Here is a 72,089-nt window from a genome sequence, read left to right on the forward strand (position 1 = left end):
CATTTGCATGATCAAGTACAAAAATGTAACATCACACACCACAAACACATCCAAAGGCATTTTGCACTGTGTGATTAGTCTCTCCTTCAATTACATTTATAGAAATTTGAAAAAACATAATTTGTTTGTCTGTGTGCTTTCTTCTTTTTTTTTTTTGCTTGAGGATGAAAGAATACATTATTTTCTGTGAGACTAATTAATGCATTTTGATAAATGTAAACATATTCTATACAAGGGGTTAAACAAGAGTTTAGTGGATTTGCTCAATTAAAAGCAACTGCATAGTGATGCAAAGTTTTTTTATTTAAGGAAGAACTTGCAGAAAATCCTAATTGGGCAAGTTTCCCTCCAACTCAGGCTGATCAAGCACACTACATTTGAGAAACTCTGTAAACAACTGTCAATCTCACAGGCAGAAACGAATGCACGACCTTCGTCAGACTCTTTCAATACTCTTGTAGCAAGCCGGTCAGCTGTTTTGCTAAGTGACAAAGAGAACACTTCACATAAAACTGGGTTTTCACAATTATGTGCTCACTCGAGTTTCTGCCTTGGGTGTTATTTGAAGTTTAAGTTACCCACTGTCTCAAGCAATGTACACGCTTGCCAACATTCAACTTACTGTATGCACGAAGTATGTCTTGAAATTCTTGGCTTCTACTCTCAACTGTGGTGACCTATCAATGTGTACCAGAAAAAACAAAGACAGAGAGAGAAGAAACTAGTGTCATGAAAAGTCATATTTCACATTGCACAATGATGAAGAAGGTAAGATATAGAATCACATTCTTGATTCAGTCCAAAGGTAATTCAGCTTGCTATTGTTGTCATCTTTCTCAGAAATGAGATAATTTACAATGAAGGTTTCATATACCCGCCATACGATATCGCAATCGAGCACTACCAAAAAACAATTTCCAACTACAGAAACAAAACTAAAAGTAATATCATGTGCAATGAGATTTATAGGCCCGAAATGCCGCTGAGCATGTATACAATGGGACAAGCGATATGTTGTAATGAAACAAATGAAACTCACCAAGGGATTTCCCCCTTTAAGACCATGTTCTCTGGGTCAACATAGTACAGGTGGGGGCCTTCCGTTAGTAGTAGCATTCTCCTCCTCGCAAACAGACCCTAAATGGACAGTGGAAAATACAATGATAGTGCATATACTCAGCATCTTTAATGGATTTCTTTAAGATCTATAAATTAGATAGCTATTTACTGCCAGGATATGAAAAACCTTTGTTACCTCCACCAAGGGAGGAGGTTATGTTTTCATTACTGTTGGTTTTGTTTGTTAGTTAGTTTGTTTGTTTGCCGTGTGCAAAATAACTAAAAAAGTAGTTAACAGATTGGGATGAAACTTGCAGAAAAGGTTGAGAATGACACAAGTAAGAAACGATTAACTTTTGGTAGTGATCCGAGAATTTTGGGGGAATTTATGAAGGATTTTTGATATTTTGGCAGGTAGGGTCAATGAACGTGGGAGTTCAGGCTGCGCGTATTTGAGGTTTGCATGCGCGCACTAAAGTGCGTGCTCTAGTTTCTGCTAGGGCGAGGCGCGCCGTGCAGCTGAGGGTTTATGACGGAACAAAGGCTTCTATATTGGGAAATTGAGCGACTTTAAGCACACAACGCTATAAGTACTTATGGGTAGAAATCATTGATATCTCTATAGAAGAACAAGATCAGTGGTGTAAATTAGCTGCATGCTTGGCGGAGGTCTGCGCTCTCAGAGTGCTTTTCTAGTTCATTCTCTTTTTGCTTTAAGGACACAACCAATGAAATATCTAAAGTTTGGCTCTACGGTTGGCACTGCTAAGAAAAAGCTCAGATTTTTTTGGGATTTTTTTTTGGGTGCATTTTTGCATTTTTAAGAAACGTGAGCATTCAATGCATATATTTTCTAAATTCTCAATACACAGAAGACAACTCTCTTGTCAAAGCACGAAAAGATATCAAGTATTATTTACCACTTGTAGATGAAACAAAAACCCAGTTTTAGTGCTTCAAAATAGCTCTAAAATGTGAGTTAGGGATAGAAACAACCAGAGTAAAAATGTTAATCAGAATAATCAATGTTAAGTATTGTTACAAAATGTGAACAATACTTATAACAAAACTGTTTCTAGAATGAACCATCTACAGTTATGGTTTATTGAGAAAAATAGTGACATCTCCTTAAACTTTAGGCTTTATTGCAAAATGTTAACATAGTAGGATGTTTTGCGATACAACTGACCTTCACATATGCATCAAATGTGATAACTCTTTTAACATTCTTTTAAATAACTGCTCCCAATGGTAAACAGTACCTTTAAGGGAACCTCATGCAGAATCAGGGCAACTTGACAGCTTTACTACTGTAAAACTAGAAACATTCACGCCATAAAACTTTTGCGAATTGGAGCCGACAGCCTTTTTCATGGCATGAGACTTTCGTGAACTGCTACTGGCATTCAACTCATCGTGCAGACAAAGACTTTTGTGTGCATTTTACTTTCATGAATCTTGGCTCCTTGCAAAAGTTTCGTGGAAGCGGAGACTTCATATTTTACAGCAATCCCATGGCTTACCTTCCGCTTGTCACCCCAGCCATTTTTCAGGATGAGGTTGCCCTCCACAAACTGGTGCCACTTGTTCTCCTTGCGCTGCTTCTCTAGCCGCTTGGCCCGCTCTGCATGAGTCAGGTCCACGATGTACTTGTTGTCCCGTGTCGGGCTGCGCGGTCGGTCTGGGGTCTCGATCCGCTTCAGGTAATCGCTGAGGCTGGTCGGATTGGACTCCAAATCAAAGTCATCCAGCTGTGTGAATGAATCAGGGTCAGAAAATTAAAAAATCACTACCTGGAATAGCATAGAGGAGGAAAGTGGACATGAATACTAAATTAGATCAAAGAAATCTAATGCAGTTCAACCGCTGTGCAGAGTCAACTGCTACAAATGTATTTACCATAATTATATGGCCCTTCACTTACCTCTTGATCACACTCATTGTTAGTGATAACCGACAAAGGATTGACCTTTACCCCCTCAGCATTAAGGAAGAACTTCCAATTTTTCTATTCATTTTACAACAACTTCTGATTTTTCTATCAATTTTACTGAATAACATTGTCAGAAGACTTATAGCTTCTGGACTTTTTAGCCAGAAATGACTTTTAAGCCAAATTTTGGTGACCTGTGACCTTTCATCTTTCACATTGTCATTCCAGACAACTGATTGCTCATCCACTTCTATCCTCCTTACCATACAATATTATCACTTGACACTTGTAGGTGAAGTTATATGTAAAGAATGCTATTTGGCTAAAGTGAAGTGACTGTTGACTTCGACCTTTGAACTTTTACTATTATCATATCCATATAAATACCTGTCAATTTATTTCTACCCTGTCCAAAATCTACTATGATCTCTGGACATTCCCAGCTCAGGTAATGGCTAAAACATTTTTTTTTTCCTAAACTTACATTTGGATCAAAAGCAGTGACCTTTGACCTTGCACAGTTAAAAACTTATGGAAACAAACACCTATGTATTTTCACTCTTCTTACCAAATCATACTTACAACTGGACAGTCCTATTTGGAGATACAGCTGGAGAGTGTTACTTTTAGCCAAAGTTTGATGACCTTTGACCTTGATCTTGAGCACTTAGTATATCTATACCTCACGAAGCATACCAGGGCAAGCAGCAGGAATTCCCACTGAGTGTTCTATTTCAAAACGTAAGTTCAACAAGATGTGGGATGGACAAAGGGGCATAGGGATGAAAAACCTGAAAACATGACAAAGGAGAAAGAGGAGGGGGGGAAGGAGGAGAGGGAATAGATGATAGAGCAAAGGAGGACTTAAAGGGGGATGGGAACACTCACATAGTAATCGCTGTGAATCTCTTTCCCGTCCACAACCGTACAGGGCTTGAGCTCTGGAGCTTTTTGCTTGTGGAGGTTCTCCCAGTCCACCCCATCGAGGAACGAATGTGCCTGCAGGGCGGGGTAGCCCCCACACTCATCGCAACCTAGACGCTTACTGGGGTCAATGACCTGGAGGAGGGCGACAGAGAGAGAGGGTGAACATTTATACAAAGAAGTAACAGCAAGAAACAAAATATCTTGTTCCACCTTCCCAGCTGGGGACATTTTTCATCAAAAGAAGGTCCACCATAATATAAGACTTGGGACTCACACAGAGAATATCCCGGGTTTGAATCCTGCCAGTGGTATTTTAAAGCATCCTCAGACTTCTATGCACCCAGGCACTCACCTTGATTTGCCAAGCTGTATTATCAGCATCAGTAATTCTCGCTATCGCCAATGACGTAAAAAACTCCTGCGCATGCTAAAGAGCTCTGTCACAGGTGCACCGTGGGATTCCTCGGTCCATTGTTCGCTTCCAGTTGTCTAACGCGAGTCGCAGTTCCCATACGATTCAATGGAGTTCTTTGTCTGCTTTTCCGTTGTTAGCCCTTTTTTTCTTGGCTATAATTCAGCTTAAAAAAGTTGAAAGTGTCTAAGCTTTACTGATTTGCGGTCACTAGAGTCATGGTTCACTACTGCAAGGCTTCAATGTGCTGGTCACATGATGGAAAGCGAAGAGATCTTAAACAAAAAATACCTCTTTATAAAGACAGAGCATGTTGTAAGTGCATGTGCAGCCAAAACCGGGGCTAGTTTGCCACCCGAGCTATCCCATAATGCATCTAAAACGCTGCTCTGCGCACGGCACCTACGTATTGGCGATACCCTCAATTCATCCAAACTTGGCCTGGTTGTAAAGTTAGCAAGTCAAATCAGGAATAGCTACGTGCTTCGGTCCAACAGGGAGGACATGGTGACACAATAGGGATCAAAGGGATTAAGTAATCTCTATTCATTGCCAATTAGTTTCTAGACAATCTGAGCCAACAGGAGAAGAAAACACTTCAGAGTGTGTGCCGACTGGCGAACAAAGCACAGTAGGGGGCAGACGCGATATAATGTGTATGTCCATCCTGAGCAAGTTTACGAAAGGCAACTGATGATACTGAAGTAATAAGACATGGCACGAGCATTGGGAAGATCAATGCTAACACTGCAGTTGCAACCCAAGGTTAATATCATCTCATTAAACATTTCCTTGGTATAAGATGTTTATTCTCACACTCCAGGGCCTCAGGGAGGAATGCAACGAGAGAGAGAGAGAGAGAGAACCTCTTACAATATGAAACATAGAACACGTAATTACACAAACCCTCAAATTTCTTGTTTTGCCTAAGAGGTTATGGATAGTTTTGTAAAGAATATTTTCTTTCCAGAAAGTTAGTCTGTTCGCCATTCTTATTCATTCACATCCACCTTGGAAATGTCTTTTGGAATATTAGATATATACAAATGTCATTCCAGATTTCATATCTGGAACATAACTTTGTTTTGTTCCTGTCTTATTAAATCTTATGGAAAACTTTAATTATTTTATACAACCGAAACAAAACACAGCATTGTGATGTTGTTGATGACATTTTGGCTGTCAACTATCAAATGCCATGGGTGATGCAAAACTACCAGGTACATGTACGAGCAGTTTTTATGATGTGCTGCAGCACAAATGCAGCTGCACACATATATATGAATATATTTCATAGCTCTGTAGAATGATTTACAATTCAGCACTTGGAAGAAGAAATGGCCACACACACAACCAGGTGCAAGGGTACGTAGATCTTACCAAGAGTTTCGACACCAGATCCCGCGCTTTCTTTGAGAAGCCATCTGGGTAGTCATATTCTAGCTTGATAATCTTCTGGAATATCATGTATTCATTGCTGCAGCATGAAAGAGAGGGGAGGGGGGGGGGGGGGGGAGAAAGATACCAATATGAAATGAAACATGATTTTTTTGTATCTTTTATTTGCAGATATGACTTCCTCACGTATATCATAGCACTTACAAACAAGAAATATGATCCACATTTACAATTGTACCAGTAACTTCAGCAATTGTGCAGGAATTTGGGGAGCTTCACGCTTTTTTATTTGCTGTATGTAAAAACCCGTATATCTAAAAAAAAAAACAGGAAGCCCACAAAATATGTATGCAGGAGCCATTGATTAAACAAATATAACAAAAGACTTACACTGTAGTTTAATCTATCTCACTTAACTTCTTATAATTGTTTTTAAGAATTAAAAAAAAAAATGAATATAATACCATACTGTTAAAACATTAACAATTATTTGGACTGTGTTTCTGGAAATGATATAAATTCTTTTTTTTTTCTAGATATTTTAGATATCTCTTAACCAAAAGGTCTTTTTTTTTTCTTCAGGAAAACAATAGATAACATCATGAATAACATCAAATAGATAAATCATAAACAATTCTGCTCAGGTGAACAGGCTACATCCCACAGATGCTATGTGCCAAAATCTTACATTTGCAAAACTGTGGTACAATACGTATCAAATATCTCCAAAAGCACATTCTAACAAATTCATGCAAACTACAACCATAAAACAACTAACTTGGAATTCATCAGTAATGTTTCAACTGAAGCAACATGAAGTAGAATTCTTACTGTTGGTCAGGAATCATGGGATGCAATATCTTCAAAATTTGATGCATTGAAAATTCACTTGAATTTCTTTTTTTTTTAAATCAAAGGAAAAAAAGCATGTGTTCAAAGTTGTTTTCTTCCAAGAAATATTCATCGATCATGAGAAAGTAGTGAAAGAGGATAGCACAATATAAAAAATCTCAAGAAAAGAGAAAACATACAAATGACATGACAGGATGGCAACAACAGATCAATTGCCTCATGCTCTCTCTCTCAACAACAAAAAGAAAGAAAGGAAAAAAGTATATATATATCTTTGCAAATAACAGCAGTGAAATAAAAACCACCATCACTGAAAGCCTGAGCAAAGCCCCGGGTACAAACATCAATCAAGGTACAACAACAAGAATGTCAGAGAGTCGATATGAATAGGGCAAATCACTGGGAAACATACAATGTGATTCTTTCATGCCATTGTATTTTTTTTTTTGAGGAAAACATCTGATTTGATTCATATTTTTGAAAATGAAAAACATCTTCATATTACTGCTTATTGCTTTGAGGAGAAAACAACTTCTAAATACAGGCTGCATCACAATGTAGAAAAAACAGCAAAAAAAAAATAAAAAACAGCAAAAAACCAAAAAAAAAACCAAACAAGAAAACAAAACATGCTATCTACACCACAATGTAAAAAACAAAACAAAAACAGGTGAAGAAAGCATGCGGCTGGCGGGGTATACAAGATCACTATCAACCCTCTTGGGTTAATCACCTTACACCTGAAATCTTTTTAAGCCTGAAAGTCTCAAAATTCTTGAAATTCAATGTAAAATAGATAGCCAGGGGTACCAATGGAGTCAAGAATTAACATGCTGTATTTCATCACTGTACCGTACTGGACTGTACTGGCGATTATCATGCATACACTTTAACCCTAAAAGGGCCGGGCTTTTTTGGCTATGCTCAGACCGGGGGGGATGGATTCCGCCCCCCCACCCCCGAGATCTCGGCCATTGGTGGTGCGATCGCAATGAAATTTTGCATGCGTGAGACCCACGTTATAATCTACAAGATTGTGTCATAAGATTTTTTGAATTAATCAATTTCTAATTTTAATTAATTAATTATGCAAATTAAGCTCAAGATTATATTTTAGCCTAATTAAAAGCATTGAGAGTCTAATCTTTGATCTGTAAATGTTTTAGCATATTCAACAATTGTACATCACAAAAACTTCCAAAACTCATTTCAATTCGTATGTATTTTATTGTTTTCAGAATTTATGTATTTCTTTGTTTTTCAACTTTGTTTTTCTTTGTTTTTTCATTGGAAATTGTCACTGACCACTTTTCTACCATAATTAGCAGAAAATTAATCAATGAAAGTGATTAATTCTAAAAATAATCAGGTTTTTCTGACTTTCATGACAAAGCACTGTTTTCCATAGGAAATGTACACAAAATCACAAAATTGTGCCCGTTTTGGGGCAACATTCCGTTACAAAAATGGGCGTGGCTTCGCAAAAGTATGCGCGGACGTTGCAAATTTGGTCTTAAAAGTTGTGCGAGACTTGAACAAACAAAGTCAAGAAGCCTTGCAATGAGGCCTTCTCGCGTTACAGAATTATAGCGCGAAATGTCGAGGGGGGGGCGGATTCTGCCCCCCCGGCCCTTTTAGGGTTAAATGTGAGTCGACAGTAATGGTCCTGAGAAGGTTTAATTTACAGTGTGAATGGGACCCTGTCCTAGAGAGAGATATATGTGTGGAAAAACTTATGTTTTCTTATGTTCTCCGCGGAAAACAAACAAACAAACAACGTATGTTCTCTGCACATACCTTGCTCTAAATGGAGGTAGACCTGCTTGTAGTTGATAGACTATACAGCCAAGAGCCCACAAATCAGAGCTGAAAAGAAGAACAAACAAGGGGCATGTAGCATTCATATCAAATAAAAAACAACTCTTCCTGACATACAGTGTACATGCCATTCCTTCAAACAGATAAATCTCCTTACTTGAGCTGGGCAGTCATATTTGTTTTTCCCTATCAATGAGCCAACTTTGACTATTTTATCAAGACGAGGGATTCTTCTAAGTTGGCATTGGCTCTATGATCCTAGACAAGCATAGACTTTCATGAAATAAATTTGATTGAAAGTTCTCTTCTGTTTTTCTGGACTCTGGTGTGATCTTCGTTACCAGTTCATCAACTTACTTAGATAATTACTAAAAAGGTTGTTTTTGGTTTTTTTGTATATGTGAAATACTTACATTACCCCAAAATAACAGGCCATTGAAAGTGAAACTTCCCCAAACATACACACGGATTCAGTGAGTGCAGAAAGGTTACTGGAGTACTCAGTGAAAGTATGGAAAAAAGTACACAATTCATCCAAAAAGTATCGCTTTTCTTAACTTTGATGATTAAGTTTATGTGTTGCCCTCTCTCAAGTATATCTCTATGAAAAAAAAAAATGTACTTAAAATTTCACATATAATTGTACCATAAAACTGAAAAAACACTTGACCTAGCTCTTCCAGAAACAATAGATTTGCCTTAAAATATGTAACAAGTCAAAGAAGTGTTTACTTGTCATTAAATATGAATATTTCTTGAATTCTTCTTAATTTCCATGTACTATTGAACTCTCCTGACATTGAAATTGTTCCAGTGTTCCATCTCCAAAGGGTAGCACATGAAATTAATCAAAGCTTTAAAATTCATAAACTTTCCATTCAATTTATGATTTTGAACAAATGTCTCCCTATCCTATCATGGAGTGCTTTATCAATACATGTATTAAAATGGGAAAAAGTCCAGTGAGATAAAATTCGTTTAACTATGTTATGTGCAAAACAGCACCTTCGAAAAAAAATGAGTCCTGACGAACTTTCTGATGAAAGTACAGTCAACCTTGCCTAAGTCAAATCTATTTGGACTAAAGAAATAGCCTCAACTTAGAGAAAATGTGACTTAGAGGGATTAAAATCAATGGAATATGAAGAAAAGAGGACTTGAAAAGACATTTGACTTTAAGGCGATAATTCGACTTAGATGCGAGGTCGACTTAAGCAAGGTTGACCTGTATATCGTTTGGCAGGGTCCTTAGTAGTCAGCTCTCACCTTTTCGTTGCGGATTTCTCAGTGAGGAGTTCTGGGGATACATATTGTGCCGTCCCGACGAACGAATTCGCACGGACTGCAGAGAGGAGAAGGCAATAATATTCATTGACAAAAGAAAAACAAATATAATCACTACCATCAGCACAGATTTGTGTAATATGTTTTACTGCATCACAAACCCTACAAATTACGTCCCAAGACAAGACTTTTTTTTAAAGAGTCAAAGTTAAACGCTGAAGGGGAATCCTCAGACTTAAAATACAATATACAATAACAATTGTTACGTAGAAATTCCCACTTAGCAGTACTCCTTTAAGAACATCAACATGAGAAGCAGACTCTAGAGTAAGAAATTTTTGCGGCCTGACATTTTCATGAATTGGAGCTAGCTGCCTTTTCGCGGCCTGAAAGTTTTCGCGAATGGCCACTGGCATTCAGGGTATATAGCTTTGACAAGAACTTTCATGTGCATTTTAATTTCAAGAATGCTGGCTCTATTTTAACGCAATTCATGAAATTAAAAAGCATCCAAAAATGTCAAGTTTTACAGTAGTCTGCCGACACTCATCTGAAGTGCTTAAAGGTAACACATCAAAATGTCACCATGTCTTTGCTTTCTTCACCAAGAGTTTTTGTTTTGTTGCAAGAACTCTGGTGAGGCCAGCTACTGGCAAAAACAAAGGACCAGTCACCAGGAGAAAATACTGACAAGCCATCGCTAAATTTATTATGTATGGCAAGATGATTGCTGGTCACATGATTATCAACTAGCAGCCAAATATTTGATGAAGACAGAAGCTACTGCTGTCCAGTGGTTGAAAAAACAAGAGACCCGCGGGTCTAGCGCTCACCTGAGTATCGCAAGTTCACCTTTCATGCAGTCACTAATCTAAATTAAAATTTGACCAGGCATTCTCAAGTAGAAGATGAAAATGTACAATAAGGGCCCAATTTTTTAAAGATTCCTTAATTTGGGGGGATTGGGGCCCCCTGGGGCCCTCTGGGTGGGGCATGGTGCCCATTTTGATAAATTGAGATCCTGACCCCCTAGGGATGCTACCTGCCAAGTTTGACAAAAATCCATCATGAGGTTTTCAGGAAGAAGATGAAAATGTACAATTCAGGCCCCCATTTGGACCCTTCCAACCACCCCCCCCCCCCCTACCCAAGAGGGGCACCCTGGATCTCCTATGAACAAACTTCAAACTACAGTCATTAATGTACTCACTCATAATATTATCTCAGCTCTATAACTTCTGATTCTAGAGAAGATTTATAAAGATTCCTTCATTTGGGGGGTTTGGGACCCCTGGGGGCCCCCTGGGTTGGGCATGGTGCCCATTTTAACAAATTGAGATCCTAACCCCCTAGGGATGCTACCTGCCAAGTTTGGTGAAAATGGGTCATGGGGTTTTCAAGAATAAGATAAAAATGTACAATTTAGGCCCCATTAGGACCCCTCCTCACCCCCTCCCCTGGGTCCCAAGGGGGGCACCCCTGATTCTGCCATGAACAAACTTGAAACTACAGTCATCAATGTACTAACTCATAGTATTAACTTAGCTCTATCACTTCTGGTTCTAGAGAAGAAGATTTTTGCGGATTCCTTAATTTTGGGGGGTTTGGGCCCCCTGGGGGCCCCCTAGGTGGGGCATGGTGCCCATTTTAACAAATTGAGTTCCTAACCCCCTAGGGATGCTACCTGCCAAGTTTGGTGAAAATGGGTCATGGGGTTCTCAAGAAGAAGATGAAAATGTACAATTTAGGCCCCATTAGAACCCTTCCCCACCCCCCTCCCCTGGGTCCCAAGGGGGGCACCCCTGATTCTGCCATGAACAAACTTGAAACTACAGTCATCAATGTACTAAATCATAGTATTAACTTAGCTCTATCACTTCTGGTTCTAGAGAAGAAGATTTTTACAGATTCCTTAATTTTGGGGGGTTTGGGCCCCCCTGGGGGCCCCCTGGGTGGGGCATGGTGCCCATTTTAACAAATTGAGTTCCTAACCCCCTAGGGACGCTACCTGCCAAGTTTGATGAAAATCGGTCTTGGGGTTTCAAGAAGAAGATGAAAATGTAAAAAGTTTACGCACGACGCACGACGGACGACGGACGACGGACGACGGACGACGGACGACGCACGACGCACGACGCACGACGCACGACGCACGCCGGACGAAGGGCGATCGCAATAGCTCACTTGAGCCTTTGGCTCAGGTGAGCTAAAAAAAGGAAAGGAAGAAACTTTTCTTCTTTAAATTACCATTTTTCACACCCTAAAAGTTCATAATCTATCCAATCTCTACTCCTCTTCCCATCAACCCATCATCCATCTGTCTTTAGTTGTTTCACTTTCTTAGTTTTCTCATCACATTACCATCTGCAACATACAGTAAGACCAGAAACTTTTGCATGCGTTATAATTTTGCGGATTTCATGTGAGCCAAGATTTGCAAAATTAAATGCACAAGAAAGTTCCTGTTTACACAAGTGCAATGAATGCCCATGGCAATTTGCGAAAATTTCATGCTGCAAAAAATGCCATCAGCTTAATTCCGCAAAAATTTCATGCCGTAAATATTTTCTTGCTTTCCAGTATACCGTTACTTAATTTTCATGCAAACAATAGCTTTCCTTCTCACAGTACAGAGGTGTCGTATTGAGTTTATCTGCGATGTCCGGGATGAAAAAATTAAACAAGTTTAATGTTTTTCCACGGATATGTCGGATGATCAAGGATCATGCCGGATGACTTCACGGAGCTAACACGGTCATGCCGGAAACAGTACGGATGATCACGGAACGACACACATCCATGATACGATCCATGAAAGAGTAAAAGGGGCTTTAAGGCGAAATTGACTGCAGTCTTACCAGCTCCTTCTTCGGCATCGTCAGTGCCGATTATTTTTGCCGTCCCAAAGTCGGTGATTTGTATGTGCATGTCCTCGTTGAGCAGTATATTCTCTGGCTTCAGATCTCTGCAGATGAGGAAGAAGACAGATGGGATACTATGAAGCCGTGATTTTCATCACAGCAACATTTCTAGGATCATTTAACAATTGGGTCAACGAGTCCGCAAGCTTGGTGAAAACATGTGACATAATGAAACTACCATCCTCAAATTTATATGAAAATCTGAGGGAGAAATGAAGATGGTGTCCTACAATTAATCTAATACACCTAAGGCTGCCAAATGTAATTGTAAAGAGACAACATGAAAATTCAACTGTGTCTGTATCGATGTGACTGACAGACAAATGATGGACAAACACATACACACAGATGCTCACACATCACATGATTTTATATATTTTTAGCTTACACCCTGATGTGTAAGTTATTGTCGCATGTTTTGATAAACAAGGCCCATTCATATTCAACTGCTTTCCTTCTGCTAGATCATGATGCATTTGATTTGCCATTGTTTACACAATGGCTGAAAAAAAGAAGAAAAAACTCACTTGGCTGCATATGTGACAATTTAAATCTGCATCGCGTATATGCCTGAACAATGACGACAGCACCCCCCCCCCCCCCCCACACACACACACACTCTCATCCACGGCCTAGTGCGGCAAATTGTGTCTTGGGATTAAAACAAATGAATCTTTCGATATGTGTGGCATTCACATAAATGGTGTACAAGTTATCATGAGGGTTTCAAGAAAGATATCAAGACCTACTTATTTTTGCTGATTTGCTGTAGATCACTGTGGCTGGTGCGGTCATTTTTGTATCTACACTCAAGAACTATCAGTTTTTGCATTGCACTGCAAAAACTTGATTTCTAAATTCTGTTATTTGCAGGTGTGTATGAACAGGCCGGAAAGAAAGAGTTTGACTTCAATGTTCTGAACTGGTATTGGCAAACCTTTGATTGCCCCTAAACTAACAGAATATCTCTTGATATCAAAATTGGCTCGAGGAACTACTTAATAAAAAAATAAATACAGATGGGATTTATCGCATTTGAAATCCTGCAACAGCAATGTGAGGTTTACTTCAACCTCACTACGCAATTGGTCAAATACCAAATTTCCTTGTATCATTAAATCGACATCAGTAGTTTAACTTTTTAAAGAATATAGATCTTTTTACATATAATGTAAATTTCTAAAAATAAAAGTTTCAGGCTGAGAGAAACATGTATATTCAATTTTGGTGCACAACAGCGAAAAACAAAACACTTTGTATATATATTGAAAGTATGCCAAGACTGATTTGTTTTCAAATCTAAGAGTTCTCCATGAATCAAACAGTACTTTATTACATTCTCAATTGTATATTTGTGCACAAGTCAACACGTTCTTCAGTCTAATAACGATCATCTCTAAAACAATTGACGGCAAGATAACAGAGACAAACACGTTTCTTCAAAACAGATAAAAACAGCGTTATTTTTGCTAGGTACAGAATAAACAAAGCACTTCAGAAACAAGAATCTTGATACGTCTGTGCCCGAACAGTACGCAGACACACTAACCATGAAACACACACACACACACAAAAAAAAATACTCAGAACAACCTCTGGCACAACATTTTTGATATTTTAATGTAGTGTTGTCCACTTTTCAATAGTGAAGAAGTGTCAAAAAAAAAAACAAAAAAAAAATCATCGAACTAGTTTGACCTTAAAGGAATTCAAATCAATTTGACCTTCAACCCCTTGACTCTTGACCCTTATCATATCTATTGAGGCAAGCTATTATACACTTTGACTGAACTTTTTGGTCTCAAAGAACGGAGTGTTTTTTGTTTTTTGTGTGAAAAAGATTATTACATGTATTTTAAATGTACGGAGGAAAAAAAGTCATTCCTGGTAGTGTGGGATGACATGGGTGATCCTACTGAATTTCTCTTAATTTGCTGCCCGTCGCATTACTTAAAAAAACACAAATAGCATGTGTCAGCGAATATGTGCATAGCACGATACATTTTTCGGTAACAGTCAACTCCAGCTGAGATTCTTTAGCTGCGTGTACTTACACAAAGATCAGTCATAAAGCTGCACGCGATTTGTAATGGAAATTCTGGAATATATCCAAGCCACCCCTGCTGGCCAACTCAATGGTATCCCCATTCTACCGGATCCTAAATCTTTTTATAAAAGTTTTTAAGTCTGCCCGAACTGTCCTAAACCATTTTTCAACTGGACAAGGCAAGTGCCAAAATGTGTCTTGCCCATTTGCGTAGAAGAAAATGTTTTTCTAACCCCCGGAAATTCATTCACCACGCCTATGACCTCTGAACCTTGTGGTGACCTTCAACTCCCCACGGGACATTTGCCAGCCAACTTTGGTCACAAATGGACATATGGATCAAAAGTTATGAGCCATAATCGAAACGCGACGTGAAAACTTAACATTGGGCCCTAAAAGTTCCTTTGACCCCTATCTGTGTCCTTTGACCTTGTGGAGACCTTCCACTCCCCAAGGGACATCTACCACCCACGTTTGGTCACAAACGGACATATACATCAAAAGTTATGAGCCATAATCGAAAAGCGCCATAGGGCCCTAAAGTTCATTGACCCCTGCCTGTGACCTTTGACTTTGAGGTGACCTTCATGTTTGGTAAAATGTGTAACTTTGCATAACCACTGTTCCCTCCACGTTTGATTGAAATTGAAGTCCTCAGTAGAGAGATATTCAAGCTTTTGTAGCCTTACGGACAGACGCCGCAGGCGATCCCTTTGTCTCCCCTCACCTCCAGTGGGCTCGACAAAAAGGACTTTGAGAGCACAAAGTTACGCCAAGGAGGTTTAAGAGTCGGAGTTCCAACTGGCTGTAATTATTCAAACAGTTGTCAGATTTCTGTTGATGTACAAAAGATTTTAACAGGTGCATTTGTGCCTTTGATGATCGATGTTCGACAACGCCGTCTTGCTGAGCAATCTAAAGATTCATTTTGAACGTAAACATAATGATGGCCATATTTTGTTTATCTATTTATTGAATGAAATGAAATTTCACTTAATGATAAAGCATGTAAAACAAAAGTCAATCCCATCCAGAAATTTGTGCAAAAGTGTAAACCGGGGCCTGTGTCATAAAACTTGTAATTAGTGACAAGTTGTCATAGATGTGACAAGCTACTGAAATCCTTGCATATGATTGGCTGAGAGCATATTTGTCATAGAAATGTGGCAGTTGTCACTGATGACAAGTGTTATGAAACGGGCCCCAGAGCTGTATCATGTGGAAATGTTTAAAACCGACACCAATCTGGAAAGCCGGTTTTATCACTTTTCCACTTAATTTCCACAAATAAAACTAATATGGAATAATCTTCAAGTATAGTTCTTTATTGATAGATATAGCAGATTAGTGCCCGGGTATGCCCAGTCGAGTAATTTTCATCTTTATTTCAGCATTTTTTGCGCAATTTCTATTTGCGCATCCTCGTGTCTGTACTATCTACCTTTTATAAGAAGGGATAGTGAAAAGTAATTACCATCACGAAGACATATCTTCCTTAGAATGTGGCTGGTGATTGTGAAATGAGACACGTGTCAATTGTCTTCCTATCTGCATGGCAGATCCTGTTTGGCACATGCTTCAAATACTTTTGAGCAGTGGCATCGGACATCTAGCAAAGGAAATAAGACGGTTGTGACTCCATTCTCTTGAACCTCCTTGGTTATACCAAGTAGTTCATTTCCACACATATTGTGATTTCTATGACAGTCCTACATATCTGTATCATTAGATTCCTTGACCATATACTTTTACTAGCATTCCTTGACCATATACTTTTACTAGCATTTGGAATCACATTCGTATCATTGTCAATTTGATAGCTACACGGGCTGTATTCACAAATGGCCCCATTTCCCAATGATAAAGAGTCCTTTAGAAAATGCAAACAAATACCTGGTTCCAGAGGATGATCCAGATCATTACCCAAATTCAATCACCACTTCCTTGCGTAATTATTAACTTTTCCTTAAAATTTCATCAAAATCTGTTCACAACATTTTGAGTTATAATGCGAACAGACAAAGAACCAGACGGACAAACAAACCAATGCCAGCAAAAATATGTATAACCTCCTTGGCGGAGGTGAAAAGGACTAATTCTGATATTGATGGTGAACCTGACATGATCTGACAAAATATTTCACTTTAAACCCCTCCCCCTTCCAGTGAATCTGGTGCTATGTGCTTTCCCCCATAATATTCCATTCACTGGCTTTAAATTGTGCCCACTACAGTAAAATCCAATTGACTTTGACCCTCATCTTTTTTACCCTTCCAATGGAGATTCATAATAAGTGAAAACTCATACTGTAATATTTTGTGGTCTCTTTTCTATTAGCAAATTGTAAATTATGCAAATGATTTCAAGTCTCAAAATGTCAACTCTGTCAATTGCAATAACATTGGTTTCCTTTTTTTTTCATACTAATTAATCTGATCATTCATGTTTATATTCAGCAAATTTCATTTCCCTGTGCGCTGTTTGAGGCAAGTCTCATATTTCTTCCTTCTATATCCTTTGCGTACTGTGAGCGACGTTGGAAGTAGGAAGTCTTTCCAACATTTTACCAAGGGAACTGATCATCACGATATCCCCCATGAATTTTTGTTGGTGGTGCCATTAACATGAAAAGATAATTCTTTATTCCTTCTTCTCATGAATTCACATCTACCGACTTAAAGCTTTGCAAACCAAAAAAAAAAAAAAAAACAACTCTCGCATCACATCAAATCGCACACAGGAATCCTACAGGTATACACATCGTAGAGTGTTGTCTTAGTACAAACAATGATAATGCAGCCAGTGAGAATTCGGCTCAACAAGACGGAAAGTAACTCTGCACCACTCTGCACATTTGAAAAAGGCAATATATCATATGCACCCTCCGTGATGCCTTTCTCCATTTCACAGAGTGCGAGGTGTTGGAATCAGAAAAACATCCTATTTGGAAGGCGTATCACTAACCCAATCACGAGTCAATGATATCACATATGAGATCAACAACCAGCTTGTGTTTATCGCATATGTATAATATTGCCCGTCATTCAATTTTTCTCTCTCACAGGCATACGTACATGCATACACACAAACACACACATGCACACACACCGGCTTGTACGTACAGCACTACAAACAGCACCAGAGGATCCCACACAGAACATGTGTATTGCACACACTATACAACATACAAACACAGTAACATATGAGCACACAGCTGAGACACACAGACACACAACACAAACACACACACACACACTCACACACACACACACACATACACACACACACACACACACACACACAGAGGCAGATAACAGAGACACCATCCAGCACAACACATGCAGGTGCTCACACACACAAGTACAGTCCATTGAGAAAGTGCTAGGTACACACTGATCCACACCTAGCACACACTCTTTCTCTGCATTTCAGTGTATGGTGGCCTCAAAGTGCAAAGTGCAAGCTAATCTTTGCCAGAGGGTTCTAGACTACACCTACACTAGTATACAGTGCATTTTCATGCACACTTTGCTCATATTATAGAAATGTTATGTGTTAAATACACTGATGACAATTTCCAATGCAGACTTCAAAATCAGCTAAAGTATGATTTTTCTGTAAGAAATACTATACCTGTCTCATCTAGTTTAAGTATAATAGCCTTGAAAGTAACATCTATGGGCCTACTGTAATTTCATTATCGCTTCTATACTGGAGTAAAATACGATACTTTATCAAAGACACAAATTTGTTGTGGTATTAAAACCCCAAATAACAACATTTTCAGTGTTTGTCTGTCTGTTTGTTTGTTTGTTTGTTTGTTTGTTTGTTTGTTTGTTTGTTTGTTTTTGTCTGATTCTGCTTTGGCATTTGAAAAGTGAATTTATATATTCCTGCAAATCTTCATACATTTAAAAGCTTCATGTAAGTGTTGTTTCTTCTGCTCTTATGTATCCTTTTCCAGCATAGGGTGTATGTCATAATTGATATTTGAGCTGTGACATAAGTTTTCTACGAACCAAAGCAACACAATGACCACCAAAAAGAAAAAAACAAACAGCAAACTTGTAAATAAGGTACATGCTGTTGCTAAGGGGAATCTCACAGACGTAAGTATTATCTGCAAGAAATACAGTGTCCACGCATGATCAGATTTCAACTTATTTTGTGTGCAAGGATCCCTCTGAAAAGCACAATAATTATAACCTAATAATGCTTTTACAAACACAAAATTTTCAGGTGAGCCCGATATATCACTTACAGACAGTTACTGGTGTTTTCTGTTGAAGTCATTTTGACGGCGGACCAGAAGAGTTTGGTTAGACTTACTCCTTTTAGAGTCTAGGAAACTATTCCAGGAAACTAATCTGACAATGCCCAGTTTGTTCCTCACTTCAATCTAATGTAAACTGCCATGGGACATTCTCCATTCATTTTCTTCGTAAATCGTCAACAAACAATAAAGTCCCTAACACCACATTTCCATCGTTTGGTGCTGTCTCTTTTTATTACAGCTTTCACTATTCACTGCAGGTGTTCAAAAGGAAAAGGTACAAAAACTATGTCTCATTTGGGCCCTCTGTTATATTAACATAATGCCTTGTCTGATTGCAGGATTCTCAAAAGCCTTCAAATTGCTAAATCTGCAACTGACGATCCTTCCTTTGGCAACACATTCTGAAAAGATTAAAGTTCTCAAATTGGCTATTTTTTATACACTTTCCCCAATTTAATGAAATGAATCAGTTTCATCTATAAGTACTCTTTCTCCGATGAAAAGATATGAAGTGAAATTCAGATGTGCCAATGACAACACAATATTAAATTTCTGCCACAAACTTCTTCTGGGACTTTAATTATGGACTGACAGGTGTAAGCAATATATGTCCGTATATCTGCTGCATCTAATAACATCTAGATACAAAATATTGAAAGAAATGAGAACATAACATCTCCGACTTCAATATGGCTAATCTGCAAACTGCACAATCCTAAAACGTCAGTGCTTTGCCTTCACAAAATGTTTTTACTTACAATTCATTTGATCAACAAAATAATGGTAGGCAAAGTAAAAAATACCCAGTTTAAAGCATGCTTTCCATCAATAATTGCACAAACTTGTGAGCTGTTTATTTAATCATGACCAATTCAATACTGAGTAAGACAGCTAGTAATCTCCATATAGCAAAGACAAAAAAAAAAATACAAAGAGCACAACATGAACTATTTTATTTATTTATTTATTTATCTATTTATTTATTTCTAATCCACTATGGGAAATCATATTTTCTAACTTATTCTTTCCTTAGTGCAAACATCTTTGAGAAGATTCTTTAATAACACATCTGCATATTTTCGTTTTTTTAAAGATTCTCATAAAGTCAAACTTATGATTTCTACTTTTTCTCACCAGTCTTCGAATAAAAAGCTGTTTGATTTCTAAAAATTCTCAAAAAAAAAATCTAAACAGCACATGTATTTACTGGATTCAGGGAGGTGTACCTCCCTGCTGGATTCAAGAATCAGTCACTTCATTCCTCCATTCATTCATTCACTCATTCATTCATTCCTTCATTCTTTCGTTCATTATAAATTTCCGTAAATCATCTTTATTTTTCTTTTACCTGTGAATGATTCCGCGGCTGTGCAGATACTTCAGGGCAAGGATAATCTCCGAAGTGTAGAATCGTGACGAATTTTCATCAAATGAGCCCAACTTCTTGATATATGGAAGTAGCTCTCCCCGCTTTGCTAAACTCAAACCAAAGTCTGTGCAGTGGGTTTTGTTAAGGACTTTGACATATTCTTTTTTTTCTTCTTTTGCTTCTTTACACATGTGATGAATTATTTGTGCTCTTGGAAAAAGGTGCAACATTAAGAGACAGAGGGAAGGATATTTGGATATATATGCCCATCATTTTTATCATGGCTATTTCTCAGAACACTTAATAATTGGCATTTATCAACGTCAATGAAGGGTAATCTGTCAATCAGTTGTAACTGAACAGTGTGTACGCGCAGCAACGTAAGATACATCACATCGCCCAAAGAGTACTTCCTCACCTACTGCAAATAACCAGTGTTGATCATATAAAGGGTCTCATACAATCTCGTATCTTAACCATACACACTCATCTTTTGAAGAGAGCACTGGAAAAGGATACACAGCTTATTCGCATCTTGAAATGTGAAGTACAGTTTGACGAAGAACGGATGATCCAGCTTGCTGAGAATGTCACGCTCCCGTATGACGCATTTCTCCTTCCGTTCCCTGAGTATGTGCTTTTTCTCAAGTACTTTGACTGTCATCCGGGGAAGGGGGGGGGGGGGGGGCGGTGGGGGGAGGGAAGACAAGGGACCAGAAACAATCATTAGAGGATACACATATCATGAGTATTAGGAAAGGAAGACATATGTATGTACATTTTAAGAAGTTCATTGAGTCAAAGTGCCGTGTGCAGGAAAACTTTCTTAAGTTGCATCTGATAAATGCTAATGCTAATGAAAGCGACAGTGATGATTGTGACGTCGATAAAGATAATAACTGCTCCTACTGGTAATGATAATAATAATTTAAGAAAAATGAAAATAATGAGGATGCTAATTATGATGATAATGATAGATTGATGATATTTCACAATTAATAAAATTACATCAAAGGAAACCAAAACCCAAAGAGAAATGTGGATTGAGTGAAAGCAGCAAAATTAGTAGAACACATCGGTGATAGTTTGAGGAAAATCGGACGATCAAAAGTTATGAATTTTTAAAGTTTTGCTGTTGGAACCGCTGAATGAGGAGACTACTAGACGTTATGATGCCATGTGTGGACAATATAAAGAAAATATAAAGGAAATTCCACAAAAATTCATTTTTCATGAAATTACACATTCCATCAACTTGACACTGACATATAATGTTGAGAGTAGTAATTTTTCCCCCTGCTTTCGGAAAGCTGTTAGTCAAGTGCTCTTTCATTATGCTAGAAAAGTGAAAGCACGTTGAATTTTCTTTTTATTTATTATCAATCTCCTCATCCAACGGTTCCAACATAAAAAATTCCTAAATTTTGCATCGATTGTCCAATTTTCCTCAAACTTTCACTGATGTGTTCTACAAGTGTCGCTGCTTTCACTCAATCCACATGTCTCTTTGAGTTTTGGTTTCCTTTCAAGAAGAAAAAGAAGACAAATGAGAGCTTATAAGATGCAAACTCCACTTAGTATGATGCTCATGGCATAGTGGAAAATCTTCTTCATACAGGTCATGAGAACTGACGATAACAATCGTGAAAATGTTGCATTAGTTCAGATATTATCGTTTCAACTTCATCTCTCTCTGAAGCTGCCCTACAAAAAGTTTGCAAGCTTCAGTTGTGCTATTTGGATCACGTGTGGCTCATCCATTTATAAAATACGATGAATGCAGATCTACTGTAAATTCAAAATTACTGCATGATCAACCACATGGAACACATTTCTATTGCAGTTACTGCTCTGTGACTTAAAACTCTACTGAAGTTTAATGTGAACATGTCGAGTTAATGCCACTATACACTGCACTCTATTCAAATGAAACAAAACAAAACAGACAATTAAAAGTCTTGATGATCATAATAACTCAAATGATCTCATCTTGAATATGGATAATGAAGAGGAATTTATCCAATTCAAAATTAGATTTTGCATTTTTGTTAAAAGCAGTAACAATTGATGAATGAAAATCTGCAAAATTCCAAACATCTGAGTTGTACAAATAAGAAAAAAACAAAACAAAACCTGCGGCCATTCAAATGCAAATTATGATCGACAAAGCTTCTAACATCCAGCAAAACATATCCATCGTTGTTAACGACTACAATGTACACATTGTACCATGGACAATACCTCTTAATGTACTTGGCAAGCACAAACTCAAAGTATCATATTGCCCGCAATCATAATTTTGGAATCACTTTACTCTGATGAGATGCCCTTGATACAACTTTTGAACGGTATCACATTTCTATGTTCCTGCCTTCGGGAAGCATTCTCGTAATTTAAATGGTGGTCGTAACTTCCATGTCTTTCATCAAATTAGGTGATAAGGATTCATTTATCTGATGCTCGTATTTCACAGCTCTCTTTTCCCCCGAAACTTTCCTCCTGGCTGAAGAAATCATGCCAATCTAGCTGCATTTAGAGCCACTGAACAACAATTTAGCCCTGCTGGTTCGTGCAAACCACATTCATTTTTATGGATCTTGCATGCAGTCTGGAGGTAGAAGGAAAACAGGAAATGGCAACAAGTGCACTGGACAGTTCAGGATCTGTAAAGTCATTCTGCACTTTCAATAAACTGTCAAAAACAAATGTTTCCTACTCCACTGGCTGGCATCGCTGTATCCATTAAACAAATCACAACAGTAACCACACTACGGCTTCACTACATTTAGGTACCGCAGGTGGGAAAACGCTTTACTTATAAGCAGTACTTACTTGCATATTGCCTGCCAGTTGATATTTCTGTTGCTAATACAACCTGCAAAACCAAAAATGCATTGAAAAAAATACTAATTTTTCACATTTTACTGGAAAGCTTTCAATACACTGGATAGGAAAAATCTATAAAAATGAACTGGCTTTGTGGTCTTCCAGACATTCAATAAGAATGACTTAGAAATTGCTGACCTGTTGTTCGAGATGGTCATGTGATTCCTCACACTACAAAATTGGCTCTATCCTACATTATATGTCTAGTTAATCATTTCAGCCAAGAACACTTCTCAATATCAGCAGAGGATAGATGGGGCTGGCTAAAATTGGCAGAGAGAGATCAAATGTTTGCTTGGTATCATCGTCGACTGTACTCATCGTCCACTATGCTGACCGTCCTGAAATAAAAAGCTTCTTCCCACTGGTGTTAAGGGTGTCTTCAGACAGGGCAACAGTGATGAGCAGCCTAAGTCTGTCACTAACGCAGGTAACTTTGATGCAAACAATGCCAGTGGTAGCAAAGACCACCTGGTTTGTGAGGGTTAAAGAGCTATTGGACTCACAAAATAACAAATTTAGTAGACCAATTTATTCATGCTTTCAGACACACAGGTGCTTGTGGTTCATATGTCTGGTGATGCCCAATAATTTTGGGGTGCTTGTTTTGTTTAAATTCAAATTATAATATATAATCTACTTCTACTGATGCACTCTTGTGAGCTGGAAGCCAATTTCACTGATGATTCCCCGCTATGATGGGCAAGGCAGCTGTGGGGTCGTCACGGATAAAGCTAAGGCAGCTGTGGGGTTGTCACGGATACACTATAAATTTTTGCGGAATTTATAAGATATCATCCTCACAAAACTGTGGACAGGCAATATTGACCACACGTTAGCTTTCGCTTGCTATTCCAACAGGTGTCAAGGCGACATAACACAAGATCAGCATGAGAATGGCCATCCTTATAATATTATGCAACTCACATTGAGACCACTGCATCATATTGGCAAATCAAATATCATGAAAGTTAGAACACTTGCAAAAGGATACCACCTTAGAACCAAACACAAACAACACTCCTGTATACATGTTTTGATGGAAATTCAAAGGATAAAATGAAAAGATGAACACAACCCATTTTAAGCTGGGATGGGATAGTAATTTCCTCATTCCATTCCGATGGAAGCTCTTCATTTTCAAATCGTCTGGGTGTACAAGGGAAAAAAGCTCTCCCGTATAGATTTGACCTTGTAACTCAACGTGTCGCTACATTTTCTTTGTGTAAAGCAATCATCTTGCTTTGAGTTAAATGATAAATCAAAGTCTTCCATCTTAACCCGTTGAGGACGAGTCCCGAGTATACTCGGGCAGGTGTCTATGGGAAATGCGTGTTGTAGTAGAATCAAACCGTCCTCAACGGGTTAACAACACAAAATCCCTCAGTGGCAGACCACCAGCATTGTATTCTTAGAAATCACGTCCCGATTTGGAGTCAACTCACTTCTGAATAGGAGCCCTCCCCCAGGATCTTGCCGAACTTGAAGTCAGCGCGCTGCTTCTTCACCCGCGCCGCTGCGTCGCTGGGAGAGGAAGCTGACTGGGGACTGGTGGGGAAGGAGCTGCCCCCACTGGCTGGCCGGCTAGAGCGGGGGATGTTCTGCGGTTGCGTCTCGCCCTTGGACATGGCTTCTTGGTGACATGACCGACTCACCGATGACGTATGGCTGATGTGCTTATTACAATCCGTCTATAAATATGGAAAAACAACAAATGAATGTGACAATAAGAATAGCACCACTTTCTACTGCGACAAATTTCCACAATAACATCACATTTATCTATTCCTGAGTAAGTCAACAACAGACTTTTCGTCAACACAATATGTGACCCGCTACAACAAAATGATCCTAAAGTCGGGAGAGGTCGATTATTTGAAAATTGCATTGTATAATCCCCTAATCTTTCTGCTTTAGATTGATATATAACACATTCTATAAAAATAATCGGCTGCGGAGATATCGATGTTTAAAAGAGAGCATGTCGAGACGTCTGGAAAATCACTGTTTCGAGAAAAGCGCCCTAAAAGTCTTCCTTTCGACGCAATCGCGACCAACACACGCAAGTCAGTTTTCACCTCTGGACAATAGAAGGTAAGCCCTAGCAACCCCCGAAGAGTTCATTCAAGCACATCAGCGTCGGCGGTCTCCTCACCAACCAATCAGTGACCAGGATGTGAGAAGCGGCTGAGCATAGCGCACCCCGCCCGCACGCACCAGTCGACTGGGCAGTGTGCGAGCTTCACGCTTCGGTTAGCAGCAAGCAGCAAACTGACCAATGAGATCACTCCGGTCGTTGTTAGGGGCGGAACCTATCTGTTGCGCTCAATCCAAATTTTCGAACCAGTTTCTGCTTCGTTGAAACGCCAAAAAACATGGCTCGGAAAAACGCTATTTTTTGGTCTTTCCTTTCACCGTTTTGCTTCAAAATTTCGACAGATGATAGAAGACATGTAAGACTCCAATAACATATCAAAATCAGAAAATCGTAAGTTTGGACCAATTTTAATGCTCTGACTTCAAACTCGATTTTCACGGCTTCGACCGTGCGCGACTTTAGGACCTTTTTGTTGTAGCGGGTCACATATATATTCTTGCGCTGATAAAACTTCTATTATGAGCGTAACTTGCAATAAACAGCTAAAGAAAAAAATACAATGCATGGAACTTTAATAAATCAGTTTACAAAATATCATTGTTTGCATTGTTTGTGCTTCAATATGTAAACACGCTAATGAGCTTGCCAATAGTGCAAAACACAATGGATATACATGACAAAACTTCATCAAATTCACAGTTGAAGCTTTGAGTACAGTGTACATGAGTTACGCTCATGCTAATGAAAGTTAACAATACATTTCAAAAGCTGAACTTAATTGCAAATTTTGAAAAGTGGTGTAAATCACCTCATGAAGTATCACTTGGCATATCAATGAGCATAATGATATCTTCATCACTGTTGAAGTCTATAAATGCAATAGGCAAGCAGAAATTTATAAATTACTTTGCTCTCCACATTTTCTACCTCTCCCTCTCTCTCTCTCTCTCTCTCAGTGATACTTTCACATATTATCCCTTCTTTCTATCTCCTTTCTATCTCTAACAGGTCTATTCGATATTTCCGTTCAGCACTAAACATCATTTACGCTACATTTGTCCGTCTCATTCTGTTTACTTCTACACCTGTTGATATGTTTCTCTCTCTCCCTATTTGTCTCACCTTCTACTTGCATCAATCTATTCTGCGATCTTCTCTCTCCTATCTCACAATTTATTTGTCAATATCTCTTTCTCCCTCTACCTTTTTCTCTATTTCTTTGTGTTTCCCCACATAATTCTGCCACTTGTGGCTATACCCTCCTATCTTTATAATTCTCTGTACATTGTCACTGACCTAATCTCAATTTCCTTCTCCATATAGTTCTGGTTCCTTTTTCTCTCTTTATTTTTCCCTTTAATATCTCTTCAAGACTTTTTCTCCTTCTGTCTCATGTTACTTTTTCCTCCCTTGCTGTTCAATTCTTTAATATCTGTCATCTTCTCTTCTATTACGCATCAACTCATTTCTCTTTCTCTCTCTTTTTATATATTTCCGCCCATATCTCTCCCTATCTCTCAATATATTGTTGTTTTCCTTCATGTATATCATTGTCTCTTTTGCTGCTTCATTCTTTATTTCTACCAGTTTTTTTTTTCTCTCTTTCTCCTTCTCACCCTTTCTCTGAGTCACTTAAAAAGAAAAAAAACTTAATGGTCTCTCTCAACCTCCAACTTTTCCTCTCTGCCAATCTCCTTTTGTATCTAGGTAGTCTCCCTTTGGTATTCCCTTTTCTCTCTTCCTGCTCAGAACATGTATTACATATATTTCACTCTCATATCTCTCTCCTCTTCCATTGTTTCCTTAGTAATTCTTTCTATCTCATCATCTTTTCCTGTCTCTTTCCCTGCTCTGCTGTCTAGTCTGTCATTCTCTTTCTTTACCTTCCTACCTCATTCTTTATCTCCCTCTCTTTTATTTGCATGTATCATGTCTCTCTTCCCCACTTATCTATTGATCTATCTGTCTATCTATCTATCTACTTATTTATCTATCTGTTTATCTATCTATTTATCTATCTATTTATTTATCTATCTGTCTATCTATCTATTTATTCATCTATCTATCTATCTATCTATCTATCTATCTATCTATCTATTATCTATCTATCTATCTATCTATCTATCTATCTATCTATTTATCTATCTATTTATCTATCTATCTTTCTATCTATCTATCTTTTTATCTACAAATTTTATCTATCTATCTTTTTATCTATCTATCTATCTTTTTATCTATCTATCTATATCTACCTATCCATCCTTCTATCTATCTATCTATTTCTATCTATCTATCTATCTATCAATATCTACCTATCCATCTTTCTATCTCTATCTATCTATCTATCTATCTATCTATCTATCTATCTATCTGTCTGTCTATCTCTTTTGGTCTGCCTTTTCCTGGGTGCCTTATGTCACTCTCTCTGCCCCCATCTCTCTCTCTCTCCCTCTCTCTCCCTGACCCACTCCTCATCTTCAGCCATCTGTGAACTCATCCAGGACTGGGGCAGCGGCCCATCTCATTCTCGCTCCCCGTCACTGTTTATAAATGTTCTCCCGCACAACATGAACCCCTTGCATTTTAAAGTGTGCACTGTTTTCCCATCACGGGGACACTGTTTACCTGATCTAGCATGTCTCACAGGCTCACTCCAAGCCAGCATGCATAAGCAATTGCATTCTACGTTGTATTTGTCAGGGATCTCCTATTCACTGAGAGGAAGGGAGTTACCAAAGCGAAAGGAGATTGGATGGAACAAGGCTGTAAAATGCTGAAGAAAGGCCCTGGTAGACTCAATTATCTAATTGATACCCTCCGTTACGTGCTGTAATGACACAAAATTTGATATAAAATCACTTGCTGAATAAAAATGCACTTGGATTACATTACGTGCTTACAGCGAAAAACATTCATTTACTCACAGAGACACGCACACACATACACCAAAAAAACAACAACAACAACTACCCGACAACATACACATGCACAGCATTCTCAAGGAAAAGAAGGCATCAAATGGTACATTTGAGGACCAGACGGTACAAACATACAATGTCTTCCCCTCTCTACTTCATCCGACTTGGACCCGTCATGATAAGGGAACAAAGTTATGCAAGCTCCAAATAGCCTTGCAACTTCCATACCTTATTGTACTTCTCTCTCCAATATCTGTAAATACAGTATACGGTGTACCATGGTATCAACATATATCAAAATATGTCTTTGACTTCCAAAGTTTCTATCATTACAAATTTTTCAAAAACAGAACTTCTTCACATATCGTTTGATGTCTTATCATGGACTACCATGAACAGAAGAGGCAGGGGAAAAAAATGGCCATACTTCAAAGACAGCTCAAGCTTTTAAAGCAAAGAGCCACGCTTCACTGGAAAAATCTTTCCCATTTCCAGGTGCGATGAGTTGGAGCGATCCTTCACCGACCGACAGACAGAATTGATAAGCAATGGCACAAACAAGATGCAGGAATTATAAATAGCATCCGGAACTTGAAAGGCAGCCTAGTGAGAGTATACTGTACCCTGTCACTAATGAAGAGTCAAGAAAATCACATCATATAAGGCTGACTGATTTTTTTTTTCTCTCTTCTCTTTCCTCTCATTTGTTTCACTATAATTCCCTTCTCTGAAGTGAAATATTGATTTTGCTATTTCCGGGGCTACGTTCTGCAAATCATAGTCTGCCGTTGTTGAGGCTTTTTGCTCTTGATCAGCGGTATGGGTCCTTTCACCTGTAGTGCATCATTGGGGTATTATAAACCCATGTAAACATTTTTGAATCATCATTTCTGAAATAAAAGCATTCCATTGAGTGAATCTAAGAATATGAATGCATTTTTTTCATCTTTTCTAAAAATGCTACTAAGATTGGTGATGGTTAGTCAGATAACTCATTTAATGCCAGGGTGTGGTACCAGGATAATTTAATATATTTCTTTGCTGCAGTGAATTACACAGCATTATAAAGGTGATTTTAATTGGGAAAACAAAACAAAATAAAACAATAACAAAAACATCGTAGTAAAAGGGTGTGGGTCTAAAAACAAGAGACCCGCGGGTCTAGCGCTCACCTGAGTATCGCAAGTTCACCTTTTACGCAGTCACTAATCTAAATTATTCACAGCTCTACCAAAATTTGACGAGGCATTCTCAAGTGGAAGATGAAAATGTACAATAAGGGCCCAATTTTTTCAAGATTCCTTAATTTGGGAGAATTGGGGCCCCCTGGGGCCCTCTGGGTGGGGCATGGTGCCCAGTTTGATAAATTGAGATCCTGACCACCTAGGGATGCTACCTGCCAAGTTTGACAAAAATCCATCATGAGGTTTTCAGGAAGAAGATGAAAATGTACAATTCAGGCCCCCATTTGGACCCTTCCAACCACCCCCCCCCCCCCTACCCCCAAGAGGGGCACCCCTGGATCTCCTATGAACAAACTTGAAACTACAGTCATTAATGTACTCACTCATAGTATTATCTCAGCTCTATAACTTCTGATTCTAGAGAAGATTTTTAAAGATTCCTTCATTTGGGGGGTTTGGGCCCCCTGGGGGCCCCCTGGGCGGGGCATGGTGCCCATTTTAACAAATTGAGATCCTAACCCCCTAGGGATGCTACCTGCCAAGTTTGGTGAAAATGGGTCATGGGGTTCTCAAGAAGAAGATAAAAATGTACAATTTAGGCCCCATTAGGACCCCTCCTCACCCCCCCCCCCCCCCTGGGTCCCAAGGGGGGGGGGGGCACCCCTGATTCTGCCATGAACAAACTTGAAACTACAGTCATCAATGTGCTAACTCATAGTATTAACCTAGCTCTATCACTTCTGGTTCTAGAGAAGAAGATTTTTGCGGATTCCTTAATTTTGGGGGGTTTGGGCCCCCTGGGGGCCCCCTGGGTGGGTCATGGTGCCCATTTTAACAAATGGAGTTCCTAACCCCCTAGGGATGCTACCTGCCAAGTTTGGTGAAAATGGGTCATGGAGTTCTCAAGAAGAAGATGAAAATGTACAATTTAGGCCCCATTAGAACCCTTCCCCACCCCCCTCCCCTGGGTCCCAAGGGGGGCACCCCTGATTCTGCCATGAACAAACTTGAAACTACAGTCATCAATGTACTAACTCATAGTATTAACTTAGCTCTATCACTTCTGGTTCTAGAGAAGAAGATTTTTACAGATTCCTTAATTTTTGGGGGTTTGGGCCCCCCTGGGGGCCCCCTGGGTGGGGCATGGTGCCCATTTTAACAAATTGAGTTCCTAACCCCCTAGGGATGCTACCTGCCAAGTTTGATGAAAATCGGTCATGGGGTTTTCAAGAAGAAGATGAAAATGTAAAAAGTTTACGCACGACGCACGACGGACGACGCACGACGGACGACGGACGACGGACGACGGACGACGCACGACGCACGACGCACGACGGACGCCGGACGAAGGGCGATCGCAATAGCTCACTTGAGCCTTTGGCTCAGGTGAGCTAACAATGGGGAAAAAATATGAGCTTTACAAAACATCTTTCTCATGCTTTCCCTAAGTCAAGAATATTAGTCACGATCAAATATTATGTATATAGATGAAACAATGGCACCATCTCCTTACCCCTAGAAAGTAAACCATTCATATGCATTGTCAGCAAAATCCTTTCACTTTTTTTAAAGACTAGATTTGTGGTTGGTGCATTCATTTCAATAATGGCAAATTCAAAATCAATTCTGATGTCAGGTGATAACATTTTCATCTCATCTCATTTCCCCAAGTGTGATTCTAAAACTTTGTAACTCCTTCATTTACGGTCAAATTTAAGATGAAACTAATCTAGCTTATCTATTGAAGTCAAGTTGACCACGTAGGGCATACAATGTACATGTAGATCACCATTCTGTTGATGGCCACTGTTTAGGTGATTTTGAGAATAAGTTTATTCACTCCTCACCCTTGGCAATGATAAAACAAATTTACAATCAGTGTAATATTTGAACTCATCCTTACTCAGAATTTCACACTGTCTCTTGTATAGGGTACGAGATGATCTCTATGATAATTTTGGATAATATCCTATGAAAAAATAAAAGTGGTTTACATTTAAAGATGCCTCCCCCTCTGTCCCCCCCCCCCTCCCAAATGTGACAAAATTACAGTGTATGAATAGATGGTATAAACATTGTACAATGTAGATGCACACATGTAGGTATTAATACATGTGCCATTCTACGAGAGTTGAGGTACAGTGTACTGTAGAACCATTCATCCAGTTGACAGAAGACATACTTGCTGAAAATGTACTTTCCAGGTAACAGGGAAAAACAACTTGTTTGTGTTATTTTATCACCTCATTACGTGAGTATGGTTTCACAATCAGGCGAAGTACGCACAACGCCAGATAAACAAGGAATTACTCAGAGAAGACAACAACTGCAAGAGACAACCAAAGCCACCCAGCTACACAGTTACTACATGTACCACCGGTGTTTCTCAATGCATGTGGGTGCTACAACTCTACGGGTGCGTTCGAGTGCTCTCCTAACAGCGACCTGAACAGTGCCAAACCTGCACCACAGGAAAGCTCTTGCTACAAAATGTGTGACCCCTCTACAAATACAGTCAAACCTGTCTTAGCGGCCACCTGTCTATAGCGGCCACCTGCTTATAATGGCCACTGAAAAATCCCCCCACAAACTTTCTGTATTACAGACCCTTTATATAGCAGTCACCTGCCTAATGCGGCCAGCAGCCACTCATTATGTATCCCATGGTGAATATCTACCTGCGTATAGCGGCCACAAAAATTTAGATGAACCGTTAAATCAGCCATGAATACGTTGGCTTTTACATTCATTGCGTAAATTCTACTGAGTCCTACCTCAGTCACAATCACACAGACATGATTGACAAAATTAATGCAGCGCTTCGCCAAGAATAGCCGTCTTACCACTAACTTGACTAGATCTAGGCTTCAGTAATGCCGCGCTGAACAGATGCTACAAAGGCAAAGACAGTTCTAATAACATCATAGAATTTTACCAAAATGTCGACTAATTAGTGATTAAAATACCTTTGAATAAGGGCAATAGGGTACTTGTCTGGGTATTGCTTGTTGCATACGTCAGCTTCGCACAATATCAATCCCCTCAAACTCACTTGTGAATCCCATTTATGTAAAGTGGTACGAACCAGAGCAGTTCCTCAGGCCCGAAATGTTATTTTATAAGTTGAAAGAACAGAAATAGGTAGGCAACAAACAACAACAAATTAAATGAAGAAATTGTACAAACAATCCCAATATTATAGCTGCACATGCAAACTTATATGCTTGTTTTTTTTTTTCTTTTTAGAATAACATGCTGTTCAGGTACCCTGAAAGCAATCACTTAATTTCTAGTCACACATACCTTTCATAGTCTATACACAAAGAAACACCAAAAATAAATGGATGCTCTGATAAACCCCAGATGCACGTCTGCATCTTGTGCTCATCCCTGCTAAAGATCACTGGCAATTTACCACTTAATTCTGCAACAAATGGTATCAATATTTCAAGATTTATGTATGTTTAAATCCACACACACACACACACACACACACACACACACACACACACACACACATAGTATGGGCACACTCACCTAACACTACGGGTACCCTATAACAGGTACGCTTTGTTGGCAGATACTGGTAACCACATCTGAACACAAACAAAAACAGACACACAAAAACACACACAACAAATTCCTATACAACACACACAAGTTTAAACAGACCCGACACGAGTGACTTTCCCAGAAACAAATTGATGCTCTGATATCAAAGCCCAGAGGGACAGCTGCATCTGGTGCTCATCCCTGCCCCAAACCAAGGGCAAAATACCATTAAATTTTGCACCAATCAGTATCAATATTTCAAGAGTTACAGTAATGCAATGTTTACACTACGTTCCCGGCGGCCACGGCAGCCCCGTTTGCTCGAAATGTAGTGCACCGTTGGTACGGGAGGTGGGATAGATTCTCCTTTGTTTTTTCCCCCTGCTGTGTTCTAGTCTTGTTCATTCCATTCCTTGCTACATTGAACATGTACAATTGTAGCTATTAGATGCCATTCTCTCATGGCATCTGGTCAGGCTAGACTACACATACAACGTATTTCCCGTCACGTCCCACCGTGGACCGCTTCAAAGTTTTTTTTTACGGCCTACTATGTGTCATCACGTTTTGTTGCATTTACCCAAATTTATTACAGCCTATTAGGTTTCTCATCAGCACCTTGACATGTTGACTGGCGTCTCTTTTCTAAATTACAGAAATATTTGGTGCTTTTCTCACCTTCCTCAGCCCACTTCACTCGAGATCTAACTATAGCACCAGCCGTTTCTAAATCATATATGTCTTCCAACTTTTTTCCGAGATTATCTAATGCTTGAATTAATTCAGTACACTCTGAGTCATTTTGTGACTTATTGAGCCTTTGCCTTAAAATTTCAATTTCATCTTCCAATTTTCTTTTTTCCTTGATTTGCTCTTTCTTTTTCCGAGCCGAATATTCCATACAATAACCTACTATAGTACTTTTCAAAGAGTCCCAAAAGCGTGACAAACTTCTAGACAGTTTAAAAATCTGACATGGCATCCACGGCAATCATGGTCTGTCACGTTTGAACATCCCATCCCACAGTGTGTTACACATCCATTCTGAATTGTTCTACTGCAGGTGGCCTGAAACATGATTGCCGTGGCCCCCTGGAATATGAAGTATACCAATATATGTACATGTAGTATAAACTCCGCATCATGAGTAGATAAGTGCTGCGCTCAGATACAAAAGAAAAGTCCTGATTCCTCCCCATGCATTCACGTAGAAACACAGAACAAAACAATACAGTGCACGCCTGTTATAAGGAACATGGTTACAACGAAATTCCTGTTACAACGAAGTAAAATTTTCACGCTGCAACATTCTCCACTCTATGTATCTTTATTTTTTATTTGTTCATTATAACGAAATTTCAATATAACGAAAGAAAACTGCTGGTCCCAAGGACTTCGTTATAATGGGAGTCCACTGTACAAATCAAAATCCAGCTGAGTCAAAGTTGTGGAGTTAAATGCAGCATCTAGTCCCTTTTACAGGAGAACCACGGGAGTTCAATCGCATGAGTCGAAGAGGCAGAGTCTTCCAGTAAATTTAAGAATGCAAACTTGCATGACTCAATATTGGAGGCTAGTATATGTACACCCAGCTCCAAACACCCTCGTTTTCGGCCACGTATCTGTCAGTTTTGACCCATTGTGAACAGTCAATCCTGATTACATAGAAGCCAGAGGTGTTTTTAGCTAGGTTGCTTATTCATGTGCCACAATGGACGATGACAGATACTGTGTATCCATGTGTCCACACAAGGCCACAATCAACAACTGGAGTGTTTTTGTTATTTGTCTCTGTTGTCCGAATATGTAATTCTCTAATCTTAATCATGAAAACAAAAAGTTCAGATGGCTGGGTGCCATTACTTGGTAGATTATGAGGACTGGCAAGATGTGTATAATACACGTTTGTATATGGCCATGGCCTCTAAATCTAATTTGCAATAAATTTGTGATGACACACACATGCAGACAACACAGACTCACATACTGTAAAAGTGGAAATTTTCTTGGTGTTGTAATTTTCACTCATTTTGTGCGACCAGAAACTAGCATGAAAATAAAAGCACATGAATATTTTTGCTCGCCATGTGATCCAATAGTTGATGTCTCAATGTCTCGATTCCGCGGAATTAAAAACATGCAAAACTCATCTTATCCGGCCGAGCAGGAAAAATTACTCACGCGAAAATATCCACTTTTCCAGTATGTATTTATTTGCATTTGCTCACCCTGTAGTACATAACGCAGTTCATTTCCATGTTTAAGATTTCCAATCAGTGCACAGTAACTCACTGGGAAGTGTATACGATTGACAGCCAACAGAAGCATGCCTAAACATGGGTTGATGGGTTGATACAGACTCACACTTGGAATTGCAGCTTCACAGAGTCGCAATATTAAAAATCATGCGAGTTGAAAAACACACTAACCCCTTGCGAGAATCAGGTATCGCTTGAGTCAAAGATTGCATTTATCAACTTTCCCACGTGTGAAATGTGTTTCAATACAAACTATCAAAGCACATATAAATTATAATGATACTGGATAGCATTAAATGACCGACTAGTAGAAAATACTGTCTTGGATATGCAATGGCCAAATGATGCACTTTGCCACTCTTGATGATGTAATACTGCACCATTCTTACGCCACATCGGCCTTGAGATGGCAAAACAACATATCTATAGTACATCTAATGGCCCGGTCACACTGCCCAAAAGTCACGTAAACGCATGAATCACGCAAGAAATTTGGTTGTGCGTGCTTGTCTGTCAAGAATTTTCGCTGATTTACACGATGAAAATCACTGATGAATTGCGCAAGAACTACGGAAAGATCACGCAAAAATCACTAACAAACCACGCACTTTCAGCGCATAGGCACACAAAGGCCCCAAATAGGGCGAAATCGTGGTTGTGCGTGACGACTGAGGTCCACGGAAAACCACGCATAATTTGCACATTATTACTAATGAACTGCGTATGAATCGCGCATGAACGCGATAGCGGTTGCAACATTTTCGCGAACGATCACTAATATTCCACGCATATTTCGCGCATTGTTTGCGTAAGAACTACGCAAACTACGCAAAAATTACGTAAAACAGCGCAATACTGCGTAAACTTTTACGCGAAGCCAAGTTTTAAGCTGCTCAAAATCTGAAATCGCGTAAAGTGCCGATCCGGCGCACATCGGCGGACAACTACGAAGGTTCCACTTCAGACAAACTCATGAAATGCGCAAATCGGGCATGTATCGCCTAAGGTTCGAATTTCTTACATGATTCATGCATTTACGCGACTTTTGGGCAGCGTGACCGGACCTTTACATCATTTCCAGTAAATCGAGTTCGAAGTTTCCCAAACCTGCAGCTCTTTTTCTGTTTTCGTTAAACACTTCATATCTTACCCAACAGTATTAGTAATGCAGTGAATGCAAATTGATTTCACTATACCCTTTATTTTTATAATAATTTGCACTTAATCAAAACATACGCTGTTTTGCTGTCTCAACATTTAACCATGCTATTGCCATTGCTACAGCAAAACAACGTAATGTCCTACAACGTCAATGTGCGCGCTCTTCTGCAGCTGCGTGCGGCGCGCAACCTATTACTGCATAAACATGTAGATGGCAAAACAATGTATGGCATGTAGATACGTTGTTTTGCCAAGTCCATGCCCAACGTGTGGTGAACAGGGGCAAGAGTATCGATGCTTACGTTGTTTTGCCAACAAAATTTGAACAATTCCCACTGGGAGAGAGCGTCATATCTCTGTAACGGAATGGGTTCTGATTTCAAGACTTGGTCAAGAGTTAGATTATACTAAAATAAGCGAAAATATGTGACTAAGTCAATTTTCATGAATTTTTGACATACGTTATTTGCCAACTCAAGGTCGACATGCTTTTCTGTTTGACCAACCCTCACCAACTTCCTTCATGAGAAGATGGGGGCACTACTCTCTAAGAAGATGAGATTTCAGCACTGAGCATTACACGACAGACCTAAATCAAATCAATCAATCAAGTACCATGTTACGATGGCTTGTACATATTTTAAATGATTCTGTTTTGGTATTTAAAAAAAAAAAGCACATCCCCAAAGGAAAGAGCAAAAGAGTTAAAAATAGCCATCGTGGGTAGGAACAAACAAATTTAAGCCCGTCGTAGTGAGTCAAGCTAATCGGGCTAATTAAGAACTTGCAATGACACTGTCACTGTCATCAGCAGCCAATTCGGGAGGTTCCAACAAGCCTCATCATGACATTCACTGACTCACCGTCAGTCAAGTGGGTCTACACTCACTATCCAACCCCCCCCCCATAACACTTTGGTCTGCGATTCAGACCCCAAGTTCTCCTATCCCTCGTCCAACTTTCTTCTTTCTATCCTTGAACCAGGTAAAGGTTGTTATTGCAGGTCTGCCAACATTCCCACATTCAAATCAGGGAGATTCCACACAGCAATCAGGGAGATATCCGTGTGTTTACCATGCATTTCAATGGGTGAAAATAATTCCCAAATCAGGGAGACTTTAATATTCTCCAGTTCAGACATGAACAGATTTTGACATTTTCAGGGAGACTCGTGCAGAATCAGGGAGACTTGGCAGCTCTGGTTATAAAAGCAAGTTTGAGGTCTTTGAAGGAAGGTACAGGTGATGACATAAGATGTTTTTCTGTCTCCATATCAAACAATGTAGGAGTACCCTGTCTTTATGATTCTCAGGGATATCAGTGACATTTGGATGTAAAAAACAAAACAAAAACAAAATGGCAGTACTACAATTGGAAGCAGATTACACTGAGATCTTGCAAGTGATTACCTTTGACAGTATACCTCCTCTAGTAATTACTCTGGTACATGTACTGATTTTAGCATCTTATATATCTTCTTCTCTCTCTCTCTCTCTTTTTCTTTGAATATTTTGAGGGTTCACTCTCTTTGCATCATGGACTTCAGTACCTTGGGCAATCAAGTAGTCAAATGACATAATATTTACACTTTGAAAACATCATGGGTACGAATGAATGATTACAAAATAACCCCAAAACAAATAACTGGGACAGTTTACACAAACATCATGTGGGCATATGAATGATTACCAAATGAAGTGGGACAGTGCGAGGATAAGAACACAGGAAGAGCTATGATAGCGGTAATATTTAATGATGGTAGTACTGAAGATGAGGATGATGATGATGATAACAATAACAGTAATTTAAAAAAATGATAATGGTAATTATCATGTTGATAACAATAGTAATAATGATAATAAAAATACCCCTGATGACAAAATTAGCAAATTAGCAAAAGACACATACTGTAAACACAAAACAGCGATAAGAAAATACACAGCAGTCTCAAAATTTTGGCAGATGCACCTTGGGAACAAACCTTCATTCATTTGATCCACAAAATAACCCTTTTTTAGAGTTCAAAGCACATGTAAAAGTTGCGATGCCTACCTTATTAATGCATAGAGAGAGGCAGCTATGCTGAACTTCCACACGCTGTTGTAACATGTGAACAACGTGCACATTACGACGACACTGATTGCGACGATCATACAAACACATTTTTCTCATATTCATTCCCCCTTGTTATGCTGCCACACAAAAACACGTATGAGCGTAAACAAGTATGAGCCGCATGCGGGGAAGGTGACTCTGCGTATCGCACCGACGGGGTGGTACACTGTAAAATTTGCTGTGCACGAGTAGAAGCTGACGAAGCTCGACAAGATGACCACCTCTGCAACTACGTCTTACTGCCTTAGAACGGCAAAAGTTTAGATTACAGTCTGCATCATCTATTGAGAACTGGTTAGAAAATATTCCTTCATGTACAGAAATGAAATCCCTGCATTTTTTTCTAAGGATTAATTCATTATTTTTTGGAATTATTTACGAAAAACAATGGAAGTGTTTCAGCAAGATTTGCCCCGATAAAGTGGTTCCTGATTCTGATTAAGCGGATAAAATACATTGTAACACGTGAAAAATTTGTTACATCAAGTTTTGTAGCACTTAAGCAAGGTTCACGCTAAAGCGATTCCATATTAACGGGTGAGCACTGTACTTCTCACTTGATGAGTTTGATCATATTCCTCCTATTTTGCATTATTCTAGTGTTATTTTCTGTTTTATTTGTTTGGGTCTTTATTTTGTTTTGTGTTTTTTACATCATACATTACACAACAGACATCCAGGGCAGGTGCTCTGCATTATGTATTGGGAGAAGCAGCTCTGTGATATGCAAGCATTAGGCAGATTTCCTTAAAAAAAAAAAAAATTTATAACTCACATTCAGTCTCCTTGTCAGTTGTTTATGAGGCTCACCACGAGTGTACAGCAGAATACTGACGTCAGTGGAAGCCAATTATTCCAGACACATTGCATAATACATGAGCTTCACCTACTACAGCGTGACTGATGATCTTGGAATGGAATTTTAAGAAGAACTAGAAATGTCGCTATGGCGACTGGTATGCCTCCGCCATAATGCATGATTCTCCTAATAGGTCTATAGTACATGTGGACAATGTGTGATTACATTTTCACAAAATTGGCAAAATATTAAAATTACATGTTTGTCACAAATGTATCGAATGTTTACATTCCTTGACCTATGTTTAATTGGATGAATAGGAGAGCATGTACTTTAACTTCGACTTTGACCCTTTCATAAGTTTACGCACTTGAGTAATTTTCAAGGTATGGAGAAAAAGTGCAATTTCTGTATTGAACAGTAAATTGTTATCATTTTCATCTGGTCTTTGATTCATAAGAGAATCACTGTCAGGCAGAACATACATAAATATGTACTAAGTTTAAAAATTACTTGAGCCGCTTCCGAGATATGGAGAAAGTAGTAAGTTCAGCACTTTCACTTGATCTTTGACCTTTTGACCTTTGACCTTCTTGGCAAAAAAAAAAATCCCAGAGAATCTCTAGTGGGTAATATACATGCATACATTAAGTTAAAAAAAAAATAATCCTGCTGGCATTGCATAAATATAAGGGAAATAGTAAAATTTCGAAGTATTGCCCTTGACCTTTGACCCCTGACCTTTGACCCCATGAACCCCCAATTCCCTAGCTAACTACTGCCAGTCAGTACATGCATGTATACTTTGTTCCATAAAGATACTTTGAACAATTTCCAAGATACAGAGAAAAAAGTGAAATTTTAACATTTTACTCGACCTTTTGACCTTTGACCTTTTGACCTTATGACCCCAAACTTTCACTAAAGAATCTTAATTGGGTAATACATGTATACACTAAGTTTCAAGAAAATATCTTCAGGCAATGCATAGATATGGGGGAAATAGTGCAATCTTAAGCATTTGACCTTGACCTTTTGACCTTTGACCTTGAGCATGTGCACCCAAAAGTTGATAGGCACAACTTTACCCCCTAATACACATATATGCCAAGTTTCATTAGAATACCTCAAAAGGTTTTGATAGTTACCCTGTCCACAAAATTCATTACGGACGGACGGAAGGACGGACGGACGGAAGGACGGACGGACGGAAGGACGGACGGACGGAAGGACGGACGGACGGAAGGACGGACGGACGGACGGACGGACGGACGGACGGACGGACGGACAACCCGAAAACATAATGCCTCCGGCACCACTTCGTGGCGGAGGCATAAAAACACAGACTTAGCTGGTTCATTGCATGTCAGGTACAAACAATACCTCAAGCTTTTATGGCATCCAGGTGTGCAGTGCTATTACACAAGGCAGTTTAATACTGTCTCCCAAGATGGCAGTCCACATTAGTTACGTTCAGACGGGAGCCCTTAACCTCGAAGTTAGGAAACTTCGAGGTTAGAGCTTGTAGTTAGGGACCGTGAAGACGCACTCGTAGTTAGCAAACCTCGAGGTTTGCTCGAAGTTTCGAGCCACGAGAAATCTTATGGTTAGCGCTCTAACCACGAGCCGCGGGGGGTCCCCACTCGTAGTTAAGCACCGTGTGGACACAAAACACAACGAACTCGAAGTTAAGAGTGACCTCGCCGTAAACTCCGGCCCCCACAATTTCCCTCTGCTTCCGGGTCAACCTCCCAAACGTACACCACAAATACACCACACGTAAAAAACCTATGACGCATGACACAACAACATCATCTTTTCTTCCCATGCGCTTGATCTCTGAAACTGAACACGTCGAATTAACATTTACTCGCTATCAAACTGTATTCTATATTCTTCTCCGACGCTAAAAAAATGTTTTCGACGAATATCTTCATAAAGGCATAAAGTCATCAGTGCAGTGCTATCTCTGCATACCATGACAGAGAAAAAGAGTACCCGTAAGCGAGTCCGACAGGGTTCGACTAAAGAATAAATAGGCGCCTTGTTAGCAGTGTGGGCTGAAACTTCCGGTTTTGTGGTTTTAACATCGAGTAGGACCCACTCGTAGTTACGGGGGGCAGAAGCTTAACCTCGAAGTTTCGTAACCTCGAGGTTAAGATTCGTCGTGTGGACACACGTCGTAGTTAGGGGGCAAGAGCGAAACCTCGAGGTTTCCTAACCTCGAGGTTAGGGCCTGCCGTCTGAACGTAACTATAGACTGTATTATGTACACGTGTACAGATGTAGAAGTGCTGCCATTTTCACCACCTTGCTACTTTTTAATAACATTAAAAAGGCTACAGTTATTGGAACATTGGTCAAATTTGCTACCAGGTACAAAATCATTTACAATTTTTTGATTAAGTGCCTTTCTTCTTTCACACTCACAAAAGCATTGAGGCTGCTCTAGATCTTGGGATGCTGAAATTAAGTATGCATGTAAATCTGTTTAATCACCACAAACAAACGGGTCAAATGTATGCAAATTTATGGAGACCAGCATCCTCTAAATCCCAATCACCCAGCCTAAACTCTGGTAACAATCTTTTCAACTTCAACTGCCAGTTAGGGCATAGACCTCGAGGTCGGTTAAGATCTAATGACATTTTTCACTCAGTGATACCCCCGTATAGTACATAGCAAATTTCAATATGGATGTTAACTACAAGTGCACCATAAATGCACATGTTCATCAACAAAACGAGAACCTACTACTAGTATTTCATCATTGTTTGAATCCTTTCACTCATTAAAACTGGGACAGCTCAATCCCTTTAATCATATAATTTCCTCGAATGTACCTTCCAAAGGTAATCCCTGTCCCTCATCCCCCCCCCCCAGCATGTGAAGAAATAATTCATATGCAAATTTTGCTCTCACTAGCACATTCCTTTGGATCTACACGTATTAGTAGCCTTTTGAAAGACATCACTGTCTACACATCTTTTTTGTCTGACTTTTGTCTGTTTTGGGGTAACTTTAACCCTGATTTAATAGATGTGTGGTATTGAAATGTAAGGAATTCCATTTGCATTTAACAAAGAAGACTAGCTGGATATAACAGACTCTGGCTTTGTGTTACAATGTTTCTGGCAGTTTAATCAATCTGAACAGCATCCTCCATATACATGCTACCCGGGTCCTTAAAACATTGTGAAAATTGAAGCTCTACCAAAAGAAGGGAAAAATTGGAGTAGAATGTGGTCTTAAAAATGCTTTAAATATGTGAATAACGATGTGAGTAACAAAGCTGATGAGAAGAAGGTGACCAGGGGGACATGTCACTAAGCTCAGAAATCAATCCCAAGTTCAATTTCAATTGATCTTTGTGACAATTTGGGGGCTAAGTCAGTCCTCAGAAAACTGTTTCACTAAGCCATTTGGGAACAACATCTTTCACCCACCCTGCCACATTCTACAATTAGAAATACATATCCTTCCCAACCAGATCTTATTTGAATCTGTCCCAACTATAACTGTATGGGTTCATCATTTGGTTTGAGTGAGTTCCCATTTTATTGAAATGGGGCCCAGATTAAACCACACCCAGCTTTCCCCATATTTGACTGAAACATTCTAAACAGAGGCATGAAAATATTTCACTACCATGGTATTGTTCACAAAACACTTTGGAGTGACAGCATAATTTTCAAAACTTTTGTATGATTTCTTGATCCATTTGGAAACATGATCATTTCTAAACACAAATTCTCAGCCAATAAAGTTCCACAATATTTGAATATATCAAACCTCCACAAGTTGAACAGTATAGTAAGGGTACTAGATCTCGCGCAGGGACTTAATGGTCGCGCATCGTGAAACTGCGGATAGCAAGCAATATTACGTGTAGGACTAAGCGCAAAATTTGCCGATACGCCCATGGAATAAACATACCTGACAACCGCTAAACATGAGAAGGAAGCAGGTAAGAAATTTTGATTTCGAACAAATTTTTCACTAAATTTCCAATTTCTTACCTTGTAATTTACCTACCTTAGCTTAAAATCTGTTTTAAGGATGTTGTAGCCTAGACGTGTCGTCTCACTTGTCCCGTTCGAAGCCGATAGAATTCGTAATTTGTTCGATCGATCATTTATAATATTCTACGAAAGCCTAAGCACGTTACAGCCGCTGAGGGGCAGACACTTTCACGCATGAAACTACATAGGGCAGCTGCGCGACCTCTACATACCCCGAGAAATTGAACGCATAAAATTAAGTCCGACATACAAACGGCGACAGCGCACTACTCCTTCATCGTATCATCAGGAGATTCTGGGAGGTGATTTTTCTGCATTTTCGTGATATCTATTGAGAAATTCAGGTACGATTATGGAATAATTTCTATTATAAGAGCATCACAAATTTTCGTGCGCGATATCTAGACCCCTCAACCATATATCAAATTTCCCGATACCTTTGCAACAGCCCAGACCAGACAGACAAAGCAAAGGAAAAGACTCAGATTTTGAGCATTTTGCACACATTGTAAACATGATACGCGTCAAAACAAGGGAAAGTGCCCTCTTGTACCCTATCAATTTGCACTCTTTACCTGGAGATCCCTAAATTGGCAATGGAGGAGCATGTGTCATATTTCATATCAAAGGCTAATGCAGGAGGGTGGAGAGATGTTTCTTGATTTGGTTTACAATTGTAGATGTCTATTTGCCTGAGGAGACTGTTCTATTCCACGTTCTGTTAAACTCAGTTTCATTTACGGGAGGATTTAACTCAAACAAGCAAAATGGCAGAAATTTCATTACAATCTGATACTAAATAATACTTTTATACGAAATGCTATGAATTTCATTAATCATAATATAGAGAGGGTAGAAATAGGTGAGTAAAGACTTGCTCTCGTTACAGAACACCTCTTCATGATACTGAGGAGTGCTACAATTGTATAACATGGTCTTCCATTTACACCTGACTTGTATACAGACTCTTGATCTTTGTCTCTCATTCCAAGACCTTCTGTTCTTCTTTGCTAAATCTTCTGTTTAATTAATTGATTTGTTTGTTTGTAATACATTTAGTAAGTGGTGCATTTCTCTTTCTCTTCATTAAAGGGGAAATCCAGTCCAAATATACATGTAAGTAAATCTGAAAAGAAAGAGTAAAATAATATGAGTTCGATGGTAACATTTTGATTAAAATTGGGTAAGAATTAAGGATGTTACAGTATGACATTTTGAAGTTTCGCTAATTTTTCAGGAAACAGTTCTTTAACAGTCAATATGGATATATAATGCAAATGGCAAAGTGGGCATGTCATACCCTCACAACTTGCCATATAGTTTGTACATTAAATTTTGAAATTTCCAGTTTTTCATTCATTCAAAAGCAATTATGCCCGAGGCTCAAATCCTGCTATATCTACCTGATCACTATTCTGAAGTTATTAAATCTGAAATAGCATCATGTTTCAGACTTCAATTACAGAAACATTGAATCTTCATCATATTTTTTTTACACAATCACAGGAAAATTATGAGGTTGTGACATGGTTAACACACCCCATTTGCATATCAATCCACTGTACAAAAATTGTTTTGCAGAAATTAGCAAAACTTTAAAATGTCATAACTTCCTTATTTTTCATCCAATTTCAGTCAAATTTTTAGCATTGAACTCCTAAAGATTTTACTCTTTTTATCAGACTAACTTATATTTGGACTGGATTTTCCCCTTTAATGTTACAGTAAGTTTTTGGAGTATGAAGTTGGTTTTAGATATATGTACACTGTACAAAATAAAATATTTTGATGATGGGGTTTCACACTTACTGCAGAACTCATTTTTTTGACCTGCCTATAAATACTTTCATGCTAATCGAGTTAAACTACTTGTCGGTCAGTCTGAAAGCAAACTCTAATTATATTTTCTACTTAACCAATCTGGAACCAATCTGAGAAGTCATATAATTTGTCTAATTGCCATCCTGAAGTGTTTTCTCATTTGAGTTTTGCTCAGTTTTGGGTGCTTGTCTGCTGTCTGAACAAGGTGACATCAAGGACTGGATGTAGGTGGAACTTAGCTTGACCTTCGATTTACTTCCTCCATTATGAGTGTGCAGGGTATGTATGTAATTTTGCATACTGGTAAATGAGCTGTGTGTTTGATGCACAGTGTCGTACAACTTGTACATAATATACAAATGGAATGTCATTGCAGCTGGTCAAAGAGGAGACTAAGGCTGTGTTTGAGTGCTCAACAGTGAACCGAACGGTACAGAACCGAACCATATCGTACCATACCATGCCAGATAGGGAATGTTTGAGGACTGTACACGTTTGTATGGAGTTACCGTAGTGTACCTCATGGACTACTTTTGTCTTTGAGTCAGAGGGACCATACGTTTATAACAACAGGCCATGCACTTGGTGCGCTTACGCTACATACAGGTGTCATGAACAAAGAAAATAAACTCTATGCATTATGACATAGCGCATGTTACATTCTTATTCGCATTCGCTTTGCATTCTTCTCATACCAATTTCTGGTATGGTACGCTTTTGGAGCACATCAGGAAGCAGTCCACTTTTGCTTGGCATGGTACGGTTCGATAACTGTATACTTTGGGAGTGTTGAACGCACAACATATCCGATACATTTCATAACCAAATGACTGCACTGCAGCGCAGTGCATTGGTGATTTGTCTTATCTTGGACAAGAGACTGTCTAGTACTGGCATGCCAGTACTACAGGTATTCACCAAAAACAATAAAAAACAAGAACTGAGACAGGGAAAAAGCAGGGTTGATAGAAGGAACTGTTGTTTACTCAGAACTGAATAGTGAAGGTAGATAGCAAGCCAGATAGCTCAATCTAGTGTGAGAACTACATCCTGGTGTTTGCTATCTGTTCCAACAATACCATGTTGTTATATAGGTCCTACACAGACCTTTGTCTCAGATTTACACTATACATGTACTGTACGAGCTGAAATTTTTGCGGTGGTTTTATTTTCGCGAATCGCCTTTGAACCGCGAAAATAACAACACGCGAAAATAACAACACCCAAATAACTAAGTTCAGTTAGACCCTTGCAACCGCGAAATTAACAACACGTGAAAATGTCCTCCAAGTAGCAATTCGCGAAAATATCTGTACGCGAAAATTTCAGCTCGTACAGTATATTGTACATTGTATGTCTGTACACAGAATTTGTGCATAGAGAATGGAATGCATTTTCTAAACTACACTAGCTGAACCTGAACCCAAAACTACAATTCAAAGAAATCATCAAGATTTGAAGCCCATAAATTGGTATTACACTTGAACCAGGATACACCCTTAGTATGCACAACGGGAGGTACTTTTCCGAGTAACAACCAGCCACTGTCTGAGACATCTTCAAGTACTTGTGCTGAGGATGACAGTTTTATATCAAACTTTTTGTCTTGCTTCATGATTTTGTACAGGGTAATATCACACACAGCACAATATCGGTTTGAGCTGAAGGTGTATATGTTGGTGTTTTTGATTGTCCAAGATTTACTTTATGCCCCACTATACACCTGAACATATATCATCTGTTGATGAGGGCCTGCATTTCTTTCTTGGTTTAATGGTTCTTTTAAATTGTAAACTCTGATTTGAGCAGCTACATGTCACCAATTTTGAGAGATTTTGAGAGATTTTTTTTTGAGAATGAAAAAGGAGTGCATTACATCGCAGTCATTGATTTTAGTCTCCTAAATTTGGTGTGAACCAGGAGTATTTTCTCCTCTTATAACCTTTGTGTGAAACACAGGTAACACAGTCCTTTTCAGAGGAAGTCATGCTTGCATGATGTTCCCAAATGGTAAACGCGGCCGCTTGCATTACATGTTGTGGGAAAGTCAGTGAGCTGAGAGTATTTGGGGGGGGGGGGGGGGGGGGGGGGGGTGGTGGTGAAAGGAATGCTGGTCTGTGTGTAGCCTGAGGCCAAGGCTGACATCCACTTATTTTTGCTGACGCGCTGAAAGTCATACTAGTCGCAATTAGCACCTACTTGTAAACCGCAGATTACCCGTCAAAACAGTTTTCCTTCACTCTCCTTTTCTTCACATACATGGATGCTCTAAGAACAGCTGCTTGCATTCAAGAATGCTTTCGATCACCAGCATATTTAGTACAATATGTAGTTCTATCATTACGCATGAATAATGGTATTAACCCACTAAGGATGGTTTGATATTGCTACAACACACATTTCTCATAGACACCTGCCCGAGTATATTTACGACTCGTCCTCAACGGGTTACAAAAACGAAGAGCATATGACAGATCATGATCAATTCTTTACTTGTAGTATAGATGAAATTAATCTGTTCTTGTGCATGATAGAGTACAAAATTGCTCAGCATTTCAAGGAGATACATAATGCACAATGATATAATGCATACACACACACACACACACACACACACACACACACAGACACACACACACACACACATACACACACACACACACACACACACACACACACACACACATTCAGTACACACATACATTAGTGTACACAGCTGAGAGGAAAAATAACACATATTTTTATAGGTACTTTGGTACCAAATGGTACAACTGCAAAGGGTGTGACTACAGTGTACCGGTACTGCAAAACATGTGCACACACACACACACATGTAACAAACAGACTAAAAATCCATAGAGTTGGCAGAGGTCTGAACGAGCACAGCTGTGCTGATAAACACATTGATCCCGTCTGATGGAAGACTTGTTTTCAACTCAGGTGGTGAAAAAAGACAAACACACACACACATACACACAGACACACACACACACACACATATATTTATATATATTTTGATATAGTTTTATTAGAGATGAGGCAAACACATATACACACACACACACATACAGATTGTGTGTGTGTGTGTGTGTGTGTGTGTGTGTGTGTGTGTGTGTGTGTGTGTGTGCATGCATGTGCATGTAAATGAAGCATAAATGCCAAAAGTATCATAAGATCAAGTTACATACTGAGAAACATCATTTGCTTCAGACATTGCACATACTGAATTCAAGGTTTATTTTCTCTCAAACACTCGATCCTATTTTTCACTTTCTTTTCCCTCAATATCCTTTGTCCCTTATTTTCACCTTTGTAAATGTTTTCATCTCATGTCAATGTTGCCTGTTTACCTCCGAGTCCTGGATATTTTAGTTTGATATTCAGCTGCAATGCTATACATATTTGTAATCAAAATAACTTTGGAAAGAAAAATATGTTTATGAAAGTAAGATCTGTGTCACGATGGAATTATCATTCTAACAAAATGGTGGAATTCTTATGTAGTGCATCTATGTAGATTTATGACAAAACCAATTAATAATGTCATGTTGTTGTTCCTAGCACATACACCTGTACTATGTCTTCTGATATCTGATACAGGTACTTGAGAGATAAGGTACTAAAATTTACAAGTAGTTAACCTATATTTGGAAAACCCTCCTTAGTTCTACAACATTCATAAATAGTTAATGTACTTGTAGGTGGCAATAATAAATGGGGACAGCATGAAGCCACTGTATGTGTCTACTGTGGGAAACAACAAGTACATACACCATGCATCCTCTAAGGTTACAAACATAACTTGTAATGTGTCAAATTTCTAACATATAAACAGCCTTGAAAATGTGTTCATATTACTTGGGACTTGTTAAATGAATCATCTTAAAAGCTGTTATGACCAAATTTCTGCATGGGACCCCTACCATGCTTTATGATAAATGTAAACTGTTAATGGTTACAGCTGACGTGGGAACCTATAACCCAAGGAAAAGAAGCTATTAAAGAAAAAGATATGAAACTAACAAACTAAAAGCTCAGTAACAAAAGTCATGTTAAGACAAGCAGAGCACACCGCCACAGTAATCAACTCGCACACTCTAATATCTTCTGAAATTGTTGACGTCACTAGCGCACAGGGTAGAAAACACAGGCATCGGCTCGCTGGCACGATCCCAGCTCCATCCCAACATCCTCACGGCGTGGCATCAAGGATTTCGTTGACGCTCTCAGCATCATCAAATACCTTTTTCAATGACCAACACCACAGGCCCTCATTCGTAGGAGCAGTAGCATGTCCATGATGTCAGACATACACAAAGTTACAGCCCAGGGACACAAATAATTGAATTGAGAGTACACTTAAGACTCTGATGGCGATCAAATTGTACTTGCTTTGTGAGTAGCATTTGAGCTGATGACAGAAGAGCCACAGCTATCAGGGCATTGCCTTTTGTAATACAGACAGCTAGGCCGTGCTGCCATAGGCAGAATCAATGCCATGTCAGATCTGTTTCTGACTTTCAAACTATAGTGTACATGCACACACACGTATCTCCTTGTCAAGGGTCTACAATTTGAAGTCTTCCTCTTTGAACAGTAAATATCCACTCATCACATTCTGTTATCTACTGACTGCCTTTATAACGCTGCATGCATAATTGAGCACTGGCTTTATCAATTTCACTTGAAAAGGCAAATTCTCTTTTCATGCACCTATTCACTGAATCAAATCAAGACTCATGTGTCACCTGTAAATACACCAATGATTTGAAATGATTCACATTCAAAGATTGAGAAAGGAAAAAAAATAATAATTTTGAAGTTTATTAGCTCACAGAGAAATAGCTTTTGCACAGGTTCAGTTACCATGATTTCTTTCATAATCTTCTTTCATTCAGTGGCATGGTGATTATGTCTTGATCTACTACACGTATAGACATGACAGATACATCTCATCATTCCTCATCATATGTCTCTCTCTCTCTCTTTTCATATTTCATTGCCAGATAGCAGCTAGATGAATTAAAGTTCAATCCATTCATAGATGCATCAGATTACTGTAATTTCCAACAACTTCATGTCCAACTGCAAATTATGTGATCATCAGAAAGGAACTTTCAGCTCCGTAGATCAGACCATCTCAATCTCCAGGTCCATAGTTCTGAGCCACTCTATTTGTACCTTTGTTTTTATGCCTCCAAAACGAAGTGGCTGGAGGCATTATGTTTTCGGGTCGTCCGTCCGTCCGTCCGTCCGTCCGTACGTACGTACGTCCGTCCGTACGTCCGTACGTCCCATTTTGTTTTTGTCGATATCTCAAGAACCGTGTGGTGGTTTTACATCAAACTTGGTATGAGGGTATATCCTTGGGGGATAATACTTTGTGTGGATTTTAGGGTCACAGGGTCAAAGGTCAAAGGTCACAGGTTATTTTGTGGAAAAAAATTGAAATTTCATGTTTTTCTCCATATCTCGCAAATGGTTCAAGGTATCTTCATGGAACTTAGTATATATGCTTGTACCGATGGGCAGTGATTATCTAGGGAAGTTGGGGGTCATGGGTCAAAGGTCAGGGGGTCAAAGGTCAAGGTCAACTCCTCAAAATATCACTACTTTCCTTAAAATGCAATATGCCTGAACGTTTTTTTTTTTTAAACTTGATGTATGGCATGTATTACCCAATATATATTTTTGGGGAAGTTTCTTGCCAAAAGGTCAAAGGTTAAAAGGTCAAAGGTCAAGTGAAAGTGCTAAATTGCACTTTTTCCTCCATATCTCGAAAGTAACTCAAGGTATCATCATGAAACTTACATATTTATGCATGTTCAACCCAACAGTGATTCTCTTTGGAACTGTGAGGTCAAAGGTCAAAGGCCAGGTTTAGATAATGCTATTTTCCCATTTGATACTGAAATTATACTTTTTCTCAATATACCTTGAAAATTACTCAATGCATAAACTTATAAAAGGGTCAAAAGTCAAGTAAAACTCATCAGTTCCCCAAATACCTGCACTCTGACATTTTAATCATTCATCCAATTGAACCTAGTTCTAGGAAAGTGAACATTCAGCACATTTGTGTCAAACCTGTCATTTTAATATTTTGCCAATTGTGTGAAACTGTCATCACACATTGTCAAGACATTGTACTATAGACCTATTAGGAGAACCATGCATTATGGCGGAGGCATATCAGTAGCCGTAGCGATATATCTAGTTTAATACTGCATGAAGTAGGTCATCTGTAAAGTGGCCTACGTTGTACACCAATGCCTGACATAATTGCAGTTCAAACTTTATCTTCAAATTCACGATTGGATAGCACACCTCCAAGCCAGCAGCCATGTCTGATTCAGCTTGATTAAATTATGAAGCTGTCCTGTTCCTATAATAAGAAAATTAAGTGTATTTCTGTGATGCCTTTACTGATACAAGTAGATACCGTTAGCTGTATAGAGAAGTGAGATATGCAGTATTGAATTTGAATCAAACTGAACTAAATCATGATTTGTTTTGAGGTCACTAAAGGAAGAAATTAATGCTTGCAAGGAAGCAGTTGACAATCACCCTTCGGAAGGACTAAATGAGGATTTCAAAGTGCTTTGACTAGAGACACAACCACCAAAGCTAGAGGCCTCCAACCACAGACCTTGTGAGTGATAGTACATTGTCTCATCCACTGTGTCACAACACCTCTTCATGTAGAAGATGAAGCAAGATGGATAGGAAAGAGTATCTCAAAAACTTTTGAGACTATCGAAAGCACAAAGCTGATTGCTTATCTGCTCTACTTGACTGGTCATATAGCTGACCATGTTCTTCCAAGTACAAGTACTTACTCCCCACTGCAGCAGCATTAACATTTTAAATTGCATTGAATAGAATAGACTGTCTATTTTGTACAAGAAAAAAAATCACTGTACATGGTATACAAAGATAATTTGTTTAGAAATAAATAAACATATTATCATTAATATTTCACAATTTTTTATAAATCAAGTCATGTGTCAAACCACACACACTGACAAACTAAAGTCTGCTGGAAATTGTGCATGAGGTCTTTTCTCTATGACAGAAAAAAAATGACAGAAATCAGAGACCTTTCTTTTGCTTTATGCTGCATTACATGTTGACATGACAACAGGTCTCACCAAGGGATGAAATAGGCACACATTTGGAAGCTTTAGCAGCAAAAGGTAGCAGACAGACGCATAATAAAACTAGTTTGTAAACCATACTGGGTTCTTGAAAGTGCTTACACCGTAGGTGTAGGTAATTCAAGAAGTAGGAAGGTAGCACTTCATTTTTATGCTCTGCTCTCCTCCCCCACCTCCCACCCTCCAAAGAAAAATGGGAGCCGGAGGGGAACACCTCTTCTACACCATGTACAATTTGTACATATCCTATTGTACACATGAAATGTATAACATCAAGGACATCAAGCAATGTATTCACTATTGCATGCCTTCATTGATAGCTTGCAAGGCATGGCTCTGATGACATCATGATAACCACTCAGGGTCATGATATCAATGATGTCATAGAAGGGATTCAACTCTGGTGATATCATTCTGGAGTGCATGTCTCTTTGATGACTGACCCAAGGACATGCCTTCAAATACTTCAAAGACTTCATACAAGTTGAAGGTCTTTTTAATGACAGTAACCAATGCTGCACACTGGCACTGGTCCGACGGTCCCTGACCAGTAAAAATCACTGTTGGACCAGTAACTTTTTCGGGGATGGACCAGTAAAACATGGAAAAACTGGGATACCTACTGGTCCGACAGACAGGTCGGACTAGTAGAAAAAATGGGTAAGTGTGCAGCCCTGCAGTAACATCAGGAATATGTCTTTGATGAGACAAGGTACAGTACACCGTCAAAGACTATATCCAGGAGAATCATCATTATGACCCATTACTTTGACTGCACTACGTAAACCATGAAAATATCATGAGGAAATTTCACATCATATTCAATGACTCCATACAGGGTGGCAGTATGAACAGCATTTATTTAGCATACAATTGTACATGCAAGCCTTCATACAGTAAATGATGCAGTACCAGTATGGCTTTGACAGCATCTTGAAGTTGTTTTTTTTTTATGACTTTGATCAGAGTTTTCAACTGTAAATATAAGGACCATGATGCAGAGTATGGCTCTGATGATATCATGAAGGCAAGGTTTTGAGGAAATTGTGCTATAGATACAGCACTGGCTTCACTGGCTTCAAGAACAGTAGTAGTTTTGTATTTTGTTTGTTGTTGTTGTTGTTGTTTGTTTGTTTGTTTGTTTGTTGTTGTTGTTGTTTTGGGGGAGGGTAGCTACACATGATAATATGCCTTCTACATAACTTGATGTCATAGGACGTTCAGCTTGGATGATTAGATATAAGTAGTGGAAACTGGAAGTAGGCAAAGTTTTGAAGACATCATGGCGGACATGGCTTTAACATTGACTTTGTGCCTTGCAGACAACCTTGAGCAGTGATGCCGATACCACCAGAGAGATGATGGCATCAAGACATCCAAGGATCCTTTGGGGTTTGGTGAGACAATGCAGGGAAAAGTTTCAATGATGTCACAACGCAAGGTATTTAAAGGCTTTCTTGACGGGAATCTATTATTTGGTCTACTCCTACTTTGTCTAATAACAATTTAATCTTAACCCACATGGTCCAATCCCGTTTTGTCTACAACCAGTGAGTCTAATGACCATTTCATCTAATTGCCACTTAGCCTCATTACTAGTTGGTCTACTTCCAGATGGGCTATGCCCATTTCGTCTAATACCCACCATTCATACTTAAGACAAAGTGGGGGAAAATCCAAAGACAAAATTGCGATTAGACCATCTGGTCATTAGACGAAACGATAATTAGCCAAACTGGGCATTAGCAGAGACTCCAACCCTAAGCACCTTCTGATCGGGAGATTCTCCCGCCTCAAACCCCTAGCAAACGGGAGACTCCAACTTGATGTGCGCGAAGCGCACATCACGAGCACGAAGTTCCTTGCGGTCTAGGGTTCTAGATGCTCTCTCGTGCTATCTAAGGCTTATTTTTCAACATGTAATGGAATTAAGTAAGAAATCATTTCAAGCGGGAGAAATTAAATCTCTTAAAAGCGGGAGAACGGGAGATTCTGCAAAAATGGACTTTCGGCGGGAGACCTCCCATCGAGAGCGGGAGAGTTGGAGTCCCTGCATTAGACCAAGTGAGGATTAGACCACACGGGCATAAGACGTAATTCATGGTAGACCAAATGAATTTAGCCGTAGTGGTGTTAGGTGAACTGAGTAAACCATCTGATATTAGACCAAGTGGCAATAAAATTAAACCTCCTTGACATCACAAATGGTATGGGTTATGCACATCATGAAAGCATGGCTTTGAAAACTCAAAGGCAAGGCAATAGGAGTGGTCTCAATGGATCCAAGCACAGACCATTTAACTTTTAATAATAAAGTAAGTTGCCAGCTGGGTATACTTCCCATTACACCACAAAGAAAGTGACTTTGAAGATGATGTTCTTGATGCCAACATCACAGATGGCCCTGTATAATCTACAAGTAATGGCGAGTGTTCTGTATCGATGCCACCATACAGGTTATTATTTGGCTTTAATGACATCATGAAAGATATGACTTTGATGGCCTCAGCACCAATGCCAATAAAATTGTACCAGCTACAGGTCTATACTTAACTTTGAGGACATCATGAAAAGTACAATTGTACATATGTATGACTTCAATGACATCATAAAGGATATGACTTTAATGACATCATACCAGGGTATACTGTAACTTTAAAATGTCAATAAGCAGGGGTATTAGATTCCAATGACATCATGCAAGGTAAAACAATGACCACAATGTGATCCTGTACTTGTAGCTAACATTTTCCCCTCCTATCCAATGTATATTGAATATTTTCGTAAATAGTGAATAGATTTGTTAATGTACTGTACTGTATGTTACTGTCCTTCAACCAGGTAACTTACAACTGTATGGCATAATAATGGCCATGCATAATAATGCACAATAATGGCATTCTGCACGTGCAGGACTCCGTAGACTAGCTTTACTGAGCATTGTATCAGCCAAAATCACCAAAAATGTGCCACAAAATTAAAATGTAGAAATGCTAAGAAATTCACATTTCACCTCAGATTTAGAAGATGTTGATTTTAAACATTTACAACAAGATTTTATTGCGTCAATTGTTCAAAATGTTCATGTTAGACCTTTTACCATACATACAGAATTTGAGCCTCATTTGCCATTTTTCTCTTTGTCGTCTGCTCAGTACAAATGTCTACCATGTGTCGTGGGTGTGAACAGTGATTCTGGTGCAAGATTCCAGATATGAAAGACATTGATTATTCCATCACAAAAATTGTGTCCAGAATTGTAATGTGATTTAAATTTTGCATCACGCTACCTGTAATAATTTTTTTGTTTTGTTTTGTTTTTTTTTTTTTGTAGAAGGGTTAACCTGAAGGATATTTTCCACATATCGGAGTAAATAATTCATATAATTTTGCCAAATTCATAATTTTCAGGACTTTGTTGTGTTATGATTCACTCAAAATTTCATCCTTTGAGTATTATATAGAATTCAGAGCAACAAAGATAAGCATCTGGAAATACAATACACTCTGCTACAACCCAGCAGGTCGTAGGAATAGTACTTGAACTATCTTAGATGTATCTGAACTGGGTCCCCCAAATACTGTGCCAGGTATCAAGAGTTACATACAATGTACATGATTTGAGTCATGACAGGAAAGTCTCCCTAGGGAAAAAAAATAAACAGGAGTAACAAAAAGCCTTCAGTCTTTCTGGAACTCTCCTGTGAAACAAAAATATTTCAGCATCACAAAGTGCTGTGAACATCAGGATTTAGAAATGAGATACTACATGGACTTTCTTGTGTACAATGTCCGGATGTTCCCCCCCCCCCCCCAATTACATGTAATTTTGCCATACAACTCCATATCATCCAAGCTTATAAAGTCACATGATATCAAACATGCATGGATGGGATGAACACCCATTCGGAAAGTGGTGGGTACATCATTATTAGTGGGGGGGGGGGGGGGGGGAGGAGGAGGAGACATACAGAAGTCTTGCCGAAAAATGTGAGTGAACCCCCCCCTAAAAAAAAAAAAAAAACAACCTCCTAAATCAAACAGGAGTCACAAGTGCAGATCCACAACTCACTTTACGTAGGGCTCTCGATGCACACTACAATAGTAGCCTACAATAACATGTTGGACAGAAAACTTTGTCTGTCCGGAGGAGTCTTTTATCATTTTTTGCTTTTAAGGCGAGGAGGGGGAGGGGATTCCATGAAGCCAAACATAAAGTTTACACGGTAGTCTCCGCGGAACATATCCCCAGCGACAAAATACAGACCAATCTTTCGGTCAAACTACATGACTTGTGTGTAGACTTCTCAGAGACTCTGTGTTGTGTAGATCTACCAAAGTATTGACACAGACAAATTATTCTCTAAATTCACTGGCTCTCTCATCTTTTTTTCTCTATGCCTCAATCTTCCACATCACATTGTCATATCAATCATTCTTCATCATGGTATCATGTTCATAACTTCATGTCATGAATGGACATGGACCCTAGGCCTTATGACTATGTGGAACATGCTATGCGTATGCCATCCATGGTATGATTCAGTTGTTGGACACACACACGTCACACACACACACACCTTGCTGGAAAAACAAACAACCGGAGGAGCCTAACATATGAAAATAATTTCATAATTCTGACCCTGTTAACATTATTAGTAGTTGACATAAAGAACGCATAATACTCAATATCTGCTAATCTGAACGTACGCTGTCTGTAGCGTCACGTAGGACTACTATGGGGCACAAGCCCCATACATACATGATCCTACATCGGGACACAGCCGTATCCGCGATGTAGGTCTAGACTAGACTGCATTGATTGCCTATGCTCACGGACGTACCCAAATCACCCATGTCGGGGGTCTCATATTTTGCCGGTTGGCTACTATACTCACGTATTCGGCTGAATTAACACTTGCCATCTCGCGAAAAATGGTCAGTTGATCTCAGGAACTCTTCTAACTGTCTTAGTCACCTAGAAGAATTCATAGCAGATCAGGAAGTTTCAACGCAGTTGCAGAAATCCGAGAAAAGGTGCAGGATTTATATCTCTTATCACGGTAATTCGGCCAGAGGCTCGCTAATTGTAAACACGTTGAAGAGGCCGACGAATTACGGATGCCTATGACTAAGGTGGCTTTAAAGCCCAAACGTTGAAAGCAGACAATGACAAATCTGCCCACCCAGTGGCTGTTTTCGTGTTTTTGTCCGTTTGTGTGTGTGTGTGTGTTTTACTTGCTTAAAAAAAAGAAAAAGTGATGGTTGCGTGGCTGTGGGGTTTAGTGTAAACAGTCTTTGGCATTGTTAATTTATACACTTCTTCTCCTTTTAGGCGAAAGCACCACAAACTAATACCCACGCAATCTGCGCACGCAAAGATTGTTAGTGATAAAAGGAGATGTCTGTAGGCCCTACCGGTAATTGTTTTCGGAGCGTTTACAGAAGAAGGCGTTTCCTTGAAATCTTTGCCTCATGAAGCCTGCTCCTGTAGACTGCTTTAAACGCCCTGAGAAGACTGCTAATGAGGTTGACATGAGTTCATTCAAGTTGTATTTCACCCTGTGTGCTTTAGCATGTTGGTCTATCTGTAAGTTTAGATAGTGACATCTTATATAATAACTGCATTATTATTGTCAAATTCCAAACGCTTTGATAGCTCTCCACTGGATCTCCACTGCATGTAGGCCTACTTTGATTGTGCTTTATTGTGAAATCAAGCAACAATTAATATTCTACTAAAAATACTCGGATTCAACGTACCAGAGTGACACTTTTGGAATGATAAAATTTTTCGTGTTTTAAAATGAATCATTGTGATATCAATAATAATCCTATAAGGATAATCAGACGATGAGATAATTGCCCTTTTGTATATCAAAGAGAATGTATTCAAATCATATTTCGGCCGATTTTGAAACAATTCTAACTCCCCTACCAAAAGTCATCGTCAGAAACTTGAAAAAAAAAAACACGTAAAAATGAATCTTGTCAAGGGTGGGAATAATAATAGAACTATACATATATGTATGTATAAATAGAAGTATAATTACTAGTATAGTAAATGAATTGGTGTGCAGTGAAATTGAAGACTTACGAATTGATGACATCAATCTCCTTTGGTTTTATCGGTTTGTGAAAATGATTGTGTGCAACTCCTGAGCTTTGTAGGCCAATAACTCACTTTCAATCGGGCTCGAACTTCCACTTTTCTGCTTGATTAACGAGTTTGCTCTAGTCATTAAAATCAGTGTTTACTTAATTGGAAAAGAGTTCCTCTTTGAGCACCAGCATGTCTTCATTCCATCTTTTGTCTATTCATCCACCTATCCATCTATTTATTCATCTATCTATCTGTCTACCTATCTATATATCTATCTATCCATCACATATTGAGCACGGGCCGGTTTTTTTGTTTTGTTTTGTTTTGTTTTTTTTGGGGGGGGGGGGGCGAGGACCCGGCTTATGGGTGTCAAAGGTCAATTACAAAACCAACCAAATATCATGAGTTTTGTTACACTTTTTTTTTCTGTCATTTCAGTCATTTCTGTCATTTCTTGTTCGACCCCCCCCCCCCCTTCCTTTTAGAACCGAAGCGGGATGAGGCTTCAACCCACCCCCACCCCTTTCGCGAGCGATGGTGAGAGAAACTCCTTGTGACATTATTGACATGAATCATATCAATAACTTGATTGTCACATAGTGTCTAAGAGTAAACAAAAAAAAAAAAAGAGGAAATTAATACATTCACAACGTACGGCACGCATGCGTGCGTTTCAAAAAAATATGTCAGTCCTTCCCACACTTCAAGTTGGGCAGCTCGGCCTCTCAGCTGATGAAAGCGGGAATCAATATGCTGCCCTCTACGGACTTTATTCTCCAGTTCCTCTTTTCCAGCTCATTATTGCCAAACAGTGTACTGTTCCTTCCCCACCGAGAAATATTGTTGGGTTTTTTTGTTTTGTCTTGTTTTTTGTTTTTTCTCGGTTTTTTTTTTCTTCACATACATAAACACACACTCACACACACACGATTATGTACACTTTTCCAATGTATTTGTCAATTTTCATTAATAATGTAAGGATAACGTACTCTGAAATGGTATATTTCTATACAAAGTCACATAATATTCGCATAATTTTGACACAATAAAAATGTATTTCCTTCCTGTGCGTCTCTTTTTTTCACATTGTAGAAGAAAAAAATTAGAAGTTGATTATAAAAGTACTGAACATCTCATTTGTTCAACATGATAACATTAGTAAATAATACTTACAATAAATTTGTACAGCAAATTACTGTACAGCAAACTATACTGGACTAATTCCATCGTCAACATGATTGTGCATGCTTATATTCATATACTCAGTAATCATTTTCTCTTGCCCGGTTATGTGTACATGTACTTTTATCGCAGTGATAAAGTAGGCATGATTAATTGTGTCATCATCACCAATTGAGTACCTAAATATAGGAAAGACCCAAATTCATCCCAGAGAACATCATAAAAATTATCATTTGTAATTTTTCACTTATGGGAATGTTATGTAGAATACAAATTGAAATGTAAAGCAGTCATTTCAATAATCATCTGTATTTATATTAATTTTTGCAACGGATTTCCAAAGACGATAGCCAAATGATCATATCATGGACTTGGGCCGTCCTTTTTTATGTTCAGGTATTCAATGATAACATGATTGTAATGCGTTATTAAAGGGATGGTATGGCGGGACCTATACCTTTTATTAGGACCGCTTTGTTTTTGGATATCTCACCCATTTCAAAATCGATTTTTATTACATAAACTTTGAATTCTTCTAAGAATAATGCTCTTTAATATTTCATAAGTGGTTTCTTATTATCTTGCGAAAGGTTTAAAACCTAAAGTCCCATCTCAACCAAAACTATACCAACGCGTCTCGAGCTTCTATAGGGTTTTTGACATGGTCGCTGGTCACTGATGATACATGTGATAGTTTTAATGCAACAACAGTTTAGTGTATACCAAAGTAGGCCCTATATGTAAATCATGTTCTACTCCGGAAACGAATGATAGCTCGGTCACAATAATGGTTCACATTTTTAGTATATTTTTCTTCTTCTTCTTCTTCTTCATTTAAATCACATAGGCATACCCCGCTTCTCTTATTTGGTACCATTAAATCGCCTGGTCTAATCTTCTATCCGTTCTCCGTTTCTTTTTCACAAACACTGATTACTCGGGGCTTACAGCCAAACAAGCTTGTTTTCATGTAGGTCCCGTCATACTTCTCTTTGTTCAACTGCATTTTCATTTCGACCAGTTATCACTACAATTGCTGTATTATTACCATATATATTGTTTGTTTTTGCACATTGTTGACAAGGTAAAAGAACTTGTACTATTATTTCTGATGTAATACTCATAAATGAGAAGTATGAAAATAAATGAATTGAGTTGAATTGAATTTAATCTCTTCCTTTTGTATTATGCAGGGCCTGACATTAGCGGCGGTATACTGGCCAGAGCAACTGAATATTAATTTCGGACCATCGAATTTCCAAAAAAAAAAGAAGAAAAGTTATATTTCGGTTTTCCGATCGGGGCAAATAAGATTCGAAATGGATCGTTGTATTTGCTTTCATTTCGGGCCACCATACATATCTCAAAGAAAAGAAGTTAGTGTTGAGCCCTGATATGTGCACATACATACACACACACACACACACACACACACACACACACACACACACACACACACACACACACACACACACACACACACACACACATATATATATATATATATATATATATATATATATATATATATATATTATATAGGTGAGAGTAAGGATGAGACGATAGACGTATATAGTTTGAATCCTCACAGTTTGATTTTTATTCTCTCGAGCTTTCGGGCCCTGCCCTTCATCAAGACTGAGGATCAAAGAAATCGGACAAAACAATGATGATGGATACAGAACATGATATAGATGTTGTATCATCATCATTGTTTTGTCCGATTTCTTTGATCCTCAGTCTTGATAAAGGGCAGCGCCCGAAAGCTCGAGAATAAAAATCAAACTGTGCGGATTCAAGCTACGTCTATCGTCTCATCTTTCCTCTTACCTACACACTACTAAGATGCGACGGCCCAGGGGTTTAACAACTGAAAACACACCTTTCACACATATATATATATATATATATATATATATATATATATATATATATATATGTATATATATATATATATATATATATGAATTATACATAGTATATATATACATACATATATTATTTGAATTATACATAGTATATGTACTATTATGATTACTTATACAAACATATAACGTATACATATACACTGTATGTGTATACATATAATTGTATATCAGAGAGAGAAAGAGAGAGAGATAGGGTTATACTTTTTTACGTGATTACGATATCCCATCGTTATGATTTAGTAAACTGTATAATGCTTGGTATTTGTTGTTGCTGCACACGAAAAGTAATAATGCTGTAGCCGCAACGTAACTAAAACACGTGTTCATACACTGAACGCCCATTTACACAGTCTGTGATTTTATTTTCATGCAAAGTCTTATTTACAAACACACATTTTAAAAAAAAGATCTTATTACATTGGCTATACGTCCTTGGTTGATTGAATATCAAAGCTAATATAGGAACAATGTATAAATTAAACCCATTAAAGGAGATATATAGTCTTTACAAAATGAAAGCAAAATGATAAAGAAAAATCTAGACATTGCCAATCAATGCTTTTCAGTTTCATATTCAGGTTTAAATTACACAAAACTATTTTGAAAGGCACAGTGATTCTGTACAAGTAACACACATTAAATCATAGCTCTAAGCTCTATACTCATTAAATCATAGATTGTTATTTTACTGAAGTGAAAATCCACCGAAAAGTTACCTTCCTTGGATACAGAATCCGAAGATTAGAACATTAAACTTGTTCTCTTTTGCCAAAGTTTCATCAAAATCAGATAAACGATAGAGAATTACTTACATTTCAAAATTTGAACGTTTTCTTGGACAGTAACATAATGACTATGCGATTACATAAAATTGGCATTTCCTCCTATTCGCTTGGACACATGAAGTTGTAATGGAATTTTATCATCATCTTGTCTGATTTACGCTAGTTGATGTGACCAACATCACTCTTTCGCGTAGACATTTTAATGTTCTACAGTTGCTATTTTGCTCAGTGTTTTTTGCCAGATTTTCTGGAAATTTGGGTGCTTGTCTTTCTTTGCTCTAGTATAAGAAAAGTCAACTGAAACTCACGGTTAGGTTTTCACTTTAGTTGTAGGGTTTTAAAAGGCCTTACGATCCATACATTCTTCATGGAACACAATCTAATGCCATATCATATTTCACATCAGTGACTGATGGCTAGTAGATAGCTAGCCACAATTCTTTCTAAAACCATCCAAGCACTTCACGTCTTGCACATCTCTAGTTTTGGCACCAAGGTGTGAAGGATTGCGATTGACGTATAAGCCTCCAGCTCCTTTTCAAAATATTGTGATAAATGACAACAAACTGACACAGTTAACCAATGATTGATAGATCTAAATTTGAATACAGAGTTGTACAAATTGGTTGAACATAATATTGATATTCATTTCAGCATACGGAAAAGGAAAGGGGTAGGCCCTATATAGGATCCAATATCAAGCAGCTGTGCTGGACAAAGATACTTCCTTGGTTGACTTGCAGTGATTATGACGGACGCCATCTACGTTTGGTGGCGCGATAGTGGAACACAACCATGCTGTTTTGTTTTGTTTTGTTTTGTTTTGTTTTGTTTTGTTTTGTTTTGTTTTTGTGTGTTTTTACGGTTTCTTAGCACCAGTATAGTAAACTGACAAAGAAAACGATGCGTATATAATAATACTCACTGTATAGCTGTAATGAACGTAGTAAAACCAGACAACAAGAAAGGGGGGGGGGGGGGGCGGGAGGGGGCATCGAACTCGTATAATTATAAAGTAGGAACCTTGTGGAATTGCAAACTTTCCCATTTTTTCACAAATCTCAGGTAATTAGTCACAACCACTCAAATTGACAGCGGTCATTACCGAACAAGTTTCCGTGAACCGTACACAACAGATCTTTTCCAATATTAAAAAATATCGATAAAAGAGTGAGATATAACATCATTCGTATCAAATCATCGTAGTTTTGTGAAGACAAAATATCACACGAAGATAAATATTGCAGCAACCACACACTGCAATAAGTCGTTATCATTGTCATGATTGTCATTGCTAGAAATGATAAAACTATAAGAGGCTGTAAAACCACCAAGTTGAGTTCTTCTTGAGGAAGCGAAATTATGCTCAAGGGTGCTTGCATAAAGTTGGACATCGACAGAAATGTTGCAAATGTTGATAACCTTGCCATGGGTAGTCTGTTCAAAAATGAGTCCTGTGAAATGAGAGATAGAAAGAGAGAGAGAGGAAAAAAAAAAACAGATTATTTTTTTTAAGCCTCAATTCTATGCTCTTGCATACTTGCCACTTCTACCTTTAATTCCACACTTTTCACATTTCAGATTAACAATACTGATGTAGACAAAGCAAGTAAAGTTCGGAACGAGGTGAATCAAAATAATGCATTAAACAAAAGTATAACTGTTTTTTGAAAATACATATATACATATAATTTTTTTTTCAAAAAATCTATCTATATATATATATATATTATATGTATATATATATACATATATATCAACATATATCAATATGCTTCTGACGGTTTAATTTTTACCTTTAATGCTCTTTGGTTTCGCTTTGCTTTATCCCTATGACCGGCCCTAATAAGGCTTCCAGTCAGTGTGACGATGATATAGGGAGCCCTCCTTGGGGGAACCGTGTTAACGAAGCAGCTACCCTCGGTATTAAAGGCATGATATCACTATTACTTTCATTAATCAGCGTAAGCAGAACAACGAATCGCATTGTTCGCCGAAATGAAGTGTCATGGGAAGAATATAAATTACGTGAACTAAAAGTATGAGTTTGAGGATGCGCACAAATTGAAATATATCGCGGCGAACAGACAGACCACGTGTAAGCAACTGCCAAATTTGATTACATGATTTGCTAAGGAGATGATTAATGTCTCAGACAATAAACGACATAAACGGAATGACTTCATTGGAATCCTCACAATGCCCCCATGCTCTCAAGCCCCTGGATCGGACGAACATGAAATGGCTTTCTCTATCTCATAAAATGATGAATTCACCGACGCGGGAGGAAAAAAAAAATTAGCATGCAAAAGCAAACGAATATAAACAAACCCGCAACTCACTAATTTGAATTGCTTATCATTAACATGTGACTGTTGTGCGAGACGTTTGATTGTGTATCTTTCACCAATATTACTTAAAGAAGGAATTAACTGACTTTGCTGAAACTTCAGGATAGGTCCTTAATGGTAAGAGGAATAAGTGATTAGCTTTGAGTTTTCGGTGGTGATCAGGATGATGATCCATTTTATATTACCACTTCCTGATATAACACACGATGTATGCGCATTACAATGGCAGTATGGTGTCGGTGACCCTATTGGGACATATCCTTGGTTTTACAAAAAGGACAGAAATATTCATGAAACTGCTACGAAACAAACCAGCCACTTCCCTGATATTACACACGATGTATGCGCAGTATGGTGTCGGTGACCCTATATTGGGACATATCCTTGGTTTGACAAAAAGGACAGATATATTCATGAAACTGAAACAAACCAGCTACGAATATTTGGTGGGCAGTCTCGCCTATATACGGCGTCACTTTGTGTGCCAGCAAAAAAAAAAAGTGCTTCTCTTCATTGTTTTCTTTTATCCTCATGTGATATTAAGCATCACATCCCTGGAAATTTAGCCTAATCGAATAAACAACAAGATCATCTTGGGGGCACCTTGGCTTTAATATGGATACGAGTCTTGACATTTAATCGGAGGACCCGAATTCAAATCCAGTACAGGGCTTATTGGACAAGGTGATTTCCCCTCCATAACCCTCTCGATCCAGTTGTATAATAAAATGGATGTAGCTGCAGTGGTCTTGCATGGCGGCGCTGCAGGCAAATTTTTAAAACGCTGCAGAGATCTGAACTGATGGCATGGCGCGCTAGCTGGCACAAAACAGTGTCAACACTGAAGAGGCTAAACCCTGGATAAAGACGATCTTATTATTTTGCATTATTACGATCATTATTTATTATTATTATTATTATTATTATTATTATTATTATTATTATTATTATTATTATCATTATTATTATTATCATTATCATCATTATCAGTATCATCATTATTGTTATTATTATCATTATTATTATTATTATTATTATTATTATTATTATTATTATCATTATTATTATTATCATTATCATCATTATCAGTATCATCATTATTGTTATTATTATCATTATTATTATTATTATTATTATTATTATTATTATTATTATTATTATCATTATCATTATTATTATTATCATTATTATTATCATCATCATCATCATCATCATCACTACCATCAGCAGCAGCAGTAGCAGCAGCAGCAGCAGCAGCGTCAACAGTACCTGGGTACATGTAGTAGTATCGGTATTAATCATCCAAACTCAGATAGCTATACGTCAAGTCCCAAGTAAATCATCTAATCTGGTGTAAGACTTTAGAAACTTCCGCAATCCTGACGTTAGTGAAATTCACGATAATTATACAGTTGTAGTCCAAACGTATTTCAAGGGAATCATGATTCAATTTTAGGCAAACTACAAATAGATAGACTTCGTAAACAGTAAGAAAAAGCTGATACCATGACCAATTTTATTAATGAAAATCTTGTTGCAACTACTGACTTAGTCAGTAAAGGATAGGGGGTGGTTGACTCTAAAAATAATTCTCTGTTAATCATTAATCATACCCTTGATATCAAATTACTCTTAAAAGAAACCTTGACTCGCTAGAAGCTATTGAGCTTAGGTCGAAATCCACTCTGTCGAACAGAAAGCTGTATCCCTTGATTAAACTGAACCATAGGCAATGAAAACGATGGGGACGCACTAATGCAAGTGAGGGAAACCATATACCCATTATGATAATCTTCCATTGACAACATTGATACTTTTCGAGCGGTATCTTCTTGATTAAAGGCGGTATGACAGCCACATTCGTGGGAGATGATGGCGTCACTATTCTTGAATCCCGAATGAGTTCATCTTCATTTGTTGATTGTGATATTCGAGTTTTTTTTTTATACTTTCTGGTATCATACATTTTAGAATAACGAATCATGTCGGTCGGAAAAGTTAAAAATAGTATGCAATATACTTTCCACTGAAATATTTAAGCTGATGGAGTAAAATCAAATGAAAGTGACTGTCGTTGCTACATACAGTCGTGAGTCATTATGCATATTGTGCACAATACACACAGGCACAGATAACGGTATATATTTATAGTATGTAAAAATATATTTATATAACGCACACAACACATTAAGATCCTGTACAGCAACAGGATCAAAGAGATATAGAGAGTAAATTGTGGTATACTGCCCTACACTGCATGCACTTAATGGAGGGGCCTATGACAAATTTAGCACGTGGGAAAAGGAGAGGGTGCAGGATTGTGATGCTGTGGCATTCTGATAGGCTATGCGAGCACCACATGCCGTCAGCTCCCCGAGAAATTGAGCCACACGTATTGCGATGGACAAATAGGCCTGTGTCATCCTTAAAGGGTCGACTAGCTCCTATAATAGGCGCCACAGATCTGGGTCCCATTTCCTAAAAGATGTTAGGATAGCAACTCTTGCTGGAATGGTAACTTCCAATAGCAACAGCCAATCAGGAAGATGGATTCTTGTTGTTACCATGACAATTGACACTCCAGCAAGAGTTAACTTTTTTTATGAAAATGGGTCCCACAGGTCTTGCGTAAAGACTGAAAGAGGTTTGCTAGATAATGTAGTCTGTGTCAAGATGTTTACAATTACCTAAGCGGCATTGATTGCAGTTATTACTGTGGCATTCGGAATGCAACCAATCAGCTATAAGCATGTGAATGTCGTTGGCATGGCAACTGTAATCGTTATTATTTACATTTATTTTTATTTTCTTAAGAGCTTGACAAACATCTTTGTAAATTTTTGAGTGTCTAATTAATTCAGGAACTGCAGTAGTATCTTGAAACGCCTTGATCTTGGCAAAGGTTACGTAAGATATCGGCACGGACGAAAATAAAATTAATCCGCTTATTTCATGGATGAGTTCATTCAAAGACACTCATTTTCCAGTTACAGTAGGGCCTACTAATTTTTAAATCTAATTCATGCTAACTCACCCAAATAAAGCAAGCGCGAAGTTTATAGGCCTACCTTGCTCGTGCGCGTTTATGATCACGATGATAGAGTTTTTTTTTTTCTTCTTAGAAGTCAAGTTGTGATCACGCGCGTTGGCGACGTCAAATTTGCATAATTCATGTATAGGCCTACACTTGTATTAGACTTAGACATTTCGGCCAATAATCAAACTGGAAGTGAACTCCATCAATGAGAAAACGAAAGTTAATCACATTCCTGGAAATTTGTTTCAATCTTATATGGAATGAATTCAGAGATAATGGATGGATAGGTGTGTGGTTATGTGATGTTCTCCATTATATTTTGCCGATTCGTTACATGGTTTTGAATGCCAAACTGTGTTATTCTACCAATTAGATAAATCTGAGGAAACGAATTATTAAAACGAGGCAGAAAGGGATAGTTATCATCCAATTTTAGACCCACCCATCTAACAGCATCCCCATCCTCTCCCTGCATGCCTCCTCCCGACTGAGATAATCTCAATGTCGCCCATTCCTCTAAGCAGCTTCTTCACTGTACGTTGATATCGATATGATTGGGATAGTGGAGGTTATAAGGGGAGGGGTGAGAGAGAGAAGAACCCTTTAATATCTCCTGGGGTTCACCGGAGGGCGATATCACGTTGTCAGGACACGGCATGTTGTCGGTGATGAACCCACCCCGTTGGGTGGTAAATCAATCCGCCACATGCATACCATGACACACAAGCTTACCCCGGACGTCCCCCCATTCGACGAACGAGAGACGAACACAGCTCATGCATGAGAATATCGTACGTGTTGGGCGCCGTGCGTTTGGCGCCTATGGGGAGTAACAAGGGTTAACACGCCCCTGGGTGAGCGTTCAAAAGCAATCACGATTAACATTTAATATAATTAATGAACATTTGCGTTATAGAGAAAGCCGCCAGAGGGTAGGAAGGGTTGCCAATTAAGCATCACGTATACCATGGCGCTGACAACGTAATTTTCTCTATGTCAGCAAATCTACCCCTGCTTTGGAGATAGGTAAACAATGACTCTATTGTAGGTGTACATAGATGATGACTGGTGGGGGAGGGATTATACCGAATGTTCCACCCGAAGGGTTTGACATGCTACTGAGGGAGGTTATTCAAGTCCCGAGACGAAGTCGAGGGATTTATAGCCTCACGAAATAGCATTTCAAACCCTTCGGGTGGAACGTTTGGTACATGTTCCCGACAACAAATGTCAGCATCTGTTATATTATATGGGTTAGTCAATTCTGCTTTTTCACATTGTATGGAAAAGGCAAATTTATCATATCGATTGCGTGAAAAATAAGATCGTTCAATCCTTTGGTATCGTTTGTCATTTGTTACGTGAAAATGTTTTCCCATGGGAGAACATTACAAAAATGTTCTGCCCATGGGCGAACATAACTAATGTGCCTCCATCACGCGACTGTGTTTAGCCAATCACTAACCGGTATTTGACTAACCCATTTAATATAATTCAATGGCCAGTTACGTGGAGTCTCAATATACATAGTGTATTTGTAATATTGACTACTCCAAACATCAAATTAAGTATGTTTGTGTAGCATCGAAAGTACGGCCGATGTCACTTCGTATTTTACACCAAAGCTTGGTTTATGACAAAATATAGCTCTGAATCAGTCAGTCAGTATAGTCAACAGGCTACGAAGCGATTACACGAATTCTGCATACTGAATGTACGATGAACTGGATGTTGAGGAAACTCGTTTGAAGGGAAACTCTACTCTATTCCGTGTACAAGTGTATACTTTGAACAAGTATATACTTACATAGTCATCTTTGTTTTCCATGATGTGATCTTTTTTTTTTAAAGAAAAATCTTCGTTGAAATGAGGCAAAACTTTTCATATGGAAATTAAAAGAAAATCTATCTGTCACAATCACTTATTAATGATAATTTAAGAAGAAATATCACAAGGCGAAGATATCAACGGTCTACAACAGTCTTAACTGACTGTAAGGTGAAACTAATGTAAAACACTCATTCTTTTTGCCAATGATTCTGCCATTATGAGCCCCTCAAATTGAAACAAGACACCATCGCTTAGATATGGCAACTCTGGAGCGATCATATTCAAAGTGAGAAATATACTTTTAAAGTCTTTTTCAATAATTGCTTGTCAATAAAGAAACAGTTTGAATGTAAGCGAATAAAAGACTTACGAGACTATATGGCACACATTTTTCCTTGATCATCTTTTTTTAATTCATATAATGATTGAGATTGTACAACCATCGACGTCACTCTTACATTATCTGAATTATACTTCAACATTCTTTGGTTTTTTTTTTCTCGAAATATTCATACTGCTCGATTTCAGCGAAATTCTCCCCATTCCGCTTCTGCCTCTCCGAATGATTATTATCATTTACTTTGTCCGTCCATCTGTCATAATTATATTGTGTCATCTTATTTGGCATTTTTGTCCCTCTCATTTGCAGTGAAAAGTACCTTCAATGTAAGAACACATTGCTTTCTTTAATCTTTTTTGTTTTTTGTTTTAAATGTATTGAATGGTATTGAATTTTGTATAATTCAACCGGCAATAACCTTTAGTTTTCCCTGCAATCTCATATCACAATACCGTCTGCTTTTAAGCACTGAAATTATTTCCCCAATCCTACATTTTTACTTCCTTGCCCGATCTTCTCCATCTTGCCATACTCGATCTTACACGTATACAAAATGATCTCATTTTCTATTGTGCAATACTCTCACCTGTCCCATTGTTTATGCTCAGGTCTATTGTGTGTAATTATCATGTATTTCTTTTCTCATTTAGGCTTATATGATCAGTGTTATTTTAATTTCGTCTGTGAGTCTGATGTAAAGCAACCGGATCAGCCTTCGAGCTGCTGGATTGTTATTCTATTCTTTTTTGCACAATAAACCATATTGAATTGAATTGAATTGAATTGAATCAAATACTCCATTATTTTTGTCAGATCAGCTTGAACATGGCGCGGATTTTCACTTCTACCCCGAGTAAGTGTTGGTGGATGAGTTCATATAGCTTTCAGCGGGAGGTGAGACGACCTCCCCTCCCTGTTTCCAGACAGATTGGAAAATCCCCGTGTCGGTTTTGGGATCAGTGAAGAGCTAGGTGAGCTTCGCTCATCTCAGAGTTCTACATTACATCTCGCCTCGTTTTATAGGCTGCATTTTGAAATCCGAAGAATTTAAGATTCATCAAATTGAATGCAATTGGAGTAGAAAGAGAGGAGAGAGAGAGAGAGAATATCATATACCACCCTCTCTTTCTCCCCTTCCTTTTTTTCTCTATCTATATAACATGTATAGGAAACACGGAGAAGAAAATTCCTTAAATCGAGTCGACACAATTGCAAATTGACTGATGCATTGATGTCACATACCTATTGGCAGTAAGACATTCAAATGTCAGGCTAAGTCACAACGCGAATGAATTCGTTGCGATGTTGTTGAATTGAAACCAAATATCTCGTTTTAATAGTGTTCATTCTTTGCTTAGTTCACTCAAAATATTTGAATAAAACCATTGACAATTTAAGAAAAATTGGTCAAGATCCAAGGAATTGTCCCATTTAATGATCATTACTGAATTTGGTGACTACATGTTACAAGTATTAATTCATTTTGTTCACGAAATGTAATTACAAGCTTGGTTCATTATTCTCCATCAAGTCTATTTGTGTTCATATTCAACTTTATAAATCGTCATGTTACGAAAAATTTGTACTTCTGCACATTGCGTTCTGGCTATAGAAAATAGATAAGGCTTGTAGATAATCAGATCTCAATGTCGAGACAAACATGAACTTTCCCCCATCACGACAAAAGAGAGTTGTAGACAACTCCGCTTACACTTACTGCTATATACCACCCAGTAATGCTTCATGTAAACCCTTTATTTCTGACCGATTTCATTTCAAAACGTTTCAAAATGTTATGGAATCTCCGGATTTCCCCCACCTTCCTTAATGTTTTGCGGGCCGATTTTAATGGTCCTTCTTTTTTTGACCAACTCAATTCTGGGCACAGCATCATGAATTTACTGACCACACGCTCTGTTTGAGCAACATGCTTGACGAACCAATCTCAAACACGTGAATGCTCTAACTCGTCAACTTTGGCCATTATTCCATTGGCAACTATAAATTTCACTGCACATCTTGGAGAAAGACTACTGAATAAAAGTAAAAGTTATCAACTTTGCACAGCATAAGAAAGAAATTGAGAGAGATTTGCCAATATTTGACACCGGAAATAAGAATTTGACCTTCTAAGATTATGTTGCAAAAAAAAAAAAAAAGAATCAGCAATTCAGATTCATTCGAAAACGGAAACGGAACGGAACTTTAAACGGAAACCAAAAATGAATGTACAACGAAGGATACAGTGAAAATATACTTTATCCT

At 38.5% G+C, this 72,089-nt stretch overlaps 1 protein-coding gene across 1 annotated transcript; it reads right to left on the reverse strand.

Annotated features, from left to right (window-relative positions):
• Positions 1-560: 560 nt before the first annotated feature.
• LOC139727416 (3-phosphoinositide-dependent protein kinase 1-like) lies at positions 561-57,344 on the reverse strand. The gene is made up of 13 exons (XM_071638373.1): positions 57,166-57,344; positions 24,628-24,873; positions 23,129-23,171; positions 20,816-20,953; positions 20,276-20,420; positions 12,542-12,648; positions 9,666-9,741; positions 8,379-8,447; positions 5,712-5,808; positions 3,881-4,051; positions 2,583-2,810; positions 1,040-1,137; positions 561-677 (listed from the first exon to the last, which is right to left on the reverse strand). Exons 1-13 carry the CDS (start codon positions 57,190-57,192, stop codon positions 614-616), a joined length of 1,509 nt encoding a protein of 502 aa, XP_071494474.1. The 5' UTR covers positions 57,193-57,344; the 3' UTR covers positions 561-613.
• Between the last annotated feature and the right edge of the window lie 14,745 nt (positions 57,345-72,089).

Source organism: Diadema antillarum, unplaced genomic scaffold (genome assembly GCF_040938485.1).
Source record: "Diadema antillarum isolate AM-2024a unplaced genomic scaffold, OU_Dant_1.0 scf00000017, whole genome shotgun sequence".
Classification (NCBI taxonomy): domain Eukaryota; kingdom Metazoa; phylum Echinodermata; class Echinoidea; order Diadematoida; family Diadematidae; genus Diadema; species Diadema antillarum.

Bases quoted from the DNA above. Each gene is read 5' to 3' on its own strand.
- LOC139727416 (XM_071638373.1), bottom strand. From the start codon at position 57,192: ATGGCAAGTGTTAATTCAGCCGAATAC. The intron at 5,809-8,378 runs GTATGTGCAGAG...TTCATGCTGCAG, and splicing joins CTACCTCCATTTAGAGCAAG to CAATGAATACATGATATTCC. The intron at 678-1,039 runs GTGAGTTTCATT...ACACATTGATAG, and splicing joins TTAAAGGGGGAAATCCCTTG to GTCACCACAGTTGAGAGTAG.